Genomic DNA, 72,089 nt, shown 5'->3' on the forward strand with positions numbered 1-72,089 from the left:
ATAAGATTATAAAAGAGAAATATTTTTACAGTGATATTTATTATACCTTATAAATAAGGATAATTTTATATTTTTAACTGATTTGATATTTATTTATTGATGATATCAAATTCAATCATAATTTTAAATATTAGTATGATTGTATGATTCATTTGACTATATTTTTACTTAGAACGAATGGCCGATTTAGTGTATATATATATATACATATTCAATTGTACATCTTAATGGGAAGGTAATAAGATCGCAGACGGCATGACGGGGAAATTTTACCGTGCGATAGTCTTAATATACGGTTAAGGAAATGCGTTATCGGTTTTGTTATTATTTTTTTAACAAAACCAGTAAAAAATTACCAGAAACATTATTATTTCTATATAAAACATTAATGTTTTTTTAACATTTTTAGTAAAGTGCCCAATAATAACAAAACCAGTAGAAAAATAACAAAACTGATAGTGCTTTACCGGATATGTTAACAAAACCGGTAAAAATAATAATGTTTTCGGTAATTTTTTACCGATTTTATTAAAAAAATAATAAAAAAACCGATAACGCATTTTCTTAGCCGTATATTAAGGTTGTCGCACGTGAGACTTTCTCGACATGACGAAGTTAGCATGGAACCTAGCTTTTGGCCTTCGACTCTTTCGTTCTCCTCCAGAGAGATTTTATCGCTTTACCACGCTGAAGCAGTTACTGCTGTAGGCATAGATGAAATAATAGTTTAGGCGTTCTTACGCTTTGTTTCTTTTCTTTTCGTTAAAAAAAATGAGTGTATAATTCTTTTTAAAAGATCTAGATCTAAACTAATTCCATAATCAAGGTATGTGATTCTCAACATTTCATACAATATATACATTAACTCTATTTTAACATTTTGTTGGTTTCAAACATAGACATGGAGATGGGTAATGTGTCCAAGTTTCTTCGAGGCAAGACCATATTAATCACCGGAGCAACTGGATTTTTGGCCAAGAGTACTGTTCTTACTCTCCCTTTGATAAGTAAGCCAATGGCTATTTTACCGAGAGCACAGTTAATACTTGATGATTTAATGTTTCAACCATTGCTTTTAGTCTTTTTGGAGAAGATATTAAGGCTACAACCAAATGTGAACAAGCTCTACCTTCTTTTGAGGGCTTCAGATGACAAGTCTGCACCACAACGCTTACATGATGAGGTATATACAAAATTATATCTTCTTTATATGTTGAAATTGATTTAAAAAAAAAACACTAACGTGTGTATATAATTTGCGCATAGATCATAAGCACAAAATTGTTTAGGGTTCTCGGAGACAAATGGAGTTGGGAATTTGATAACTTGATGTCAAGTAAGGTGATAGCAGTGGCCGGCGATATCTCTTGGCAGAACTTGGGAATCGTAAATTCAAAACTAAGAGAAAAGATGTGTGGAGAAATAGAAATTGTAGTAAATGTGGCAGGCACAACTGATTTCAACGAAAGGTAATTAGGATTTTCTTTGTCATAAACATGGCTTGAGTATTAATTCGACCAAGTTTGATTGAATAGAAAATTTTTGAATAAATTTGGACAAGAAGCTAGATTTATGGACAATTTTACAATGATTTAAAATATGAAATTTGTCTCTGATCTATTAAAACTTTAAATTTTTATTTAAAGTTTTTTTTGAAGGTACGACGGTGCATTGGATATCAATACATTTGGAACTTTCAATGTGTTGAACTATGGAAAGAAATGTGATAAAATAAAATTGTTTCTTCATATTTCAACAGGTAATCGTTAAATTTAATTTGATGCTTATTAATTAGATTAAAGTACATAAATGATCTCAGATTACAGGACGCTATTTTGTTGGGCCTCTTAACTATTAAAAGTTAAAAAATAGTCTCTCGAATATATGTTGCTATTTTGTTGAGTCCTTCGACTATTAAAAGTTACAACATGTTTACCAGACTATTTATATGTTTTAAACTCGTCATTTTCGTTAAAAAATTGGCGGTCGTCTGAGGGACGTTAACCTACTAATTGAGACATGATAAAATCTGATAGCAAACCATTTGAGTTGTATATTGTGGATTGACTCTCTATTTACATTTGTGGTCGAGCTAATGTTTAAAATATTATATCATCTAGCCAATGCTTGAAAGCAACAACGGTGCTAGTAGACATCATTAAAATAAGATTTTATCATATCCTAGTCAACATATTAACGTCTAACTCAGATAGTCACCAATTTTTAACGGAAAAAGACGAGTTTAGAACATATGAATAGTCAAACGACCATTTTGTAACTTTTAATAGTAGGGGAGCTCAACAAAACAACACACTATAGTCGAAAGACTATTTTATAACTTTTAATAGTCGAGGAACTCCACAAAATAAAATCTTATAGTCGATAAATCATTTGTGTACTTTAACATGTTAGTTAGTAGTATTTTTAATACTCTTTACACAACTAAACTTAGTTATAAGAGGGAAAAAACAATGTTGCATAATTAACAGAAGGATACTATTTAGTATTAATTAGATAAATTTGAAGATGGTTTAGGAATTGATGAGTTTATTGTGTATTTTCCTTTTAGCTTACGTATGCGGTGAGCAGAAGGAGTGATATTGAAGAAACGATTTCATATGGGTGAGACATTGAATAAAATAGGTAACATAAACATCTTTGAAGAGAAAAGAATGGTGGAGGAAAAATTACAACTACGATATCATTGTGCCCCCAACAATGCAATAAAATTAGCAATGAAAGAATTCGGCCTCCAAAGGTATTTTCCCACTAACATTTCTATTCTATCTTGTTCTGAACTATGATTAAAGTTATCAATTGGGGTTTGTGTTGGTACAGGGCAAAATTGAATGGGTGGCCAAATACATACGTATTTACAAAGGCAATGGGAGAGATGCTTTTAGGGAACTTCAAAGGGGATGTGCCTCTTGTTATTTTACGTCCCACCATGGTTACAAGTACTTATAAACAACCTTTCCCTGGTTGGGTCTAAGGTGTCAGGTATGTAACTCTAATTCAAATTCAAATTCAAAATATTTTTTTTATGAAATTTTGTGGCTTCTTGCATGCAGAACCGTTGATAGAATCGTTGTGAGTTATGGAAAGGGGAAATTACCCTTTTTCTTTAGCGATCTTAACTCTCCTCTTGATGTGGTTAGTAAAACATCAATATGAATTTCTTCCTTTAACTAGGCATGATTAATCAGAACTGAAAGAGAAAAACATGATTGCAGATACCAGTAGATATGGTGGTAAACGCCATGGCTGTGGCCATGGAAGTTCATTATGCAGATCGTCAATGTTCTCGTGAGACCATTTACCACATCAGCTCCTCATCAGGAAATCCTATGAAATTGTCAGATTTTCATAGATTCTTGCATTGTTATTTCACTAAGAACCCATGGATTGATACAAATGGGAAGATCGTGAAAGTTAGTAAAGGAACAGTTTTTAGCACTCCCCATAGATTCTTCCTATTCATGAAACTCAAATATGTGCTTCCACTAAAGGTTTGTTGTTCTTAATTTTGAGTTTTATAAAGTATTTTACACCAAATTGTTCCTTTTTTCACTGTAGTTTCATCTCTTTTCGGGTGTTTTGTTTGATCAATATACTTTGTTGTCAACGTTTCAAGAAAACGTATACGAATCTTGATCGTAAAATCAAGTATATACTTCGATTAGCATGCTGAATTTTACAAACCTTGTGTTCTTCACAGGGATGTAAGTTTTGTATTCTGCATTCTATTTATTAAATATTTTTATATCACATTTAACCAGCTTTCATTTTTTGTCATAAGAACTAACCATTTAAAATGTTTTCTTCTCTCCCAAACAGCTTTGATGACCGAAATTTGGAGACATTGCAAAGGGTGGCTGAAGAGAGAGGCATTGATGTGGCTGAATTTAACTTTGATTCCAAAAGTATTGACCGGGAAGATTATATCATGAATATTCACATTCCTGGTCTTATTCGACATGAGATTAAATCCGAAACGAATTTGTAGAACAATATATATTGCCATCATTGAATCGCGATCACGTTCGAGATTCGGTTGTTTTTTTGCTTGCTGCAGACGCTTAATGTCTGTTGCAGAAACTATGCCTGTTGATCTGTTTATTTTCTTTTGGTGACTTTGAGGAGCTCCTTCGTATCTATTATGCATCTTTATGTTTTATGAATAAGTTCATTTTGGTGGATTTGGTCAGATTCAAACATATATATGTGCAAAATATGTGGGGTGAATTCCTAAATCTGAACAAAATATTTATACAGGAAGAAACATACACGTATCCCCTTTGACCCATTAGATTTGCTGTGTTAAAAAGATTTTAAAATTCAACTCAAATGGAGATCAGCTTATATCTATCTCCAAAGCAAAGTGTAGGCAAGTGTCAGAATTAAGCTTCCCTTTCTTGGAATAGAACCGGTAAGCCACCTCTCAAGGTGGCGGTGAGACCAGGGACAAACCTCGGTGCTTGATTGAGACCGGGAACCTGGATTTTGAACCTCTTAATTACGGCAAGAACCACACATTTCATCTCCACCACTGCTATTTCCTTCCCTAAACAAACCCTTTTCCCCGCTTGGAAAACTGGGAACTTGTATAAGTCTTGAGGGATATATTTCTCATTTTTCAACCATCTTTCTGGCTTGAACTCAAGGCAATCGGAGCCCCAAACCTGTTCCATCCGTCCCATTGCATATGGATGGTAGGTAACCCTGGTGCCTTTCCTCAAAAAGGTTCCATCAGGCAATATGTCATCTTCTTGAGCAAACTTGGAGTCAAATTGGACAGGTGGAAACAGTCTCAGGCTTTCATACAATGCCGCGTGCAAATAGTGCATCTCTCGCATTTGATTAAAGCTTGCGAATTGTTCATCACTCGACCCCACGACCCGTTCCAGCTCGTCTCGGATGGCTGACTCGACTTCTGGATGCTGAGTTAACAACCAAAAGAAGCTAGTCAATCCTGAGGCCACCGTGTCACGACCAGCCAGTAGGAAACTTATGACAATGTCTCTAAGATACTTGTCATCATGGATTGTGCTCATGAATCTTGACAGAAGATCATTTCTTCCGGAAAATCCCTCTTTGCGCCGCTGATCGATCATCTCTTGAGCAAATTCATCCAGTACTTTAATGGCTTCTTTAAGTTGCTTTTCCGTGCCCAAATTCAGTAGCCTTTTGACCTTCCATAGCAAAGGTGAATACGCCTGCCCTCTTTGTGCCGAAAACTTAGATGCTAAATCAAAAGCTTCAGCGAATTCCGAAGCCGGCAAAGATAATTTGAGGCAACCAGGGTCCAACCCGAAGGAGAATTTGCAGATATTATCGAATGAAAATCTTCTAAACACATCTTGTAAATCAAGAACCTGTTCTTTACCCGCAACCGATGATAGAAGAGGGAGAAGCCTGGATTGAATCTCTGACTTGACAATATCAAATGCGTGCGCTCTTACGGAGACGCCACCAAGCTCGAGGCTGGCCATTTTCCTCTGAAACTTCCATGAATCGCCGTCAACATTGAAAATACCTCTACCAAGAAGATCACCGAGGAGATTGGAGAAAGGTTTCCCTTTTGGGTAGTTCTCAAATCTGTTTTTAAGAACATGCTCGACGTTTACTGGGTTTGCGGTGATGATATTGCCAATAACATGGATATGGATGGTTCCAGTGGTGGATTTTTTAAGAAGGTGAGTATACCAGTCACAAAGATTGTCGAATTCTCTGATCCAACTGGAAGTAAGATAAGCCTGGCAGGTTTCACAATTACACCAGAGCTTCGACCTCAAAACAAAGACCAGCAAAGAAAACAAAGAAAACAAGAGGGTAAAAGAGAAGAACACGAAACAGAAAGCAGTGCTCGTAGAGCAAAAGGAAACCTGTGAATCCATTTACGAATTTGAAACAGGAAAAGAAAAGAAGACCCAACAATAAACAAAAGCTGAAGAGATCAAAGAAGGGAAGGTAGGAGATGAAGGAATTGAAGAGAAATGATCCCCTTTATATAGTATACTGCTTCTTTTATTTTTGGTGAAAAGAAAGTCAAATAATTAAGATCGCGATAGCAGTAGAAGTGGCGACGCTGAAATTCTAGCTGTTTGACACACGAGAAAAGAATATTGAATTTTGCATGACTAACACGTGCGCAAAAATAAAACTATGGTTTTGCAAAAATTGGAGTGTCCCTCTCAAGCTTTCACTGTATATTTGCTTGTATTTTTTATTTTCTTTTTGTGCGGCTATGTTATTAACGTAAGCTATTTTTAATATATTGGTAATATTCTTTTATTTCGTAAAAACTATAAGTGAAAAGAAAATGCATTATCGTAATTTAAAAAATATGAAAAATTTAAATTAATACAATGAAAGAAAACTATAATTTCAGTTCAACCCCTAAATATTCCTGAATTCACCCATACTCCAAGACTTCATTGATAATATCATGTATGCTTTTTTAAGCTTATAGTAAAATTTTAGATTTTTTTTAAAATAAAAGCAACTGATTTTATTAAGAAAGAAAAAAATATCTAAAACGCTAATGAGGGTTTACAACTACAATTGTAAACTAAACACACGAGTAGGATATTTTTCAAAACTATTAATTCAAAAAAAATTAGTCACTTAAGATCTTATAAGGATTACACAATGAAAATGTGAAAAATAATAGGTAAATATGAATAGATCTGACCGCTACGGTGAACAGACCACAACAGGATAATTAACTACTAAAGAGACCACCAATTAACGCAAATCAAAATCAAGCATCGTGAGAAAACTAAATACGAATGCATGCTACATATCTAAGTCCAATCGAGAGTCCAAAACACGTAAGGTCATTAGAATAATAAATTAGCGTCATTCTGATTAGTCACGACAATGTCAAATTCAACTATAAGAAAAATAAATGATATAAATAGTTAAAAGACCGAAGAAAAAACCCAAAAAACATATCATAAAAACATATATTGTCGCATACCAACTAAAGATGAGAAAACAAACAAACAATAATTTAGAAGAAAAAGAAGAAGAGAAATCGACTATAACTAATCTAATTTTAAAACTTTAGAAACTTTTTGGATAAAGAATCAAATAAAATTTAATAAAATTTTGGTCCCGTACTTTAAAAGTAGATGGAGTGAAAATGGAGAACCGAGGAAGCCAAATTGAGTTTGGTGACAAGGGAGACCGAGTGGTGGGTTTGGGTTGAGTTATTTTCAATTATGCCGACGTGACCATTGGATTGACGTTTTTTAGCGTTTTGCTGGATTGATGCACACCGACGTCCAATAATTAATCCTCTTTTTCTTGCCATACATAAGCTGTGATCCCAAAGTAGCAGCATGGCAAATAATTGATGAATATGGAAAGACGGCCATGTCGGCCTTAAGTGGGCGTATACGGCTCTTCATTCCGCGCATTAGACAGGGCAAGACCCGGACCTCACGTAACGCCAACTTCCCAAGTTCCGCGGCCACCGTTTAGATTTAAATTTATTATTTCATAACTTTGTATATTAAATTACGTTACATTTATTATAAAAAAACGTGACGGAAAATATTTTATATTCAATATATTTATAAATTTGTGTTATTAAGCATTTAATATATAATATATTTTCTCATACTTATAATGTGTATTAATAAAATATTTTATATACAATTATGTTTATATAAATTATCTCAATGAATGGTTATTGTATAATGATAAGAGAATTTTATATAGATTTATTATTTTCATGTTTGATAATTTTTTTATTATTTTATTTAAATATTATATAATATAAAAAAATAAAAGCATCGTTATAATAATATCATTCAAAAAAACAAAATTAAATATATTAGTAATCTAATATTACAATTTATTAAGGAATATTTTAGCCAATATTTAAATATTTAAAACTATCCCCCAAAGTTCATCCCGCATTCACTATAGCCCTTGATTTTCCGGAACTTCCTAACTTTAAAATTATCTAGTTTAATCTTCAATTAATATCATTCAAATGTAACTGAATCCTTGAACTTTTATATCATTTCAATTAAGTCTTTATGACTTAAATCTCACTTAATCAATGATAATTTATTCTTGACACTTGTATACTCGAAATCGAAGTGTGACATGTATTTTACATATCTTGATACTATATTGAAAAAGAAAAGACATATATGTCAATTTGTGAAGTTTTTCAACTTGAAAAGTGTATATATTTCATGACAATTCAACCAATAATAAGAGGAATTATATGATCTGCAGTAAAACCAATTAAATATAGAAATGATGGCACAATTATTCTCTGAGTTTATACAAATGATCGTTTTATACTTTTTACTCTTATTCTTTTATTTTAAAATATTATGTTCTCAATGTTTCAATTTTTAATTAAAACGTATCATATTTGATAAAAATTATTAGTTAATTAACAACTAACACATATTACAAAAGTGATATTTTCACATGTGATGTATGTCACATTATTTAAAGTGATGACATGATATGTACCACGCCACCAAAATAATTATGTGGCATGTATCACGTCATTAATATGATGATGTGCACACACCATCAGGGATGGATTGAGGGGGTGCTAGGATACGACCACACTCTTTAAAAATTTTAAATTATCTTATATATTTTTTATTGATTATTTAATTTTAAAATCTCTAAATTTCTAATATAATTTTTAAGTTTGCATCTCTTGACATAAATTTCTACATCCGTTTTTGCATACTACGTCAGTAATTAAACACATAGAAATATCACATTAACAATATATGTTAATTATTAGTCAACTAATGTTTTCAATCCAATAATAAATATTTTGACAAAAATTAATACGTTGAAAAATAAAATATTTTAAAAAAATAACTAACAAAGTAACCAGTTATAGAAATATTTAAAATAAATGTGAAATTTACCTTAAATATGTAAGTACGTACCTTATCCAATTAAACTACTTCGAGAAAGCTTCGAGAGTTGTGATAGTAACTCTAAGGTTGTTCCCGTGCTGCCGACTTATAAAACTAGAGGCTGTCCCGTCCCTACTAAAACTGGTTCTGAGAGAAGGATGGTTTTTGTTAAACATGTTATCCACGTTTTCAAAAGCAAGTCCGCCGTTCTCCAGTCTTGTCACGCTTTCTAGGCTCTTCAATTTGGAAGAGATAGAATCCAATCCAATTGAACCGTAAGGGAACAGCTACTAGACTGCTCCACACGTACATTACATGTTTTAAACTGTTCAAAAGCATCACACATTTCGTCCATTACGACAGGCTTAAGTCTGTCGTTTCCCTCGCTGCAATCACACTCCACAACTGCTGTCCACTTCATCCACATGTGAATTTAAACCTAACCTTTTTTCCTCTACTTCTAATTTTCTTTGATCTTTGCTGTGTTTTCATTTTCCGTCTTCTTTTTTCTTTCGACAATGATTTGCTATTCAGGCTTCATACACCACGTAATTATTGTTTTTATGTTGATGCCCTTCACAACATGTGTTTTTTAATATAATATGATTATAAGATAATATATGTTTAATATTTATTTTAACAACTTACAACGCACATATATTCTATAAACGTAATTATTTAAACTCAAAACCTCTAAAAAAAATATAACATTCTCTTTAACTACTGAAATTATCTAATAATCACAAAAGAATTATAATTAGTATCTTTAGTTATATCATTGTTGAAAATTTATGTGTAAAGTCAAAAGATGGGGGCAGGGGGACACCGCCTAATTCAACAAAAGGCTGAAATTTTCAACAAAAAATGGGTCACTGTTGTTGGGAAATAAATAAGATATTTTTCTATAACTAAATGAGTAAGAATACGAAATAAAAACGGAAAAATAATATTTGAAATTGATAACAGAGTTCAGTTAATTTTGCCTACATTTTCGGACTGCTGTAGATCTTTTACTAAAGATAGAAAATTTACAGGTGTTTACAAAACACTCACAACTCACAATAAAACTCTTTAAACTCTTTAGTATTAGGAGAAAGAAATGATTTGGGATGATTTTGAAGCTAAATGGGTAATGATATTTATAGTTAAAGCTTAGGGATTAATTTTGTAAATATCATAAAGTGTGCATGGACTAAAATATAATTATGCCAAATTATATTTTCAATAAAAATTTCGGTGCCCCCTTCGTTGAAAACTTGAGCCTTTTGTTAAATTAGGCGGTACCCCCTGCCCCATACCTTTTGACTTTACAATCTCCCACTTGAAGACTGATTTTAATATGTCTTCACACCTCGATCAATGCAACAACATTTCTAGTCTTGTTACTCTAGCATGCCAACTGAAGCTGAACACAACTTCAGTTTGTCCGTAGTCACCGTCTTTATCAACATGTCTGCCGGATTTTGAGCTCCACTAATCTTTTCAAGTTTCAAAATCTCATATTCCATAAGAGACTGAATAAAATGATATCGCAATTGTATGTGCTTCGTCCTGGAATGAAAAGACGAATTCTTTGCTATATAGATGACACTTTGACTATTGTAATACAAGACATTGTTTTCTTGTTTCTTGCCTAACTCTTCCAAGAAACTTTAGAGCCAAACCATCTCTTTGTTGGCTTCCGTAACAGCGACATATTCTGCTTCAGTTGTGGATAGAACAACTATCTTCTGTAGTTGAGAAACTCAACTCACTGCAGTTCCTCATAGAATATAGACATACCCTGTAGTGCTTCTTCTGATGTCAACATTTCCAGCTAAGTCAGCATCTACATAGCCTGTCAGTATCGTATCTCCACCTTTGAAACAAAGTGTTTTGTTTGTAGTACCCTGCATATATCTCAGGATCCATTTGACTGCTTCCCAGTGTACCTTGCATGAATTATTCATGTACCTGCTAACAGCTCCCACTGCATGAACAATATCTGGTCTAGTTTAAACCATGACATACATTAGACTTCCAAAAGCCAAAGTTCGCACCATCGAACTTTTCAATTTTCACATTCCCTTCGTCTGCAGCCATTGCTACCACTCAAATCTGGCTTCTTTTGGATCGTTTCTGACAATTCTTGCGAACCACCGTGTATTAGAACACCTCCGTTGACAAATTCGTATCGCCGACAAATTTTTACTATTCACGAAATTCACTATTCATATGAATAGTAATAAATAGTAACCTCGCAAAAAATTAACAAAATTCACAACCAAAAACTCTGATTACCAATTGTTAAAAAATTACTCGTTTATTTCACAACAATATATATAATTAATATATTTTTGTAGTTACCGATGCGTTGCAAATCTTGAATTTGTACCGGTATGGAAATTTATTTCTAGTAACAATCTTAGTTACATATATAAATTTTTATCCCAATATTTTATTTTTCTTTAATATTTTTGTTCTTTATTTTACAAATTAATAAAATATGATGAATCGATTTATTTTAATTTTTAAAAGGATCCTTCTGCCCCTTAACTTCATCATGCTAGTCACTTTTAGCTCTTTAAATTTTTATTGTGTTCTTTTTAAAACTTAAACTTTTTATTTTTTATATTTAGCAAATTGACTTAAACGTGACGTGACAATAACACTATTCCTTATTGAAATGATGCCATAAAATATTTTGTCCTTTTTCTCATGCCAACTTAAAATTTTAAAATATCATAAAAGAAAAGTTGATATCAACGTTTCATTAAGGATAAATTACTACTTATTTTTTTTATATATAATTGGGATAGTGAAAATACATTATGCTTTCAGTGTTTAAGATATACAAAATATTAATTCATGTGTTTCAATTAATGAAGTAATGAAATTTGATAATTATTATGTTTTTAGTATTTAAGGTACATAAAAAGAAAATTTGTTAAGCGACTTTAATGATAAAAGGAATGTTGTTTTCTTTAAAGATATTAAGTATAAGCACCGATGTCTAAGATGTATGTTAATAATTAATAAATATTATGAATATATAATATTATATAATCGCTCTAAACTATTAAAAATACAATTAAAAAAACGACGCAGAAGACCAACTCAAACGTAAGCCATGGTCCATCCTATTTTGAGTTTGAATGGGAAAAGTCCACCATGTAGCACTTTGAAAATTTCCAATTTTCACATGCTCCTTTATCAACAATATAGGAAAACCAGAGGTCAAATGTGTGGTGAGGCATTTGCTTTTATTTTAGTAAGACTAGATACATCAAGTTCAATTAACCTAAATAGTTCATGCATCTATGATATTTTAAATTTTTATTTTTTTTTATTTTAAAAGGATTATTTCTAAGTTAAATATTAGAAATTTGAGTGAATTAAATAAATATTTTTTTTAATTGATGTTCCTTTTATAATCATTTATATTTGATTAATTGATTAACTAATACAAAAATTGGATATACGTAGATTTATTATGTGAATGGCCTTCAATTTTATCTTATTTTACTCGCAATACTAAAATTAATCTTAAAAGAGTTGAACAGGTGAAGTGGAAGAATCAACAAAGTAATGATATATTGAAAGTTAAGTGGATTGAGTACAAACCCAAAATCTTTGAGCAGTAAGCCCGTGTGGTTTTCAGATGCTACATTAGTTTTAGAAAATCATTACAGAATTTGTTACTCGTCCTTTTTCAATTTAATATAATTAATTAGATGCGACTTTTTCATTTAATTAACAAACTGTTTGGGTGTGTATTTATTTGACATATTTGTGGCACAAGTTGTGTGGTTATAAAGAATTGCAGTAAATGCCAAAGAAAAATAAAAAGCAAAATTAAACCCATCATGATACAAGTACGCACTGTGAGCCTATTTAGCCGGGGAAATAGAAAAATTAAAATTCTGGTTACACCCTGGTGGTTAGCCCATCCATCCATGATCAGAGGACCAGCTGAATTGTACCCAAGCCAGCAACATGTTGCGTGTTAGTAGAAGTCGTCTATTTTTTCTGGGCTAGCTAGGCCCCAAATGGCAGCATGAGCTTGTTGGCAACGGGGATGACTCCCAAATCATAATATCATCATCAATGCTGCAGGGATGCTTGGAATTTTCTTATTTATTTATTTATTTATTTATTTATCATTTCTTAGTCTAATAATACTCCACTGGGGTCGCTGGACAGCTTTTATCTGATACAACTTCTCTACGAAATGGTGGTGGTACATATGGTGGGGTTGTGCATCTCAGCAGTGCCCATTTGATCCCTTGGAAGAATGGATGGTGCTTGATAGCCGATGCACCCATTGTGGACCCTAGTCGCCTTGCAGGATCCTTCACCAGTAGCTGTGACATAAGATCCTTAGCCGCTGCCAGAACCTCGGGTTCTTTGGGGAACTCAATGGCTCGAGCCACAATGTTAGCCAAGGTTAGCTCATGGTCCACGCCCTTGAATGGTGTTACGCCGTATAACAGTTCGTACATGATTATCCCCAGTGTCCACCAGTCCACAGGGCTACCATGGCCCTCACCCGACACAATTTCCGGTGCCAAATACTCATGAGTCCCCACAAAAGACATGGACCGGATATCAATAGGCTCAGCCACAAATTCAGGCCCACCACGGCGGTCAGTCTTCTTGCGTTTGTGTTTTGGGTGGAAACATGAAACTGCAGGTACTATGCAATTTGGAATAATGCATGAAGAGGATGCAAAAGGAGGCCTATCAATACAATTCTTGTTTTCCAGAGCTGGAAACGGCGGCTTTCGCTCCAAAAAAATTTGGGGTGTTGATGTAGAATCGTTGCATTTTAATGAGAGGTCGAAATCGGTGAGCATAATGTGACCATCTGCTCGAACAAGAACATTTTCAGGCTTTAGATCACGGTAAACGACCCCCATCATGTGAAGGTACTCTAGAGCAACCACCATCTCAGATGCATAGAACCTGCAGACACCAAGAATAAAAACCTGTATTAAAAACCACAACCAACCAACAAACAAATCAACAACCTACAATTGTAATCAATTTCATCATCATCCCATAATGCCATAATCTCATCCAGATGCAAGGGTCCACAAATACCTGCAGGAAACATGAAAGATAACCTTTTCTTTCCTTTACGGACAAAATTTGTATGGAGAAGAAAACAACTAAGATGCTCATAATGTCAAGCACTTCTTGATCAGACATAAGGACCTACCACCATTATTCCTCAATCACAGCAAATTTATGCTTGATCTACAGACGAAACTAAGACGAGAAGTCATCTTGCTTCTACATGTCCTATATTATGCATACTATAAGGAATCTAGGTGCCTCATTTTCCATCCGAATCTAAATGACTTGAACACCTAACTTGTATTCTTATATTGAAGCATATTCCCGATTTCACACTTCCTAGATGTTCCCTGGTATTGTCTCTTACATGGAGCTGCCGCTAATGTTTATTGATCATAGTATGCATGTACAAAATTATTCTATATCAATCATATAATGCATACAGAAGTTATTTGGCATCAATCATGCAACTACTCATTATCAAAGAGGCAAGATTTGTTGTCTTCTCCTTTTAACTTTATTTGCTCAAACACAAAATTCTTACCGAGTCGAGTTAAAACATGTTATCATCTCAGTCATTTCGCTACTAGTTTATAGCATTGAACGGTTAGTTGGCAGGGACACGAGACTATAAAAGGAGAGGCCCGAGAGGGACCCAAAAAAAACGGGGTCTTCCGTCATCAAAGTTTAAACTTGAACTAACAAACCAAATCCCAGAAATCAAGCTGCATAAAAAGGAATTCAGATTCAGATTTTCAGGGTTAAAAAAAACAAAATTTGCTGGCTTAACTTCTCACTCATCACTGCCGAGAGGGAGACTTTTGACATGAAACATGTTAAAAGGCATACAGTAATAACAATGTAGCCAGAAACAATATACTGGACCACACGCTCACCTGACACTGTTACCAGATTTTGAGACCCTTTCTCCTGTTCAATCACATCAACAATAAAAAAAACAGACGTAGCTTTTTAAAAGAAGAAAATGTTAAGTGGGAGGATGTACCTGACGGCAGATACTGAGAAACGTTTGAGGGGTTGCCGTTGACGGAGGACGTGAAGGTCACCACCTGGACAAAACTCCGTTAACAAACAGAGCCATCTAGGGGAATCGATAGCCGCGTAAAGCGAAGGTAGAAAAGGATGGTCCAATAATTTGAGTATTTCCATCTCAGTCCTTACTCGCCCTTCTTTACTCCTGGACGCTAGCTCTTTCTTGTCCATCACTTTCGCTGCAAAAACGACTTCGTTTCTTATTCTCCTTCTCGCATTGTCGTCGTTGTCAACGGCATTGGGGTCGGGAGGTAGTGGTTCAGGAGACCTGAGTTCCGCCAAATAGACTGAGCCGATATCACCGGAGCCGAGACGGAGAGAGAAGCGAAGGTCAGCGAGAGAGAGGGTGGATGAGCGGAGATGTTTAGAAGAGAAGGAACCGTGAGCGGAAGGAGCTAGGGAGGAAGAACCAGAGTTGGAGGCAGAGGCAGACCCAGAGCCAGAGCTGGTGCTGCCGTTTATGATGATGCTGGAACTTGAGGTGAAGCTTACGCTTTGGAGATCGTCGGCTAAGTCGTCAAGCCACGGCTCCATCGTTAACACTTAACAGAGAAAATAAAGGAGATGGAGGGAGGGCAGGAATATAAATAGAGTTGGGGAGAGAAGTTTTATAAAAAGGTAGATAGGTCGACCGGTCGGGTCGGATTGGTACCTGGATTTGATAAGGGTCATATGATTGGTTGGATTTGATTCAGTAAATGTGGTGTTAAACTGACAGTTAATTCTCGGATTGAATACTTTGTAATTATCTATCACTATAGTAAATTGAAATTAAGCGAAGAATTGGGAATTCCTCTTTTTTTTTTTCTTGTTAATTTTCTTTAAAGAGAAAATAACTTCAGTGACCGAAAATGTCTTATAATATACGATTTTAACTAATTTTTTTTTAGATTTACGAAAATGACCAATAAATTCGCAACGCGAACTCCAATTTCGCAACTCAGTTTTCAAATTCGCAACGCGAATATGTAAATCGCATTGCAATTTTTCGAATTCGCGTTGCGATTTTGAAAACTGAGTTGCGAAATTGGAAATCGCAACGCGAATATGTAAATCGCAACGCGTATCTGTAATTCGCAACACAGAAGTCAAATTCGCAAAGCGCGTTTATTTTCGCAACGCGAATTTTATTTTCGAATTCGAAACATAATATTAATTTCGCAACACAAATGTAAACAATATAATCGTAAATTATAACCTAAAACCCTAAATCACAACTCAGTCTCATCTCCATCTCTCACTCTCTACGGCGACATCTGTCCCCATCTCCGACGAAATCCGTCCCCATCTTCGGCAAAATCCGTCTATCTCCATCTCTCAGAGCCACCCTCACAACCATTCACGGTCAGAAATGGAAAATCAACCACCGAGGGTTAGTTTTTTTTAATTATTTTTATTTTGAAATTTTTGTGTTATTATTAGATTTTTCATATTTAAATTGATGATAAATTTAATGGTAATTTCAATAATAGATTAACCATTTCACTTAGATTGCTTAGTAAATTCATTCGGTTGCTGCCAATACTGCTAAACTGTTTAGTCTTTAACCCTGTGAAGTTAGTATTTGTCTTTGTTTTTTCTTTTGGTTGAAGTAATGCAATTCATTCAAGTTTCAATTTGCAGAAGACTATTTGAAACTTAAATTCGCAATACGAAAATTTGCGTTACGATTTTCATTTTGCGTTGCGATTTTAAGTTTCAGAAACTATTCTTCTTCTGTAAATTGAAACTTGAATGAATTGCATTACTTCAACCAAAAAACAAAGACAAATACTAACTTCATAGTGTTGCGAATTTAAGTTTCAAGAATAAACTACTACTCTTTATGTTGTCCTTGAACCTATACTAAACCTATATGTTGTCCTTTTAAATGTTTATATAAGTGCTTACTTCTGGAATGTTATCTGATGCATTTTGTGAACTATGATAGAATAATGACTTTGGTGAATACCATGCAAGTTTGAAACATATTTGACTTTGTTTTCACCGTTTAATATCATGTCTGTTTATAGTGTATAATTTGCAGTTTTTGGTATATCTAACTTGGTATGTTTATTGTTTTTGTAGAAATTTTTTTCGGCTTCATTGACCTTAAGGAATAAATTAAGCCTAGCCACTACAATTGCGTCGACGCATACACTTGTACAAAGAAAATTGTTTGAGTATACTTGCTAAGGGCCATGGCTGAAAGTACAACATCCGGGTGGAGATGCTATGTTGACTTATTTGTTTCTTCAGACCATGACTAACGATCTACCCGAGAGGATACAACGTGGTGATGAAGAGATATGATTTCATTTTCCTCCGGCGTATACTTGTTTTGGGCGGGAGGAGTTTTGCTTAATCACTGGTCTACGCTTCGAACACGATGATGTAGGTCGGTACACTAGTCATATCGCCCGCCCATCATGGTTATCTCGGGTTTTTCCTGAGCTGGCAAAGGCAAAGCCGAGTTTACACGTCGACGACTTGAAAAGATTATTTGTTAAAGATGATTTTACTCGGATGCATGACCTCGATGTTGTCAGAGTATGCCATTTATTACTTTTGCATGCCAGTTTTTTAGGCAAAGAGGCCAGACAACCTATTTCTGAGGACCTAATATTATTGGTAGAGGACCTAAATGCATGTAACCTATTTCCGTGGGGTTCATATCTATGTAACCTGTTTCCGTGGGGTTCATATCTATGAAAAAGTTTGCGTGACCATGGTTCCAAATACACTTTGGCATGCTTTATTTGGGTCTTTAAGTTAAGAATTTATATATAATGTTTTCAAAATTATAATTAATTATTTAACAATTACTAATGTTTGTGTATTATATTGTTTGTAGATTTGGATATTTGAGGCTTTTCCCAGCATGCAGACATATGCAATCAAAAATTCAAATGATATTCCTAGGGTTTTTTCCTGGAGGAGGATCCGGCTGTTGGATTGGGAAGAGTTACTACCATATACGACGATGAATGATGTAAGTTAACACAAATACTACCATATGTTAACAAGTTATTACTAGTAGACGTTTAACTTTGTTTGAGCTTTTATATTGTTAGGAGGCCAACTATCCATTACAGAGGCTGAGCTTGCCACTGATTGGTGGCAAGCTAGTAAGCATTTTTTTATTGCACAAATGATGAGCAACCCCCACTTCGAGAGCCATCACCTCACCCAGAGCCATCACCTAATCGAGCTGATTATACACCTCCACAACGAGAGCTATCACCTATTCCATCACATCATCGAGCCTCTTCTCCACCATCACATCATGATAGGCAACCGACAAAGATGCCACGACATTTATCTCCCTGTTCTCCACCTCCACGGGATGAATTAGGGGAGTTACGTGATGAGGTCAATGCTTTGCGTGAGGAGGTCGATACTTTACGTGAAGACAATGATGCATGGCGTGATGAGGTACGGTCTTTACGTGGTGAGGTAGAGGTTTTACGCGATGACAATGGTGCTTTACGTGGTGAGATATCTACTTTACGTGATGAGATAGCCGCTCTACGTGAGATTGTTGTATAGTTGTAGAATGAGGTTCATACTCTACGCAATGAGGTAAGTTTGTTTAATACTATACTAAAAATGAAAATAACCTTTTTTGGCATTATTTATTGTTTATTTATTGATTTGTATTAATTTATTTTTAGCGGCCTGATAAGATAGATACTTTACGTCGAGTTTTTCTTGCACGACGAGGTTCACGCATCAGACGTCGTGCACGTGCCATTATGTCTCTGTTCACCCCAATAGTGCCAAGACTCCGTAAGAAGAAGCCCGATTCACCTGTCATCTTTCAAGAGGCCCCTATCATCCTTCAAGAGGCCCCTCCCACCGTTCAAGAGGCCCCTGTCAACGTTCAAGAGGTCCCTCCCACGGTTCAAGAGCCCGATTCACATGGCATAATATGTCGACATATTGATAAACCCCCTCAAGTGCCCGACATGATGGATGAGAGTTGGTTTTCGTATGAGTTACCGGTCAGTACCATTCCGATATCTGAAGTGGAGAGGAGAACACTACTGGACACAATTCTGGATAATACCCTTTGGGCTAAGACCGCAGTTGATTTTTATCTACATGAGCGGAGCCAGGGGTGTTACGCTGACATATACAAACTCGACGATGATATGCATTTGTTTCTTGATCTGTCTTGGTGGGGTATGTTATTAGGGGTTGAAGACATTGACTATTTCGACGGGGGTAAGTCTTATATTCTTCTTATATTGCATTTTGATTATTTTTTGAGAAAATAACTTCAGTGACCAAAAATGCCTTATAATATACGATTTTAACCAATTTTTTTTAGATTTGTGAAAATGACCAACAAATTCGCAACGCCAACTCCAAATTCGCAACTCGGTTTCCAAATTCGTAACGCGAATATGTAAATCGAGTTACAATTTACATATTCGCGTTGCGATTTACATATTCACGTTGCGAATTTAGAAATTGGGTTACGAAATTGGAAATCGCAACGCGAATATGTAAATCGCATTGAGATTTTCCGAATTTGCAACGCGATTTTCAAATTCACAACGCGAATATGTAAATCGCAACGCGAATTTATAATTCGCAACACAGAAGTCTAACTTGATATGTTTATTGTTTTTGTAGAAATTTTTTTCGGCTTCATTGACATTAAGGAATAAATTAAGCATAGCCACTACAATTGCGTCGACGCTTACACCTATACAAATAAAATTGTTTGAGGATACTTGATTCAGACCATGGCTGAAAGTACAACATCTGGGTGGAGATGTTATGTTGACCCATTTGTTTCTTCAGACCATGACTAAAGATATACCCGAGAGGATATAATGTGGTGATGAAGAGATATGGTTTCATTTTCCTCCGACGTGTACTTGTTTTGGGCGGGAGGAGTTTTACTTAATCACTGGTCTACGCTTCAGACACGATGATGTAGGTCGATAAACTAGTCATATCACCCGCCCATCATGGTTATCTCAGGTTTTTCCTGAGCTGGCAAAGGCGAAGCCGAGTTTACACGTCGACGACTTGAAAAGATTATTTGTTAAAGATGATATTACTCTGATTGATGACCTCGATGTTGTCCGAGTATACCATTTATTACTTTTGCATGCCAACTTTTTAGGCAAAGAGGCCAGACAACCTATTTCTGAGGACCTAATATTATTGGTAGAGGACCTAAATGCATGGAACATGTTTCTATGGGGTTCATATCTATGGAAAACTACCTAGAAAAAGTTATCGTCTGCCTTTGAGGACCGAAAAAGTTTGCGTGGCCATGGTTCCAAATATACTTTGGCAGACTTTATTTGGACCTTTAAGGTAAGAATTTCTATATAATGTTTCCAAAATTATAATTAATTATTTAATAATTACTAATGTTTGTGTATTATATTGTTTGTAGATTTGGATATTTGAGGCTTTTCCCAGCATGTGGACATATGCAATCAAAAATTCAAATGATATTCCTAGGGCTATTTCCTAGAGGAGGATCCGACTGTTGGATTGGGAAGAGTTACTACCATATACGAGGATGAATGATGTAAGTTAACACAAATACGACCATATATAAATAAATTATTACTAGTAGACGTTTAACTTTGTTTGAGCTTTTATATTGTTAGGAGGCCAACTATCCATTACAGAGGCTGACACCCACAGAGACTGAGCTTGTCACTGATTGGTGGCAAGCTAGTAAGCATTTTTTTGATGGCACGAATGATGAGCAGCCCCCACTTCAAGAGTCATCACCTCACCCAGAGCCATCACCTGATCGAGCCGATTATACACCTCCACAACGAGAGCATCACTTATTCTGTCACATCATCGAGCCTCTTCTCCAGCATCACCTCATGATAGGCGACCGACAAAGATGTCACGACATTTATCTCCCTGTTCTCCACCTCAACGGGATGAGTTAGGGGAGTTACGTGATGAGGTCAATGCTTTGCGTGAGGAGGTCGGTACTTTACGTGAAGACAATGGTGCATGGCGTGATGAGGTACGGTCTTTACGTGGTGAGGTATCTACTTTACGTGATGAGGTAACCACTCTATGTGATATTGTAACATCCCAAACTATGGGTTAGCGACCAAATTGTAAAGTTTCAGAATTTGGTGACTAAAGTAGAAGAATGGATTAGTTCAATGATTTATTTGGAAGTATTTCCTAAAAGTTGTTAGTAATTATTAAAGGAACTAAAGGCTAAAATGGTCATTTGATCATTTAAGGAATTAAAATGTGATAGTGGGGATATATATTTTTACACGTGGGAGTGTAGGAAACCAAAAACAATGTTTCCAGAATTCTCTTCTCCTCCTTTCTTCTTTGTGCGTGAAGCTCCAGCTCAAAGGTGAGTTTCTTAATTAGTTGGTTATTTGTTGAATTAAAAGTTGGGTTATGATTCTTAGGTGATACTTAAGCTTAAGGAAAGCTTAAGTTATCTTAAGATCAAAAGATAAATGAGTTAGGGAAGATTAAAGATTTGGAGTTCTTGAGTGAATTTCCAGAATGGAGTTGATAAGTTGAACCTGAAGCTAAATTTGACTTGTCATCAGCTTAATTAAGAAGTATTAAGTGTTAGAATTGGATTTGAAACATGTGGAAAATAGGGTATGATTCTTGAAATTCCTAAAGATGAGAGGATATTAAGGTTAAAGATGAGATAAATGAATATTAATGAGTTTAAGTATGTATATGTAAGTTAGGAATATGAAAGGGGTTGAAATATGAAGGATTTAATCCAAAAAGAATGCATTTTAGGGTTCAAAAAGAGTATTCTGGGCAGAGTGCATCAATGCATATTCATAGTGCACCGATGCATCAAGGTTAAAATCTAGAAATTGTTTGAAGGTGTATCAATGCACAGGTAGTGCATCGATGCACTCTTTTAATCTAAAAACATCGAATGTAATTGGTGCATCGATGCATAAGGCATGCATCGATGCATCCCAGTAATAAACAAACATCGAATGTATTTTATGCACCGATGCACAGGTAGTGCATCGATGCACCGATAGGGAATGCATCGATACACTGTGCAGTGCATCGATGCATACCTTCATTAAAAGATGAAATGGGCTTTTCTTTTAGCCTAAGAAGTGACAATTTATAAGATATCAATTAGTATACTGATATGTATCAATGTATTATTATGATGTAGATATAGAATAAAGCTTTTTCCGGAACAATCTAAGGATTAAGATTGATTCAAAGCAAGCAAGGCTAAGGTGAGTGCACATTATTTAGTATATGAGGTTCAATGGAAAATAAGACTTGCGATAAGTCTATTTCCAATAGTGAAAAACATGAATTCATAGAAGTATGTATTTGTTATGATTTATATGTGTGCATGAGTATATGTTTATGTGATAACATGATAAGATGACAATGATTTACATGTCATATGAACACATGAGAAATGTTATGAGCCATATGAAAGAGAAAGTATATGTGATACATGAGGGTGAATCCTATGTTTATATGAATATGAACTCATATGAGAATTGACATGAACTACGTGATTATATGTATATGTGAATGAAACCATGAGCTTATATGAATATATGATATGGTTACATGAATATGTAAAAGGATATAAAATATAATGCCCATGTTATGTGTCATGAGAGCTAGGGGTATAGTTGGCATGCCAAGAGTCGAGGGTCTATGTGGTCCTTCGGGACATATATGTATTCTTTGGATGAGACACATACTTTATCCTTGGCATATGTATATGATTCTTAAGGAATGATATGTGGTCCTTCGGGACATATATGTATTCTTTGGAACATGTGTGAAGTCTGGTGAGGCACATACTTGATCCCTAGTATATGTATATGATTCTTAAGGAATGATATGTGGTCCTTATGGACATTATTATATGGCACTACAGTACAATTCTACGCAACACTCCGGTGCAATTATATGTGGCACTTCGGTGCAATTATATGAGCTGTGGTGACAGCATTAGTGCACAACCTCTATGTACTCGCATATCTTTAGTTCTCACATGTGTATCATGGGCTATTAAATAGATAATATTAATAAAGTGATATGATAATATGTTTGTTTCCTTGTGGAATTTCATGTGTGATATTGATTGTAGAAATGATAACTTATAAGACCATATGATGAAAGGAATCAATGATAGTATATATATATAGTTTACATGACATGATATGTATATGCGCAATTGGTTATGGTATATGTTATATGATATGGACATAAGAGATCATAGGAACATGAGATAAGATATATGAATGATAATGACATATATGTATGTATATATTTGTTACATGTAAAAGTATGAGTGGTATGAAATGATAGTAGTAATTGTTTAGGTATGATTATTAGTTACCGTTTACCTTATATGTTTATATGTCTCACTAAGTCTTTGACTTAGCGTGTAAGTGATTTACACGTAGGTTTCGAGAAGAGTAAAGAGCAAGGTGGAGCAAGACAGATCAATTCTCCTTACTAAAGGTCAGATCAGAAAAGAGGTGAATAATATGTATTTTAGTATATAAAGTTCTAGTTGGCATGTTTTCAAAAGAATATATTGTTTAAGCTATGAACAGTTTTATAAATGTTTCGAATAGTTATATGTAAATAAATAAGTGAAATATACATGCTCTGATTGGTTTTGTAATAATGAAAATGTCTTTTATGTAAATTAGTCATTTATATGTTATAAAAATTTTAAATTACTCACTATTTTATACAAGTACATGTTTTAAAAGGTCAATGTGACACCTCAGATTCGTATCTGGGTCGGATACGGGTTGGGGTGTTACAGATATTGTTGCATCGTTGCAGAATAAGGTTCATACTCTACGCAATGAGGTAAGTTTGTTTAATACTATACTAAAAATGCAAATAACCTTTTTTCGGCATTATTTATTTGTTTATTTATTGATTTATGTATTAATTTATTTTTAGTGGCCCGATAAGGTAGATGCTTTACATCAAGTTTTTCTTGCACGACGAAGTTCATGCATCAGACGTCGTGTACGTGCCATTACGTCTCCGTTCACCCCAATAGTGCCAAGACTCCATAAGAAGAAGCCTGATTCACTTGTCATCGTTCAAGAGGCCTCTCCTATCATTCAAGAGGCCTCTATCATCCTTCAAGAGGCCCCTATCACCGTTCAAGAGGCCCATGTCATCATTCAAGAGGTCCCTCCCACCATTCAAGAGCCCGATTCACATGGCATAATATGTCGACATATTGATAAACCCCTTCAAGTGCCCGACATGATGGATGAGAGTTGGCTTTCGTATGAGTTACCGGTCAGTACCATTCCGATATCTGAAGTGGAGAGGAGAACACTACCGGACACAATTCTAGATAATAACCTTTAGGCTAAGATCGCAATTGATTTTTATCTACATGAGCGGAGCCAGGGGTGTTACGCTGACATATGCAAACTCGACGATGATATGCATTTGTTTCTTGATCGGTCTTGGCGGGGTATGTTATTAGGGGTTGAAGACAATGGCTATTTCGACGGGGGGGTAAGTCTTATATGCTTCTTATATTGCATTTTGATTAATTTTTTTAATTTATGAAATTTACTAATATATGTATTTTTTTATAAAACAGCATATTGATGCATGTGTGTCACGTCTTTTGATAATAAGGAAATTAAAGAAAATAAAAAATACGCGATGAACTATTATGCCGATGTATTTTCATGTAGTTCACTTGAATGATCAGATAGACACTTCATATGTGTTGGGTAATAGAAAAGCTAAACTTTATCCTGCATGGTGGGAGGTCGATAAGGTTAGTATTTATTTTTGAATATTTTAAAGGTGTTCATAAATAAAAATTTGATGTGCGCAATTGAATTATTATTTATGATTGCATGTGTTTATCATTGTTTTGGAACGTCGTCATTGGCTTCTCGTCGAGCTTCAACTCCCATCCCTGAAGACAATGGTATATGACAACATGTTGAATTACATACCATTGTCTGATTTGCGAGATATTATTTGTAAGGGATGGAGCGCTCATTTGGCTAAATACTTGGATGCGATTGATTATTGGACTAATTCTGGAAACAAGAAGCCAAAAAAGTTCAAAGTTACAATAATCAGAGACGAGACCGCGCCACAACAAACGCAGGGAGCCAGAGGGGATTGTGGTCCTCTCGTATGCATGTTCTTGGAACGTTTGACGACAGGAAGTAAACTGTTTCTACCTCCCACAGATAGAGATAGAGGTGCAGTAGGCTTGTGGTTTCGGCATTTTATGGCTAGAGCGATATTTGCAAGACGCTGCCTACCTGTATCCGCGTGCTGAAAGTGTGCATAAACAATTGGTAAGTTTGAGCAAGTGTTGTTAACATATATACTCTTTGTTGGTTTGAAAATGTTTGGTTAAGTACCTAGAATTTAATAATTTGTTGTTTGTTGGTTTTAGATATGTAGAAAGTGTTGTTTGAGCAAATGTTTGGTTTCTGCATGCTAATCCTGAAGTGAGCTGCGTGAAATTGATGTATTTGTGCATAAACAATTGTCTGCGTGAAATTGATGTATTTGTAAAAGTTGATTTGTAAAAGTTGATTTGCTTAATTGATGAGGAAATAAGAATGATTTTTTGCTTGTTTAATTGATTTGTAAAAGTTGATTTGTAAAAGTTGATTTGTTTAATTGATGTGTAAATAATTCTTATTTTTTGCTTGTTTAATTGATTTGTTGTTTTAAATTTCAATCTGCATTATGTTGAAGGCAAAAAAGACCTGTTGAAGGTACACTTTCGCAACGCGAATTGCGAAAGTCAAATTCGCGTTGCGATAGTCAAATTCACGTTGCGATTTCGCGTTTTGAATTTGACTTTCGCAACAATCGCAACAAAAAATCTGATAAGTGATAACAATTGAACATATCATAGCAATGTTCAAACTCAAGTTACTAATGAATGTCTAACTGAAATGTATGCATTCACACATAAAATACACATAATACAACGTTTGCATTTAAAAATCACCTAAGTTAATAAGTCCCAAAAGGTGAAGCCGGTTGTGATTGAGATTTTGATTGCGATTTTGATTTCCTTTTCCTTGGCATCATATGAGCTTTGGATTTTGATGAGGATTTATATTTTGGTAGAGGAAAAGATTATTGTCATGGCATTGATGATCCACAGGTCAACCTTGTATGACCATTTTCCTTGCACCGACTACATGTCGATATCCTCTTCACTTCACCCTTAGACGGTATACGATCATGATTTTTTGGTCGGCCAGGTAGCCTGCTGTCCATGACTGGTAGCAAAATTGTTTGTAAGTCATCTGGTATGTCCCACTCAGAAGGATGTGGAATAGGGTAGACAATCTCGGCATAAGTCTATCGATATACTTCTGTAGTGTAGCAATCCATAGCGTATGCGCTTGAATCATCTTGGTGTAGATGAAGTGCAACTTTTATAACATGGCCACACGGATAACCAGATGTTTGTCATTTCATACAACTACACGTCTTTGCATTTAGATTGACAAGCACATTTAAGTTATTATCCAATACTTCAAACAAAGTGTTTGAACATGGTTCAAGTCTCCATGACGTTGACTTCACAACACGTTTCATTATCTTTTTTTCAGTGCATGGTGTAACACGACGTTCCAATGTTCCTGTAAATTTAAATAAATAATACTTAGTAAAATATATGATAAGTTACGGATTTAAAGAAATAATACCTGCATGGTTTCTTTTCTTGTAGCACCACTATTGAATAAAGGCTCGAAAAAACTCCATTAACATAGTAATGGGTAATTTCTGGGAATGATGACTTAGAGCGTTGATTGATCTGCACTATTAGACGTCATGAAACCATATTTTGTTCCAAGTTAATGTACTCTTGACCATCTTTCAAACCCGACATCTTCTAGTGTTTGAGCACATTGAGGCAAAACATGTCTTAAACAATTTATATGCTTATTAAAATCCACTTCCCGATAAGATTTTGCAGCCTTCCAGTATGTTTATTTGTGATTTTTTATACCAGCAGACCTTGATTTTAGATTTCTATACAAATGAACACCACAAAGTCCATGAAAAGCATTTGAGAAACACCTTCTAACAGCGTTGTCAATTGAGTTTGCCCTATCGAATATGATTGTCATATTGCTAATAGGACCTATGCAATCACAAAGATGTCCCATAAACCATGTCCATGAATCAGAGCTTTCAGATTTGCCAACCCCGTAAGCTATTGGCAGTATCCCATTGTTAGCATACATGGCTACTGCTAATAAGTTTACTTAAAGGTATCGACCTTTCAAATGTGCTCCGTCAACTATAATAACTGGGCGCATACAAGTAATAAACGAACGAATCTACAAAATAATATACACAAGACATAATCATTTAAATGTGAAATGCATGTAACTAACAAAAATGAGTCAACAAAATTATATTGATTTACTAACCGCATCACCAATGACGATAAAAAGCAACTCAAAGCATCCATCTCTATATGTTTTGATATGAGTTACCAACCTAGGATTTTTCAGCTTTAAATTATGACAATAAGCCGACAGTTGGGCAAACGATGCTTCTGGAGACCCCCTCAATAATTCCAAGGCATAACATTTGGCTCTCCAAGCTTGAGAATATGAGATACTAATCTTAAACCGGGCATTCATGTCAGTCATAATTTCATGTCCACGATATACCTTGCCATTCAAAAACATTAACTCAGCCAGAAAACCACCCAACACCTTTTTGTTTGCTTGTATATGGTGAGGAAAAACTTGGGTTATTGAACATGTATGTTTATCAATAAAAGTCCTAACTTGAAACATTTCACAATCTTTTATCCTCTTTGCAATCATATGCCACGTACAGTTTTTGTCAATCATACACTTTGTTTCGAAACGATCTTTGCTTGATTTGTTAACTTTTAATTGATAGCCATCTTCCACACATTTCGTATACAAAGCTATCTTCAAGTCGTCCTTTGTATCAAAACAATCATATTTCTTGATACGAATAACTTTTTTGTAAAAATCAACTGCTATCTTTACCAACTCTTCTTTCGGTATCTGAAGTAATTATGGCATATTCCAGTTATACTCCCGTGGTATTTTCTTCTTTTTCTTTTCTTCGGGGACTTCTTCTTCTTCTTTTTCTTCTTCAGGGTTATATGAATTACATAATGAATGTTCAACATGCTCATTCACAGTCGTAACTTCCTCCTCATTATTATCAACAACATCTTCCTCGACAGCGGCTGTTTCATCATTAAAATTCGGGTATTGACCAATATCAAAATCATTACACGCAGGGTCTGTTTCTTCTTCTGAAACATCATCAAAATCCGAGTATTGACCAAGATTAAAGTCTGGGTATTGACCAAGATCAAATTTTGAATACTGACTACTACTTACAATTTTTTTCTGTTGGCTCATAATCGTCTAACTGGTCAATACAAAAACTGGAATTTGGTGCTGAAAGTTTATTGGGATTTGGATTACGAAAAGGTTGCGGGTTTTGAGATTGTGTTTGATATTGTGTTTGGTATTGGAAATGTGGTGAAACAAAATTTTCTTGGTGATGAAATTGTGGTGGAACCATTAAATTTTGAGGTTGATAACAGCGATGTACATTGTGAGTATCATAAACTGGGGTTGAAGAACTTAGTTGATTACTACCCGCTACTGACCCAACTTCACTACTTCTAGGTTCAACAACATACAATGTAACATCATCTTCTTGCGAAACACTAATGTAAACAATGAATCGTTCAACATCTTCATTGTCGGTTAACAAATAAACTTTATCTTTTCTCTGATAAGATAGCCTAAATCCACTTAGAGGCTCTAAATTCAATTTCTTTGCAATACGTAACATTAGAGTTTCATAAGTTAAATTTTTTAATGACAGTTTTAGTTGAAGATTCATGAGTAAAAACATATATTGTAAAACACCATGAACATTCTCCCATGACCCTCCAAAATACAAATTTATCCAAACATGATCAACATTATATGATTTCATTCTACAAATTGTAAATTAATTTACTAAACAAACGAGCTATAAACTACATATCATCACTAACTTAGAGAAAAACATACCTTTATTAAGTTGATAGTTGATAATTTGGGAGAGAAATCATTGAAAAATTATATAGAAATAAAATTATGTAAAAACAATTAGAGATGGGGAAGGATGTCGTTGGATATAGGAACGGATGTCGCCGGAAAGAGTGATAGAAGGAGATGGAATGAGTTGCGATTTAGGGATTTAGATTATGAGTTGTTGCTGCTGCTGCGTAGTTATATAACCAAAACATTTGTGTTGCGAAACTAAAACCTGTTGCGAAATTAAAATTCGTTTTGCCAATTCGAAAATCGAGTTGCGAATTTGAAATTCAGTGTTGCGAATTTGGAAATCGCGTTGCAAATTTGGAAAATCGTAATGCGATTTACATATTCGCCTTGCGAATTTGGAAACTGGATTGCGAAATTGGAAATCGCAACGCGAATTTGGAAACTGAATTGCGAAATTGTAGTTCGCGTTGCGAATTTGTTGATCATTTTCGCAAATCCAAAAAAAATTTGTTAAAATCGTATATTATAAGACATTTTCGGTTACTGAAGTTATTTTCTCTTCTTTAAATATGATTACTTTGATAGTTATAAAGTATTCGTACTATCAATAATATAGTTGTGTACATCCAACACAAATGTTGTACTAGAATGAACCAAAAATAGCATTCAACAAGCAACTAAAATGGGATTCACAGTGCTGACAGTATGCATCATAAAGCAAGACAAAAGCTCCTCAGTGTGTGGGTTGGAATGGTCCATTTGAACTAATGAATGTTTCATTTTATTTCCAGGAATGAATGAATAATTTTCAACATTTGTATAAACTAAATGAAAACGGCACATTATTGTGGCCAAATACATTAATATCTCTGTAATATTAATTATTATAAAAAAATAGCTAGATGACATTAACTATTACTAACATCCAACAATCTCTCTATCAGTGAACAATTAATGCAGGAAAAGTTAGCTTTTCTCAACCTCACTAATTAATTTCACCATACGCGCCTTGTCATTATTTCAATTGCTCGTCAGGCAAGTGTTTCTTACATTGTAATTTGTAATAGCCCTAGGCCACAGCTTGTAGTGGAGCCAACTCTAATTCAATTGTTCCAAAACATAAATACCTTTCTCCTCAAATCATCAAGGGCGAGGAGGGCCATAGGAATCTTTTTCTTTGAGCTTTTGTTGGTTAATCGCCCTTCAAGAAATGATGAAACGCTATCCAATGTGGTTGGTGTCAAAGGTTTCCTAATGGCCCTATACTTGGCTGAAATAAGAGTTCGTATGTATTTAACAAAGTGAGAACTTGCACTGTTGCACATGCATAATCGTATAACTATGGATTCCAAAAAACCAGAAAGAGGATGCAACATGCTGATAGTAACTGTAACTTCCAAAACACAACCATGTTACAACGACTACTACATTGTATATAACCCAACTTAGCTAGGTAGGGGGCTGATATGATACTCGTTTCGCTTTCGAAACATGTAAAGAATAGAATTCTTCACAGGAACCTTTAACGCAAGCTCATATGATGAATGGCTGTTTAAATCCTTTTCGGCCTCGTTTCCTCCTTGGGTTGGCACTGAGCATGCAAGAAAATGCATTTACAAGTTCAGGGTCCTCCTCAGTTATAAGAACCTTTGCTGCACTAGGGTTAGCAAGGAGGAGCTTTGCCACAAGGTATCCAGCGATAGACCATGTTTGAAACAACCGTGACTGCTTTCCAATAAATCTTGCTCTTCTAGTGTCATAGTATTCTGGCCACTTGTCTCTAGATATGCGTCTCTCAGCAAGTATGACAGCTTTTTCAGCTATCTCTGGTCTGTTCATCTTCAAGCACGCCACAGTAAGCTGGAAAAGCACCATGATTATGTTTATCAACAGAAACATAACTCTAATCACCAATTCAGTGAAAGAAAATTCAGATAGCAAGGCATATTATCCAGTTCACATGCTACAACTTTGCTATAGAATTCACAAGCTACAACCATAACTGTACGTGTGTAAAAATGTTCACAAATCAAGATAAAAGGTACAGTAAAATATACAGCAGTATCAACATTGAACTGCCAGAAGATTAGTACAACAATGGCACAAGATCATTCAGTACTGCAGCGAGTGAAGCTTGGAAAGAATAAACTAACCTGCCAAAGCAAAGTAGGCCAAGAACCTCCATTGTGGTATGACCAGGCACTGCAATAAGAAAATAATCTTAAAGTACGGATGGAAGAACTAGGTATGTATTGCCAATTTCCATAGTTAATTACTACTGAGAATTAAGAAAATCATAATCAAATAGGTGAAGGCAATACGTGTTCTTGGGATCACTTCCTGTGATAATTCGCCATTCTTGGCCCTCAAGAGCAGGATAACATATTTTCAAGGGCATATCAGCCACCAATTCCAACCATTTTTCTTCAATAAGATCCAATATGGCATGTGACTGACCAACTGTTGCAAGACCGCCTACAATAGACCATAAGTTTCCAAGTGAAAAGAAACGGAAATCCATGTGAGCTGGCTGCAGATTTCCAATTAAATAACCTCCTCTGGCAGGCATAAAATCCACCAACCAGGAGGGGATTTGATCTGGGTAGATGTTGAACTTATTAACTGCATCATATGAGTATTCTTCTGTCTTGTAACGGTAGATTTCATTAAGCTTTTTCATGTCAATCCAGTAATATTCTCTGATGTGAAACGATAATGCAACTAAACGATTGTTAAGAGCTCTTAGAAGGTCAGCTGAAGCATCTTCAGGAGCAAGCATCTCACGTGCACAGAGTAACGCCGAATAAAAGAGGGCCTGCAAGAACACAAAACTTTAATGCAAAAGGGTTCCTTCATATCTCTAGCTTAAAATGATCAGGCCCTTAATCATGGAGCTTCAGTTTCTATAAGATACAAGCAAAATAAACCCAAAAATACTTATCAAGCATTGAAGAATAAAGATGTGTCTTCTCCCCCAAAAGGAGGAGAGTTCGAGGTCCAAAGTTGAGAACTGAACATAAACATCAATATATCATGCTGCCTAGCTTATGCGTACAAGAAGCAATGTTTCCCTATAGAGCAGGTGTAGAGTTGATCCTAACAGTTTTGAAGCTTCCAATAACATAATTCATTCCTCAAAAGTGCAACTTAATCAAAGGACTGCATCAAACATTTTAGAAAGTACTAAACCTGAATTTCCAAAGGATGACCATGAATTCCCATGCGACGATCTATCATGCAAGAACCATCTGTCACTAACAAAGTTGGGAACATGTCAAAGCCATCAGCAAGACAGAGCTTTAAGATCATTTTAATTCCAGTTTGCACATCAACTCTCTCCTGCACTGAAAGATCCCCGGTGCATTTTCCATATGCTCGTAAAAGTATAATCCACCATTATCCTGGAAGTGTAATAAAAAAAAAGTTGAATTATTAATCTCTTAGGTTAAATATAAATTGATGTATATCAAGATGTAACACGGAGAGAACTTATTGCAACATTCTCTTACCAGAATCAACTGGAGCAACACGGCCAATTGCTGCTTCACCAAAGTCAGGGTCCAATACATCTTCAGTCACAGAACCATCACCATCAAGTGGAACAGTACGCACTTTGAAACTGGCAGGCATCAGCCCCTGACCAGGACTATGACAATCCATGGTTTTCTCCCAGCTCTGTCAATTAAGAAGAAAAAAAGGTAAATCAATGGAGACGATACATTCATGCTTCAAACTAGTAATCCAATTGCAATGCTTAATCATATAACACAATGTGCTTCATATTACCTGCAATTGAAGTGTGTGCAGAATGAAACTCCGGACAATATCATATTCTCCCCTCAACAGAAAAGCTATCCCCGAAGGTATGAAATCACGGATAAAGACTTGATCATAGTTTAGAATGCTTGAGCTGCTTGTATCACTTGCAGCAATCGTTCTAATCGGATTACTACAATAATAAACAACAGACTCCTTCAGCAAATCCCATGCTTCTTCCTCAATTTTCCTACCATCTACTGTCCCGACCCCATTTGTATTGCCATTAGTAAACGCTTCCCCATCAGATCGCAACAGTTGATTCAACTCTTGAACATTATTCACATCAGTCTTACCATTTATAGAAAGTGATGCAGGTCTCGCATCATCCGCGGTTAATCCACTATCACTATCAGCCTTTTGGCATTTGCATCTCAAAAAACATGATCTTTTCGTCAGGTTCTTTCTGTCATCGGTACTACAAAAACCGACACTCTTAGATCCACATCTCTTTAATCCATTTCCCAATGTTCTTAAACTATAACGGAGTTCTACTAACCCTAAATTTCTTTGTTTTCCATGATTTGCACCGACGCTGGATAAAAACAAATGATCTAAACACAGAGATGCTTCTGGCAACGCCATCAATCTTAAATTGTAAACTGAATTCAGTTAATTTCGTCAACCAACTACCTATTTAACACAAAATGAAAAAAAAAACCCAAAAACATCGGTTAATGAATAAACCAATACTAAAACTAAACAGAAAAACTAAAACTTTTCAAAAGAAAAAAGAGAGGAAGAACTCACCTCTGTACCATTAAAAGATATTTGTCAGCTTATTTGAAGCAAAAGAAAGAACCATCCTCAGCCTCTCTTTATTTCCCGGGAAAAGGCAGGTTTTTGGATGAGGTTTGCGAGATTTTTCTAGGCTTCCAAACAGAATGGATTTTATACACTTGCCTACTTGCCCGTCTGTTTTTGTTAATTCCAATGCCCCAATTGGTCGCGCGGGGGATGGTGGGACGTTTGGCGGTTTGGTGAATTTCAATTGGGTAACAAATGGAAAAACTAATAAATAATCATGAGAAACGACTATGAGGCTTGCACGTGTGGCATTATATGGGGAGTGAAAAGGACAACTTCAGCTGATTCATCATCCCCACGCATATCAGTGAATTAGCTCGGATTTAAACAAATATCTAATTGGCAAAATGTCTTTAAATTCTATTCAAGATTTATTTTTTTTATTATAAATAGTATTATTTACATTATTCAAAATGTTCAAATTTATCAATTTATTATAAAGTTTAATCATCTAAAATAATTAAAATAAATTAGAATTAAACTTTCTCCAAACTCCGTATCACTTTTTCTTTACTTTAAATAATCAATTGTTAATGTTTCCTATTATACTTTCTTCGAATTTTCTCCTTAAAAAATATCTTTTGTAGGTTATATTAGGTTATACCTCTTATTCTTTTACAACATTTCATAGTCTTTGAAAATTCATACTATATAATTAGATATACTTTTGACATGACTACTGATAAATTTATGTATTCTGTTGATAGTCTGATTCATTCATCATGTCAACCTATAAATAAATATCATCTTAATCTTAACAACAACACTAAAATTTTGTATAAACCACTTGCAACAACGCCATTCCCTCTTCAACACTCCTCAAACCCCATCTTAAATTGAACCAACAATATAACTTCTTTACATTTAAATTTTCAATGGATTCAACTTGAGATAATTAAATAAACATGAATACATAGTTGTCTCTATAAAAATCGTAATTACATGCATACGTTATATAAATCGATTGTGTGCAAGATAAGAAGAATGACATAAATAGAAGTGATGACAAGAATAATGTAGAATGAATTAACAATCAATGGCTAAAAACCAAAGAAACGCCTACAAGCTTCAAGGATGTTGTTCCCCTTTTTATCGGATTCCTTTTGTGTGTGGACCTCATCGTTTGTGTTTTCTTCATCTGCAACCGGAACCGACTCATATTGATGATCTAGTCTGCGATAAACTTCGTTCGCAGAAGCCGATGAAGCTCTCATCGAAAACACTTTCCTCAATGCCTTCTCTATCCCTGCCGATGATGATGAACTTTGTTTCTCATCCTCTATATCACCTCTCATTGAAAACGTTTTGCCAATCACTCCGTCATTCGAGCAAGCTGCTGCTGCTGATAAACCCAAAGGCTTTCGCCCCAAAACAACCCTGATAAGTTCTTCATCATCATCGTCATCTTCATGCACCTGATGAAGAAATGAATCATGGAGGTGATCTAGATCATCAGTGTTTATGGTATTAACATTGATCTGAATCCCTTGTTTTGAGTTTGGGATGGACATAGGTGTTTAAGAAAGGAAAAAAGAAATCGACCAGCCTTCATGTTTCTTTGATCCAAGGCTTTATTTATATATATATATATATATATATTGTAATTAAAGGCTTGCAACTGATCCATATTGTTTGATGAAGAATAAAACGAATCATGGAAAACACTATCATTAACTGATACTGAAATGCATTGATGATATCATAAATTATATCGTATAATATTTATGTACAATGAAATGGATTCTGCGAAGATATGTAAAACATGTTTCTATCATTTACTCAACGTCTAATTCAACATCTAAATGCCTCGAAAATAAAGAGTTCAGAAAACAAAAGCATTATGGAGTCCCCAAAACCCCATGAAAAATGAGCAAAAATAATTCCTATCAGTGTTAGTACTCTCAACAATCAAGGATCTTCAAAGCTTTTTTGCTACTTTTAAGGTTGGTTATCCTATGATGATTGTTAGAATGGTGCATGACAATTGGTTTGGTGCACAGGGGAGCTAGAATTAAATATTGGCAAGGTCGAAATATTAGACTATTTAAAAAAATATATAAATACTTATTAGGTATTTAAACTCAAAATTTAGCATGAACCAAGCGACCTTAGTGATTAAGAGATTGTTGTTATCCTTGAGGTCCCGAGTTCAAAAACGTATGTAGGAGTATGAGCGTTCATTGTATTCACCCTAAATTTTAAAAAAACTCAAAACTCAAAAGACAACTTCTAATTTGTCTAATTTTTAAACTTACAATAACTTAAATTGTAATTAGACCAAAAATTTGATAACACAAACTTATATTTTTTAGTTCGACCTCTACTTGATTAAATATTTAATAATTTTTTATATTTTTTAAATTTAAATATTTATTTTTACATGAATCAAAATACTATTAAATCAAAATTATATCAAATATATAAATTTTAACAGGGGTGGATCCCCTTTTGGCGCTAAGGGATCCCCGTCCCTGTTGGTGCATTTAGTCTCAGTATGCATTGTATCACCTCATCTGTTTTTTGCAAGTCCAATGAAACAATGGCTATTCAACAGAGTTTCAACCTGAAAGGAGTGTCAGACAGGGTGATCTCCTATTACCTTACTTTGTGTTGGTTATGGAATGTTTGGGCTACAATATCAGTAAAATTGATGAAGGGACATTTGAAAACCTTCTTCTTTTTTCCCTCGCTCGCAAAGGAACAGATGCACCCCCATCAAATTTAGGTTTTCGTTTGAACACCCTTACATAGCCAACACATGACAAACCATGAACGCTGTCGGTATAATCTCTCTAATGATCAATCTTACTTGATTTGTGGTGCAACTGAAGAATCTGTCCTCCATGTCTTGAGAGATTGTGCTGCAACCTGAGGTCTCTGGAGTCGATTATTACCATATCAACATGTCTCGGATTCCTTCGCACTTCACCTGAATGGCCGTGTAAGGATCTAGCGTCATCTGCTTTGGTAGATGGCAGCAAGGTTTCTTGGTAGCTTTTGTTTTCATTGATATGTGCAAATATGGTAGCATCCGAACGATTTTATTTTCAATGGCTCTTGTATACACGTTGAGGATGTGTTGCATCTTAGCCTAAACTGGCTAGTCATAGCTGCAGAATTCCTAAAGCTGGGGACCTGAGTAATGGCGTCGAGGATATCCAATGGCGTCTGCCTCCGCAAGGATGAGTTTGCCCTAATACAGATCGAGCAGTAGCAGCTGATACAAGTCTGATATCTGTGAGTGGTACATTTAGGCTCTTTTGGAGATTGGTTACTCCGACTCGATTAGTGTACAGGCTTCACCACAGCACTGCAAGCATAGCTTTGGGGCATTTACGAAGGCTTACAACACAGTGGGGAAATGGTTTTTAGCGACTACAGATCCAAATTGATAGAGCTGAATGATCCTGGCGCTGGACATATCTCCCTTTCGCTAGTTCGAGCTATTTCCAAGGTGGCTTCAAGAAGCTGGGTAATAAAGGTTCGGTGGACACGATGTAGCAAACATGATAGCGGATGTCATAACCAAACTAGTTGGTTTTTGGGATTTTCTTTGGTTTCTATGATGTCGCACCTGATGTCATTCATGGGTTTGTCAACTCTCTCTCTCTCTCTCTCTCTCTCTCTATATATATATATATATATACACACACATTTTTTTGTTTAAAAAAAATCTCATTCCGTGGTTTATTCTTTTTTTCGGGGGTTATTTTAATTCACTCGAACAAGATAAAGAAAGTGCCTCAATTTTGTAAGCTTATCAATTTTCCGTCACATTTTCTTCGAAACCTTACAGAGCTCGCACTTATTCTTGCATATTATAGAGGTTTGTGATAAAATGCTTTTGCAGAAGTGGTTAACTGGCTTCTGCTTGAAACAGGAACAATTACACAGTCTGCAACATGGAAACAAGAATTTAAACTTACTGAAATAGTAAATCTGGATTATTAACTTTCATGGTCTGTAGTGGGGTTCAGACAATGACTGGCAGCACACTAGACCAGGCAAAGCTAACATTTTTTTCATAGTCATGTCCAAAAGGGGGGGAAATGAAATAGTTTTTTTTTAGTAGAGAGAGATTACAATTTTAAGGTAAATATAACGATTCAAACCCACGCAAGATGAGGCAATATGAAATATTGATTTGTTAATTTTGTCAAACAGGGGTATAAGAATTGCATGGCATAACCTTGAATACGAGGCGAGAATTTAAAATTGTATGCCATAAAGTAAAGCTAAACATTGTATTTGATCAAATCCTTCTGAGGTTTGAGGTGAAAGACTACACACAGTCGGAAGACATTTTGAAAACAAAATATGAACAATTATGGTGGTGTTCCTTCCACTATTTTATCTTTGATGAGGTGTTAGCTAAATTTTTTATTGCGGACTAATACTACCTAACAAAAAAATATGCAGTCTACCTTCACATGTCCGTGTGATGATCATTATCGTTGTCACCATTGTAGTATTCATCATCACGTTGAATTTGCTTGTCTTGAGTGTGCTCTGCGGAGAAAAACGTAGAGAGATGAAAAAAAAAACCCAGAAATCAAATGGCAGAAAGTGTGTACGAGTGCTAGTTAATGCACAGCACAAGGGTACATGCTATTCTACTTACGGTCCATGCGCTCATCCGGATTTTGCTCATCTTCATCAAAATCAGGAATATAGAAATCAGGTGGAACCTGCATCACATAACATAGTTATTAGACCACCAATATTTTCAGGAATGTTTACAACCCAAAAGATCTCTCCCCCCCCCTTAAGATGGGGCATGGTTCTAACCACATACACCACGACAAATAATCTAGCCCGTCAAGATTCAGATTTAGGAGGAAAACAGTTGTCTGCTACTCACATCTTGCATCTGTACACCTGGAGCATGTTGGATGCAGCGAAGATTTTCCAACACTTGCATCTTGATCGTATCGTACTAAGATATGATTTGCTATTTAAGTTCTCCTGCAGAATCAACCGAAACACAGGGTTACAATGTTTTGTTTTCTTTGATTACCAAATATTAGAGAATATATATGAAACTGATAGCTTCCAATCAATTGACCGAAATAAGTAATGCAGTCCTTGAATTTTAGTTGTGCAATAACGTACTATGTGCCCATTTGGAATATTCAACAAGCACTCTGGTGCAAAATATTTGATATACTCATTTTCTGGGATTTCTGCACAAGATATAAAACTTTTAAGTAAGTTTCTCAATATAACAACCAGTGAAACATATTAAAGCAGCTGTCTACCAAAACCATACCTACATACACAATATGTTCAAAGAACCTGACCAGACATTTGAAAATATATTATCCAGCTCATTTCAATATCAAGCAGATTTAGATATGTAGTAATCAACAATCAACATAGCATTCACATGATAAGGAACACCAGGTTATCCGCATTGGCAATAAATGAGTTTGATATATGAATTTAGATGCTTTACGAAACTAATTTACAAATCCCAGTTCTCAAAGCCAAGTTGAATGAGAAAAATACAAATGTCATCATAGCGTTCCAAGAAAACAAGAGGGGATTATCTGCCATACCAATAGGAAGTTCTGTATCTAAAAGAACTCCAGTTTCAAAAGTCCAACAACGTGCAACATTTTCTTTTGTGTATCCTCCTCCTCCAGTAACCTGTAGCATAAAAGATTCCTCGCCTCAGTACTTCAAATATAACTTATTTGAAGCAGTTAAAAAGGTTAATCAAACAAACAGCATACCAGTAAAGGTAGGTTGAATTTCTTCACAATTATAACACACTCCGCATGTCCTGCAAATAAGATCAACAACTTCAACATTCATCAATCATTTAAGGGAGGGAGTGGGGGGATAGTCCTTGATTTACAGGTCAATTTAAATACCATCAATTGAGAGATTGAAACAGCCCAAGCGATCCCCAGCAAGAGAATCTGCCCCACATTGAAGAACTATTGCACCTGGTTGATACATTTCAACAACCTTGGAAATAATCTACAAAAGGTAGATATTTGCACATAATATTTTAAAAGCTACGGCAGTCAAGAAACAGAAAAGCAATTACTTTTCTATTATATGTATTGGTTTTGACTCGGTACTTACTGACTTAAACAATCTAGTGTAACTGGTGTCATCAATTCCATCCTTGAGTGGGACATTTATGGCATAAAACTTCCCTTCTCTTTCTCCTATATCCTTCAATACAACTCATATAAGTATTTCAAACAGACATCAACTTGGCATAACATTACCATTTATCAATATAAACTATCCAGAAGAAAGGACATCACAAGTGAAGCAGATAATAAATTCCTCAATTATACGAATCTAAAAGCAAAAGGTGAAAGTAACAGGAAGGATGCAACTAAACTAGTTTTATTTCTCTAATAAAGAAGTGTAACTTGAAAAGTTTATATTCTAGGAAATTTTCTCACCTAAGTTTGCAAAGAGAAAGCAAAAAAGAAGACTAGCATCATTGGTAAGTAAAAAAATGCCTACTGTAATTATTAGGGGAGAAAATAGGAGCAGAGAATTGACAATAACCTTCACATCACCAGTTCCAGGAAAGAACATATCTCCATACTTATGAAAACTAACAGTCATCACCCTGTCATAATAGAGTTTCAACAATTTGATTAAAAGATAGCATTTAGCAACCTGATGATTAAAAGTTCAACAATTGAAATAGAATTTCAGAGATGCATGCAAGCCTCTCACGGTATCATAAAATAAACAAACTAATTTTAATCTTGCAAATGCTTATACGAACATAACACCCTCCACCCCCCCCCCAAAAAAAAATACAAGTGGATAATTCTATTAAAAGTAAATCACAAAAGATAACAGTATTTTGGCTACTTCGACAAGCTTCAAACCACCTGTCAGTGAAATAAAAAGCTTCTTCAACGCCATCGCCATGATGTACATCTATGTCAATAAACAGAACACGAGCATGATACTTCAGAAGCTCCAAGATGCCCAAAACCAGGTCATTGACATAACAAAAGCCAGATGCCTCGCACTTCTTGGCATGATGTAAACCACCAGCCCAATTTATAGCAATATCACATGGTTGATTGTTTAATCTTCGTGCAGCATCTGCCAGAAATTACAATCAATTAGACTGAAAACCACAAATAGAGTTAGGAGTGACAGCCCATCAAATTAAGGTTTACCTATTGTTCCACCAGCATAAATTTGACAAAATTCAAACAAGTTTTCAAAGACAGAGCAGTCTTCTCCAAGATTGTCTGGGAAGAAAAGAGAAAAGGATGAATATCAAAGTATAAAACCAATGTACATCAGAGAAAATATAACTTAATCCATTCTCAAAAGGATATTTGCATGTTCATTAAACCAGATTATATAACCAAGTTAAACTACAGAATATACGTAAGAAAAAACCATGCAGCTCTGCAGAATGGAGAGAAATGAAATTAGAAAAGAAGCAATACCACTGCTAGAACACTACATGATCTCCATCATATATACCAAAACAATATACTATGCTTTAATCTTAATACACCATAACCATCAATCTTGGACAAGGCAATTCGTAGAACATCTTTTCAGCACTTAGAAAGATAAGGCACTAAACTAACTGTACAATCAGTGAAGTGCTAATCCATTAATTTAACAAATAGAAACAAGTCACAAACGAACAGCGCATTAATAAGACCATACAGGTTTCCAAACTAATTTGAATGTCTTAATGTTCGATAGCAAAATATAAGCAAAAGCTATACCCCAGCTAATGGTGATACTAAACTCAAAAACTTTGCCAACATCAAACATTCATACAAAATACTCAAGGCAGATAGCTTTTCCCAGTCCAAATGTGTCCTAACAAACTATTTTCTGTCGATAAAGGAAAGAAAAAAATGTGATACATACATTTGGCCAATTCATTCGAGAACAAATGCAGCGTATCTGGAGTAATTCGATGTAAAAACTCAACATAATCAGCAGAATGGAACTGAGCGAATTCAACGGGGTAAGCCTTGTGGGTACGCTGCATTAAACAAAGAAAAGAAAGAAAGAACAGAGCCAGTAAAAAAGAGAAAGAGATTTATGCCAGTGAAATTAGAGAAAGGTTTGAGTATTTGAGGAACTGACATAAATTTCCATTTTTTTATGGAGGTCATAGGCAAGGACCGAATGATGAGTCATACAAAGCCTGTGCGGTTTCATTGGATGATTAGGACCAAAGTAAATGCTCCCAACATCTCCTGTCAAACAACCAAAAGATAATTAAATTTTCTTTCTTTTTTATGGGGGGTAAGCCAAAAGCTAGAGTTTTGAAAGATTTAGGGGAATTAAGAAAATAATAATTAGAGAAAGAATGTTTTTAAGTTTATTATGAAAAGGGAGAGGAAAGGAAAGGCTGAGGGAGACGAATTGTGAAAATGAGAGGAGAGAGAGAGTGAAAAGTGAAGATGATGATACCGTCGTAAAAGTTTGATATTTTTTCCTTTGAACGCATTCAGCGAGTGGTGAGATAAAAAAAGGCTGCGAAGAAGAGAGGGTAAGATGAAGTCTTTGTTGGCTACGAAGAATCCGCCATTGTTAGAGCTCCTCAGGGGAGTTGCAGAGACGTAAAAAAAGAAGAGGGCGAGAAATAATTGCGTGCCTCTCAGGTGTGTTACTATACAATACGTGGGATGCGACTCTCGCATAAGAATTTTATCGGACATGTAATAGGACCAATGTTTTTAAGGGTAAATTACACATATAACCAGTTAACTATGGAGGGTTTTCATTTTCACCACTTAGCTTTTGATTTTTCAAAGAGATCAGTTAACTATTTAAGTGTTATCAATCAAGTCACCAAATATTAACATTTAACATATGATCTGAAAGGCTATTAAAAATTAGTAGAATTATACATTTAATATTTACATATTTTATCAATTTATTCATAATTTTAATTCAATTTAATATTCAATTTGGTGGCTGTTAAAATTATAATCAAATTGATAAAATGTGTAAATATTAAGAACTAAATATGTAATTATACTAATTTTTTTATCAATCACATTCCTCTATTAAACACTAACTATCGATGACTTGATTGACAACACTTAAATAATTAATGATTGACAAAATTAAAAGATCGATAGCCAAAATAGAATTCTCCCATAGTTGAGTGATCATGGATAGAATTTACCCTTTTTAAAAATATATATAATAATTATATCATATTAAAATTTTATCATTAAATTTTTAAAAGTTATAAAATATTATTATTTTATTATTTTTATAGAATGAATGCTGCATCATTAACCTCGTAACTAATTAATGAGAAATTTTTATAGTCAATTAATTAATAGTATCTTTTTTTAATTGAGAGAGCGCATTAAAGCGTTACAAACCGAGCGTCAAATGAGGTGGACTATGAATGTCTCGAGCAATAAGTGATTGCACAGTTAATGGTGAAACTTCATATATTGTCGTGAAAAATTCTTGCTTATCAGTCAATTTTATCATTACATCTGTAGCAGTGTTTGCTACTCGTGGTACCCATTGAAGAGTAGTTTCTCAATTATTCAATCTTAACCTATGAATTTCTCGTATAAACGATAATGGATTTGTTGTGGTGTGGCGCCAGTCTTACAGTTTTTTGGATGTTTAACTTGTGAATGCCTCTCTAGCCCATGCTATCTGAAGACCGATGAGTATCCTCCATAACTGTGCCTGAAGAACATTTGTGTGGCTGAGAAATTTGTTGAAACCCAACGACCAAGATCCTGTGCAATCTCGAATCACTCCCCCACCCCCGCGGTGCTAGCAGTTGATTTTGCATCAACTGCCCCATCAACGTTTCAGGCAGAATCAGTCGTTCGTTGGCTTCTCCCACTGCACAAACAAAGGCGAGCGATCTGGTATACTTTCATGTGGTGCGATACATTCATCGAAATGTTGTGCACAAGATAGACTTATTCGAAGAACCTCTTCTGTTGGTCGTGTTGAAGTAGCAATTCAGGTCGTTAGAAAACCCGAAGAATGTTAGAGTATTATAATACATGTCTTTGTAGCTGATTAGTTGTAACTGTTTTCGGTTAGTTTGTTGTTTCTGAAGCTTGAGCAGTTGGGCTAGTTGTTATATATAGTGGGCCTATCCACTATGCATAACTATGAGAATACTTTGCATTTTACAGATTACTTCGTTTCTTCAGCTTACTTTAGAAAATATTATCTCCTTTCTTCTGTTGTGTCTCACTTTCCCTTCCAGTTTGCTTTGTTAGTTCTCTGTTGTTCTTCTATCGTGGTATCATTCGCCTAATTTCCTACGGCTTTTTGTCTTCCGTCCTGCGTATTTTTTTGCTTCCTCGTCGCTTTCTCTTCCCTGCTGCGGTTGTTCTCTTTCCTTGGTTCTGGTGAGATTGTTCTATTACTATTCTCAATTGAGCTTGCGTTCTACATCTTGATTTGCCTAAGTTCTTTCGGCATCTTTCAATTCTGACATGCATAAATATTTTGTTGTTGCGCCTTCGCTTGCCCTATTCGTCCAAATTGAGGCAGATCTGCATTTTTTTCCCTCTCTTTCAGCTGCTTGATGAAATTCGGTTTCTGTCTGTGTTGTATTCTCAGGTTGATTAGCGTGTTGTCTGTGCTTGATTAGCGTGTTGATGAAATTCGGTTTCTGCTGCACTGCATTGGTTCCTTGGCTCTGGTGAGATCGTTTCTTTTTAATTCTTGTTGGCTTAGCTTTCTGTGTTCTGTTCTCTCTGGTCTATGGTTCGTTGTTTGTGATTAGTTCTCTTTCTGTGTTGCATCTGTATGACAAATATTGTGGATGAAAGCTTCTTAAATGTTACTGGTAGTTCTGTTACTGTTGCTTCTAATCGGTTATTTTATACTAAGAAGATTAATGTCACTCTAGATGATCACAATTACCTGATTTGGCATCAACAGGTTTTCCTTACTATTAAAACACATAGACTCCAAAAATATATAGATTCAAACGTTTCTTGGCCTACACAATATATTACTTCAGAAGGTGTAGTTAGTTTAAATCTTGAATATGAGCTTTATGAGGAGCAAGATGGTGCTCTTGCCTCATGGTTGCTTTCTACTGTTAGTGAGGAAGTTTTGCCTCATCTCATAGGTCTTAATACTGCAGTTGAAATCTAGAATACGCTTCATAGGTTATACAGTGGTAAGACCACTTCTAGGTTAATGTCTTATAGGAGAATGCTTCATTCTCAGAGGAAGGGAGAGCTAAGTATGAGAGATTATTTGATGAAAATCAAGTCTATTTGTGACAATCTAGCTAGCTGTGGAGAGATAATATCATAACATGAACACATTAATGCTATTTTAAATGGGTTACCACCTGAGTTTGAATCAGTTATCACTGTTATAACTGCTACTCCCACTCCTCCAGATTTAAGGTCTGTGAGTACTATACTTCTGGATGCTGACACTAGACAATCACATTCTCTCAATCATGTCACAGCTTGTGCACATGTTGCTACTCAAGCTACAAATGATCAAGTGGTCCCTAGTAGCATGTCACAATAAGAATATCAAAATAAGAGTGATTTTCTTGATAATGCTGCTCATAATTTCAGTAATAATAACAACAGTACTAGGGGTAGAGGCCGAGGGCATTTTTCATCCTCTAGACCACAATGTCAACTGCGTGGTAGAATGGGACACCTTGTTGAAAAATGCTACTATAGGTTTGACATGAGTTACTAGAATGAGTCATCTCGACCTATACAGAATAGCAATAATAGAGGTTATTCTAATGTTCAAGCCAATGTCAGCTCGTTTAATTCGAACAATGACAGCTTCACTCCTTATAATTTCCCCTATAACTCGATGTATTATGGTTCTTCACCCTTGATAACAACCCCTCAAGGTCCTGTTTTTCGTCCACGGGGTTTTCCTTTTAATTTTCACCATCAGGTCTGCCCACCTCCTTACAATATGTCCTCATTTTCTTCTGGGCATCCATCACAGTCCACAGCTTCTACTCAATCTCATTTTCCATCTCAAGCTTACACAGCTACACCTGAAACTATAGATGATAATGTTTGGTATCCAGATTCTAGAGCAACACATCATATAACTAAAGACCTTAACAATTTACAGATCAAAGACACTCACCCTGGAACATGTAGTGTGATTGTTGGTAATGGTAATTCTCTACCAATACAGAGCAGTAGTCACTCTTTCTTTTGTGCTAATTCCAATAGGTTTCATTTAAATAAATTACTATATATTCTTAATATCACTAAAAATTTGTTATTTGTTTCTAAATTCACTCAGGACAATCAGGTTCTGCTTGAATTTTATCCTAATTTCTGCCAAGTTTGAGACATGCACACTCAAAAAATTCTGTTAAAAGGGAGTGAAGATAGAGGATTGTACAAATTTAATGTTGCTATGAATAAGTCTGTTGAAAATGACGCATGTCTGCATATTAATAATTCTGCTCGTATTAATTATGCTTGTGATAATTATGCTTGTAAAAATTATGCTTGTAATAATTCTGCATGTAAAAATTCTGCTCATATTAATTCTGCTCGTAATAATTCTGCTCGTATTAATTCTACTTGTGATAATTCTGCTTGTAAAAATTCTGCTCATATTAATTCTGCTCATATTAATTCTGCTTGTAATAATTATGCTTGTGTTGATAATGTTGCTCATAATTTTTTGCCTTCAATAAATTATCATATTGTTAATACTAGAGTGTCTATGGATAAATGGCACAAAAAGCTTGGCCACCCCGCTAAAGAGGCTTTACTTTCTGCTCTAAAACTCTACAAGATAGTTCCCTTTGATGCTAATAAAGAACAAATGTTGTGTAAAGCTTGTCAACTTGCTAAGTCACATAAATTGTCATTTGTTGATTCACACACTTGTTATACACAACCCTTAGAGCTTGTTGTATCTGATGTATGGGCCCCTGCTCCTGTGTAATCTAATGGATTTAGGTACTATGTTGCTTTTACTGATGCTCATAGTAGGTATACTTGGATTTATTTTTTAAAACAAAATTCTGAGGTCAAGTATGTTTTTCCTCAATTTCATAGACAAGTAGAAAGGCAGTTTGGTGTCAAGCTCAAAGTGTTTCAGTCAGATGGAGGAGGTGAGTTTGGTGTTCTTCAAGCCTATATGAAGGAGCAATGGATTATGCACAGGATTTCATGCCCTTACACTTCAGAACAGAATGGCTTGGTAGAAAGAAAGCATCGACAAATAGTTGAGGTAGGTCTTTTTATGTTAGCTCAAGCTTCAATGCCTTTAAGTTTCTGGAATGATGCTTTCTCTAGTGCAGTATTTCTTGTTAATCGGTTACCTACACGAGCATTGTCTGGCATTTCACCATATGAAAAACTTTTTCACAAAACACCAGATTATAGTTTTTAAAGGTTCTTGGTTGTGTGTATTACCATTTCTAAGACCTTATAATCAACATAAATTCCAATTTTGGTCCTCTGCTTGTGTCTTCTTGGGTTACTCTCATACTCATAAGGGATACAAATGCTTAGATTCTAGTGGCCGAGTCTATGTGTCAAGACATGTTCGCTTTGAAGAGAATGAGTTCCCTTATCAACAACTTCAAAACCTTTCTAGTATCTCTACTCCATCAATGATATACAGTTATACTAAAACTGAACAAAGGTGTTCAAGTGTAAAAAATATTAGCTCCCAAGATAGGTTGTTTTAACCTTCCTTTCTTTCTTCCACTAACACACACAATCACAAGTTAGTCTTACCATCTTCCTTATTACCACAACAAATGTCAGAGTTGTCATCACCAATATCGACACCTCATCCTTCAAATCTACCATATATTACACCTTCAACATCATCACATTCATTCACTTCATCACCACCCAATGTACCTTCATCACAACCATCCACATCATCTTCATCTCGTCCGTTCATAACTACTACATCACTACAACCATCTCCATCATCTACATCACTACCACCATCTCCATCTCCATCATCTACACCACTACTACCATCTCCATCTCCATCTCCATCACCACCACCACCACTGTCACGGCAAATTCAGAATACACATTCCATGGTTACTCGTGGGAAGGCTGGCATTTTCAAGCCCAAAATATTGCTTGCTGAGACATGTCCTCAAGAGCCAGCAAATGTCTATGAAGCATTGCAGCATCCTGCTTGGTGTGAGGCTATTCAAAGTGAATATACTGCTCTGATGAAGAATGGTACATGGGAGTTGAAGCCATTGCCATCAACACGCAAAGAAGTAGGTTGCAAGTGGCTTTTTAAAGTGAAGAAGAAGCCCGATGGATCAGTTGACAGGTTGAAGGCTCGTCTGGTTGTCAATGGCTATTCACAAATGGCTAAGAGAGATTTCTTTGAGATGTTCAGTCCAGTTGTTCGAGCAAGTACAATTAGGACTGTTTTGGATGTTGTTGTTATGAAAAATTGGCCACTTAGGCAGATTGACATCAACAATGCATTCCTCAATGGAAGATTAACTGAGGAAATTTATATGACAGCCTCCGGGATTTGAGCAGAAAAGTGAAGATGGAAAGGAGTTAGTGTGTTGTTTAAAAAAGACACTTTATGGGCTCAAGCAAGCTCCTAGGGCTTGGTTTGAGACCTTGAGGAAATTCCTGGTTGAAAGCTTTGGTTTCACTGTTTCAAAAGCTGACTCTTCTTTATCTATTAGAAATTCAGCATGTTCTCAAGTATTATTAATGGTGTATGTTGATGATATAGTTATCACAGGAAGTCAGGTGATAGAAGTGGATGTTGTAGTGCAAAAAATTAATAAGGAGTTCTCACTCAAAGATTTGGGTCATCTAGAGCTTTTTCTTGGAATGCAAGTTGAGCATACTTCAGAAGGGTTGATTTTAAATCAGAAGAAGTATATTTTTGATTTGTTAAAAAGGTCGAACCTAGATAAGTCAACAACTACACCTACTCCTATGGTCCTTACTTCCAAGCTTAAGGCAAACGACGGACAGTTGTTTGGAGATGTTCATCTCTATCGTAACATTGTGGGAGGCTTGCAATATCTGTGTTTAACAACTCAAGCTGAAAACTTTAGTCTAGTCTGCTACACTGATGCAGATTGGGCAGCCTCGGTGGAAGATAGACGATCCACAACAGGTTACTGTGTATATCTTGGGGGAAATCCAATTGCATGGTGCTTCAAGAAGCAAAGTGTTGTCTCCAGGTCTACATCAGAAGCAGAATATAGAAGTCTTGCTAATTCTGTCTCTGAATTAATTTGGATTGAACAACTACTTGATGAAATTGGGGTTAGAGTAGCTGGAAAGCCAGTTGTGTGGTGTGATAACACCTCTACAATTTCTATGGCAGCAAATCCAACACACCATGCTCGTATAAAGCATGTAGAAATTGATATTCATTTTGTGAGGGAGAAAGTTCTGGCTGAACAACTGAGTGTCAATTTTGTCCCTTCTGTAGAACAGGTGGATGATATACTCACCAATCCGTTGCCACCCGCAATATTTAGTGATATGCGCTCTCATCTTGGTTTAAAATCCTGGACAGAAATCAATGGTTGCAGTCATAAGGAGCAGATTTGAGTTGTCAGGAAAATGTTGAAGTAGCAATTCAAGACGTTAGAAAACCCGGAGAATGTTAGAGTATTATAATACAGCTGTTTGTAGCTGATTAGTTGTAACTGTTTTCGGTTAGTTTGCTGTAACTGAAGCTTGAGTAGTTGGGCTAGTTGTTATATATAGTGGGCATGTCCACTATGCATAACTATGAGAATACTTTGCATTTTACAGATTACTTCGTTTCTTCAGCTTACTTTAGAAAATATTATCTCCTTTCTTCTGTTGTGTCTCACTTTCCCTTCCAGTTTGCTTTGTTAGCTCTCTGTTGTTCTTCTATCAGTACGAGTGTCGTATTATTGACCATCAGCCTTGATGTTGTCGAAGATCCAGTTTTCCAAATCTAGATCAAAGAGTTGCGTCGGCATGCCTTGCTGGTGGACCTGAGACCATAGTTGTTTTACGGCAGGACAGTCTCGTAAAACATGCAAACTTCTTGACTTGTACCACAAAGGGGTAAGACGGGTCATTGGAGATGTACTGCCTACATCTTTCAGAATTTTTCATGAGCCGTCGATGAATTAACATTAAGAAAACAATCGGATTCGTTATGAAACTTGCATTTTCCAGACGATACTCCATTTAGAATCACGACTTGGCCAACCAAAGTTTTGTTACTTTGTAAACCGATTGGACACTAAATTTATGTTGTGAACCTCATCTCCAAATAAGAGAATCCGAATCATCATGGGTTGATGGTGATTTAATCCCCATGATATGAGACAACGGTTGCTGGGAGAATGGCTTCCCAAGCTTCCATTCGCCGTTTTCATCGATAAAATGGGTCAGATTTTGATTCACAAGATGCTCACGCAGACAACACAGTTGATGCGATATTCTGTCTGAAAGTATGCCAAATATTTGTCAAAGAACACCAAAGAGAAGAGCACCCTTGGCGATGAATAGAAATGGGGAAGCGATTCATTACTTTATATTTCTGTCGAAGAAGCGTATCCATAGCGAATGGGGCGAACAAACGAGCGCAAAACATAATTTCATCAAAAGGGCAATGTTGTAGTTACGTAAACGATGCAAACCCATGCCCCCTCTGTCAAGAGGCATGCAACCCCATGCCCCTCCGTCAGAGAGTATTCCAGTTCACCAGAATTAGAAAAGTTGACCAATGATTTTACTTATTAAGGAATTGCTTGCAACCAAACTACATACGGGTGTAAATCAACGTAACTTAGAATGGAAAAAAACATATTGTCGTTTGTTTATTTATTTTTAAAGGTATTTGTGTTCAGTTCGTGTTTGTTTATCTATTTTTGGTGTTCATGTTCGTTCGTTTAGCATTGACGAATATATTAATTTATATGTTCACGAACATGTTCATTTAACATTCGCGAACATGTTCATTTGCAAACTAAAAAAGTTAAAATTGCATCACTAGTGAATAAGCTCCTAGTATAAACTCCAAATTTCACCATGTGTTTAATTTAGTAATTGAAAAATGTAAAAAAAAAAAAGTAAATGAGCTTCTAAACGAGCTTATAAACAAGCGATCAAATGAGCTTGATCATGAACATAAACGAACTAGTTGATAAATGAACTTATAAGTGAGCTTGTTTGTGAACATAAACGAACCTAACACACATATATTCATGTTCATTCGTTTATTAATGAACACAAAAATTTTGTTCACGTTCATTTGTTTAGTTTAACAAACAAACATAAATAAACATTACATGAACAGTTCACCGAATGATGTGTTCATTTACATCCCTAACTATACATTAACCATGAATTATTCATTAAACTTAATTACAAATAACTGCACTAAATGTGATCTTGAAGACGTTGAAAATGAGCTACACTTCTATATGCTAAGTTTAACTAATCAAATTGATTAAACAGAAAACAAAAATATCATTAATAGTTTAGCAAACCAAACAAACACTGAAAATTAAGAGAATGGTGCAGGGAACAAATGCTTCGCGAACTCAGGGGGTGAACCAACCAAGCCAATTTACTTCTGCTGCAGTGCGTAACCCTTCCTTTGCAAAACAGTGAGCAACAATCTTGCCAGTGCGCCGAATGTGCTGAAAAGAACAACCAATAAACTGACCAACAATCTGCCGGATTTTAGTGATTAGTACTCCTCTAATTCAGAAATCAGGAGCATTCCACGAAGCACGAGAATTCACAGAGCGAAACTCACCCTCGATCAGAATTAGTCGAGTATTCATGAATAGGGACGAATATAAAATATTATGTTAAAGGGGATGAACTTCTAAAACTTTAAAAAGAAACGAACATATAAAATTTTAGAGAATGAAAATAAGTTATCAATTAAAATATAAAGAAAATACGAACACGAGCTAATTGGAGCGCAATTAAACACGCCAGATTAGTAGAAGTGTGAGTAATGCAAATGCAATGTATCCCATAGGAGAAGCAAGGACACATTTCTGGAAAATATTGTCATAGCATGGCAGTAGGTTCCAACTTGCCTGCCACATTTATTTTCAACATTCATACACCACAACGAATCTAAAGTTCAATGGGATGGAAATTTATGTAAGAAAAAAAAGATAAAAATAAATTTTTGAGAGTTAAATCGAACGTGATAATATATTATATATTTAAATAATTATTCAATTTTCGTTTAATATTTTTTCCCAATACATAAACTATTAAATGAACCAAAGATTGAAAAAGCCCAAGACTTAAAAACACAAAGCCAACCATATGATTATGACAGCCGACTGATATATTATTATGTTCACTTTTAAACTCACCGAGTTTACCCCCAGTCTACACCAACTCGGTGAGTCTACCCCAGGGATGATAAAGGCAGGTACCTATGATGCTTCAACTCTGTCTTGTCTCTTAAGGCTTTCCCCCTCCATGTCTTCTTGTGTAGGTGACCACTTCCTGTCCACTCCATAAAGAAAAGACTTCTTCTCCAAGCACCCTTTTTTTAGGAAAAAGAAGATTTACCAATACTCTTTAGACTCTTCAACCACAACATTATTATTAATAATTCACACTTATAAAATTGGAAAAATTATTTTTACACCAATAATCATATATTTATTTACATTCATATTCGAAGAATATATGAGAAGATCACATTCTCGTACCATATTTAAATAGGCTGAATTTACGATATAATATTGTGAGAAAAAAAAATTCACGAGATAACGTTTTCCAACAATTAATTGTTGAGATAGGGTGTTTGCTACAGGTCGAATATAGATTGCCAGGTGATCTGGGCGACCAATGAAGGTCGCCAGGTGGTCTGGGCGACCAATGAAGGTCGCCAGGTGGTCTGGGCGCCATGCCGTTTGAGTTTGGGAGAAACAAAATGTAGTGTTATCTCTTCCTAGTCAAACAATAATTGTTTGGGTTAAATGCAAATTTGGTCCTCATAACTTTGCACTCTCATACATGTATTTATTTTAGTCACAAACAATTATAATTTAGTCATACATGTTTCTTGTTTATCCTATTTTAGTATGTATTTATTTTAAAATTGATTATTGGGATATCTTGTTTTGTATTTAGTATGTATTTATTTTAAAATTGATTATTGGGATATCTTGTTTTGTATTCAATAATTTTTATTTGTTCTACGTTTATTTATTTCGAGTATTTTTCACTATTTTTTAGTTTTATTTAGTTTCATTTTATATTGGAAAAATTTGCGAAATAATATCGTTGGTAGGGAGAAATAAATACATACTAAAATAGGATAAACAAGAAACATGTATGACTAAATTATAATTATTAAAATATACATGCCTGAAACAAAACATTAAAAATGTCACTAAATGATTAAACAAATAGATTACAAAGCATAGGGGACCGAAAATGCTATTATCTCCTAAATATTAAAACACGCGTATGAGAGTGTAAAGTTGTGAGGACCAAATTTGCATTTAACCCAAACAACTAGTGTTTGACTAAGATGAGAACACTACATTTTGTTTGTGAAACAACCCAAACCCAAACGAATGACGCCCAGCATACATGGTGACCTTCATTGGTCGCCCAGATCACCTGGCGATCTATATTCGAACTGTAGCAAACACCCTATCTCAACAATTAATTGTTGGAACGTATTATCTCGTGAATTTTTTTTTCTCACAACATTATCTCGTAAATTCAACCTATTTAAATAAGTGTCGAATAAAAACGTAATATATAAATAATTTTATTTGAAATAGAAGAAAAAGGATGAACTTGAGAATAGAGCAAATAGTATAGCTTTTCAAAAGAGCCCATATAGATCCTCTTGCAATCCAAGCTTAAAACGAATACAGTTGGAAAGTTGTACAAGGAAGAATTGTTTCAATGGATTCATCCTACTTCTAAGCTAAAATTTGAATAAAAAATACTGTACAGATGGCAAGTAAATAACATTTGATAGGTGTCTTTCTGTCAGGAAAGAGCAGACAATTTGGCCATTTCATAATCTTTTTATTTATAATTATAGTATTTGTTTTGTGTTAAAGTAAGCTATTTGGTATCATATCTTTAAAGCCAGCCTTGCATATAACCCACCTATGGCAGGGGAAAGAGAGCCATCAATATTGTAAAGAGAAAAGAGCAAACGAAAAAGAGAATTTCAAGAAGAAAAAGAAGAGGGAGTTGAAGATGGCATCAATGGCAACATCAAAGCAGATATGGGAACAACAACAATCGCAGATGCAGCGCGTAAAGAACTCGGGAGTTATCGTTACCAATGAAACTCCAACGAGGGATGACAAGGAAGAGGAAATAGCCAAATCTGCATTGTCATTGTTTCGAGCCAAAGAGGAAGAGATTGAGAGGAAGAAGATGGAGGTTAGGGACAAGGTTGAGACTCATATGGGACGTGTCGAAGAAGCAACCCGGCACTTGGCTGACATTCGAGAAGTAAGTTGCTCATGAGAAATTCACCATAATGAAGCATCATGTTACAGATCTTAACTCTGGCCTAAACGAAAATAATCTTAATGACACATCATATGTAGCATCATAGAATTGTAATCTATAAACCAGATTCTTCCTGTTAAAGGGTACTTTGAACTGAGGGTAGTTTAACTGCAATAACATCGATGTTTGCTTCTATTGGATTATTAATGTCATTGACAACTGATGAAATCTTCCAGGAGCTTGATGCCCTCATAGATCCAATGAGAAAGGATATTGCGTTTCTGCGCAAGAAGATTGACACCGTCAACCGGGAGCTGAAACCACTGGGACAGAGCTGCCAGAAAAAGGTGCGCATATTATTTTCATCGCTAATCATTAAATTGATAATCAAGTGGCAATAGAGTGCATAATTGGTAATAATTTTGAATGATTGTGTATAGTGAAAAACTCACATGCTGTGTGAATCACAGGAAAGAGAATACAAAGAAGCTCTTGAAGCCTTCAATGACAAGAATAAGGAGAAAACACAACTAGATGGAAAATTAATGGAGGTGAATGTTTTGTGCTTTGTAACTTTGGTTAAACCTTGTTTTATTACAAAATCTTGCAAGTACTAATTGTTTATGTGGAATTGCTGGATAGCTGGTGAGTGAAAGCGAGAGGTTGAGGATGAAGAAGCTGGAGGAGCTAAGCAAAAGTATTGAAACCCTTGGTTAAAATCGGCGATGACTAAAACAACGTGATTTGCGTTGCTTGCTGTAGTTTGACACCCAGTTTTCTGATTGTTTGATATATTTTTATGATTTAATTTCCACGTTTTTCTCCTTGTTCTTCAATGGGAAGTGTTCTGATATATAGGAAAGTAGCCACTCAACCACTTACCAAACATGTCAACCTTCTTGTCTTCTATCTTCATATATATATATATTCATAGCAGAGGGAATTGCTCCTTATCTTCGTATATATAATTTTTTATATAAAATATTTATTCAGGATGCATACAAACATAAATACACTTAATCACTAAATATAATGAGGCCACATTCACGTCAATACCCACTTTTCTAAATTTGGATAGGTAGGGATAGATTGAAAATTTCAAATTATCATATACTTAAATTTTTTTTTATTGATAATATGTTTTTATCTCCTAAATATTTATAAGTTCATTTTCTAATCTAAAATCTTGATCCTTCTTTTCTAATAGGCAACCAAATGGCAATGACACATACCACATACAAGACGCCGATAACATATTAAAATATGTTGATCTTTTAACCTCAAAACCTGCGTCCCCCTTTTAGAATAGACAACCAAATGCAATGACACATATGTTAAAAGGTAATTTTACAGAAAAAGTGCTTCAATTCTTTTACTCATTGTACAAATGATTTACAAAACTAAGGCCTATATATACACATCCATCAGCAGTTATCTAACAAACTAACAAATTAATAACTGCCTAACTAACTAAATAACTGAAATCTAACACTCCCCCTCAAGTTGGTGGTTAAAGATGTTAATTAACCCCAACATGGAAATCAAGTATTCATGTTGTTGAACTCCCAAGGCCTTTGTTAGAATGTCTGCTTGTTGATCTGTTGTCTTCACATACTCTGTTTCAATTATTCCTTATTGAATCTTTTCTCGTACAAAATGACAATCAATTTCAATGTACTTTGTTCTCTCATGGAAAACTGGATTTGCTGCTATTTGAAGAGTTGCCTTGTTATCACACAACAATTTAGCTGGTCCCATGTTCTTGAACCCAAGCTCACTTAACAGACCTGTTAACCAAACTACTTCTGCAGCAGTCATTGCCATGCTATGGTATTCTGCCTCGGCAGATGACCTTGCTATTGTATTTTGTTTCTTGGACTTCCAAGACAACGAGTCTCCTAGTTTCACACAGAAACCTGTTACTTACCTCCTAGTAGTTGGGCAAGTCGCCCAATCTGAGTCACAAAAAGCCTGAAGTTGGCACTGACTTTCTGCACTTAGTAACACTCCTTGACCTGGTCTGCCTTTGATATACCTGACCACCCTCAAAGCTGCTTCCAAGTGTAATTTCCTTGGTTGCTGCATGAACTGGCTCAGTAGTTGTACTGAATAAGCAATATCAGGTCTTGTGTTAGTGAGGTAGATTAACTTCCCAATCAACCTTTGATAACTTGTCTTCTAACAACTCATATTCATAAGCCAGTTTTTTATTATATTCCAAGGGAGTTGCAGCAGGCCTTGCACCCCTAATCCAGATTCTTCAATTAACTCTAATGCATATTTTCTTTGGCTTATAACTATTCCCTTTTATGATCTCAATATTTCTAAACCAAGAAAATACCTTAGTTCACCCATGTCTTTCATCTTAAAATTCCTATTCATAATATCTTTGAGTTCTTGAATCAGTCTACTGTCATTTCCAATTATCAAAAGATCATCCACATATATGAGCATTATGACAATTGTGCTTCCTTGTGACTTAGTAAACAATGAGTAATCAAACTTACTTTGAGAATAACCTGCCATTAGAAGAGCCTCTGTCAGCTTCATGTTCCATTGTCTCGAAGCCTGCTTTAGCCCATATAAGGATTTTTGTAGTCTATACACCCTGGTCTCCCCCTGACTGCAAAAACCATCAGGCAAGGACATGTATACCTCCTCAACCAAATCACCTTGGAGGAAAGCATTGTAAACATCTATCTGAAAAAGAGGCCATTGATGAATATATGCAAGAGCCAGGACTGTTCTTACAGTGACCAGCTTTGCCACAGGAGAGAATGTCTCAACATAATCAACCCCTTCTCTTTGAGTGTATCCTTTAGCAACAAGGCGAGCTTTAAACTGCTCCACTTCTTTCAATAGGAGTCTTATTAGAGGGCAGGGGAACCAATTACCAAGTATTATTCGATTCCAAAGCTAAAATCTCCTCATTCATAGCCTTAACCCATACAGGATTTTTAATGGCTTCATTATAGGTATTAGGTTCAACCAAATGAGAGATAGAATAAAGGTAAAGTTGAGTTTTAACAAGAATATGAGAATAAGAAAGAAAATTAGAAATTGGATAAGTACCTGGAAGAGAGGAAGATTGGTATGACTGAACATAATAATGTAACCAAGCAAGCTATTTTTTGACCCTAGTAGATTGTCTAGGAGGAACGAAAATACTACTTGAGGAAGAGTCATCAGAAACCGAAGGTTGAGGTAAAAAAGAGTCATTTGTTGAAGCTTGAGGTGATGCAAACTGGTTTGAAGACCCATAAGATATAGTAGAATTGGGTTGGGTAGTGTGAAAGGGCATGACCAAAAAATCTGAATCAGAAACATCTTGAATAGGAAAAAAATAAGGAAGAAGAGGAAATTGGAAATTTAAAAGGGAAAACGTCCTCATGAAACTTTACATCTTTGTTAACAAAGAATGTTTGTTTCTCAAGATTAAACAGAATGTAACCTTTTTTAGTAGCAGAGTAACCCATGAATATGGAAGGTATAGCTTTTGGAGAAAATTTGTCCTTATAATTTGGTTGGGTGGCATAATATAAACAACCAAAAACTCTCATATGAGACAGATTTGGAGGTTTTCCATGAAGGATTTCAAAAGGGCTTTTCTCAGCTAAAGTAGAAGAAGGCAATCTGTGGTGACATACTCTCCCCAAAATTTAACAGGAACTTGGGAATGAAATTTAAGGGCTCTAGCTACCTCTAACAAATGTTTGTGTTTTCTTTCAGCAATACCATTTTGCTGAGGAGTATGAACACATGAGCTTTGATGAACAATACCCAAGGGAGAAAAAAAAAGAAGAACATTCATTAGCAAAGAACTCAGAACCATTATCACTTCTAATGAACTTAATGGTAACTGAAAAATGATTTTTGACATAGGCAAAGAACTGTTTTAAAGAGAGGATTGCATCACTCTTAAGCCTCAACAAGAAAAGACAATACATTCTTGTGTGGTCATCAACAATGGTGAGAAATGACCTATAACCACTATGAGTAGAAACCCTATAAGGTTCCCATAGGTCAATATGTATTAGATCAAAAGGTTTAGATGCTCTATAAATACTCTGAGGAAAGGGTAACCTAGATTGTTTAGCAAGAGGACAAATAGAACATTTATGGATACTATCAACATGAAATCTATGAGACTGCAAATATGGTATTTTATGTAAACTAGAGAAAGAGGAATGCCCTAAACGAGCATGCCAAAGCTTAGTATTATTGATAGTTGAAAGACTCATACTGTAACACCCCCAACCCATACCCGACCCGGATATGAGTCAGAGATACTACATTGACTTTAAAACATAACTGAAATAAATAATAGTAAAATATTGGGACTTGTATTAAGAAAATACAATAATATACATACTATAATATAAGTTTACAAAAATATTCAGAGCATACACAACTTAACCCTTTAATTACATGCCAACTGCTATTTACATAACAAAATGACCTACTGATTAAGTTGCTTCTGATCTGGTGGTTGCAGGAGTAATACTGTCAAGCTGCTTCACCTGTCTTGTCTAATTCCCCGGATCCTACGTGTGAAACACTCACACGCTAAGTCATCGACTTAGTGAGGCAATAATAATACAAGGCAATGTATTGAAATGAAAATGTCAGGATCATATGAGATGAGATGCAAACATGTAACTAATCAATGTAGTATACTTTATCAATATCCATACCTGTAAGCGTATGACTGTAACATTCATTATTCTGTATTAATAAGTTTATTGGCCCATGATAGCATATTGAGAACCTAAGGTATTTGAGTAATGTGAGGTTGTGCACTATGCTGTCACCACAACTCGTATAAATGCACCGAAGTGCCCGTAGAATTGCACCGAAGTGCCCGTAGAATTGCACCGAAGTGCCCGTAGAATTATGTCCATAAGGACCACGTAGAATTCCTTAAGAATCATATACATATACTATGGATCAAGTATGTGTCTTTCAAGACTTCACACAGGTTCCAAAGGATATACATATGTCCTAAAGAACCGAGTATACCCTCTACCCTTGGCATGCCAACTATACCTATAGTTCTCATCTACATAACATGGGCTTATACATTTCCCGTAGTTCATATCGCGTAGACATAGTATTTCCATACCTTTAACACATAGGCATATCATTTACATACCTTTATCACATAGTGCATATAACTTTTTCTGCATATTCATGTCATGTAATACATTTAATACAAATTCATGTCATGTATCATAATATGAAATGTAATCATATGTCAAAATATGGAATCTAGACTTATCACAAGTCTAGAACTGAATATACTACTATATTCATGCTATGCATATGCACTCACCTATACTTCTTTGCCTTTTCCTCGATCGATTCTACTTGTAGATTGTTCCCGAACTCGAGTAGGCTCGGTATCTACATAAACATAATTTTTAAGATGATCATCAGATGTCTGTCTTGCAATTAAGCTTTAATAGCTTACTAATTTAAAGAATTTATAGCTTAGTCTTGCTTTCTTTTCTTTCTTCTTCTTTTTCTCATGGGGGAATCGGTTCCCCCCCCCCTTAGGGGTATCGATTCCCCTCAAGCAATCTGGAATTTCATATACGATGAGGGGGTATCGGTTCCCCCCCTGGGGGTACCGATTCCCCTCTAGCATTCTGGAAATTCATTTCATTGAGGGGGTATCGGTTCCCCTTGAATGGGTATCGATTCCCCTAACCCAGAAATCCTATTTTTAGCCCGAAAATCATCTAATTTCAACTCAAACATACATATTTCAATCCCTTTACTACTCTTAGCTCTCATACACTTACTTAAACTAATTATTATCCATTAAATACCTCTAAAACTTAGAAATCTAATTCTCCATATAGCATTTAAGAATCCAACTCAAATTCCAATATGTTCTAATTTGAATTCTAACACCTCATACTTCTTAGTTAGCTTCTTGACAAGTCAAAAATCTGATTCAAACATCAAAAACTCATCCATATCAAAATTTCATCTAAAAATTCATTTTCCAAATCCTTCTCTAAATCACTTATCTTGTTGTTTTAATGTCCTATAAGCTTTCCTTTAGCTTATATAACATCTAAGCTTCCATTTCCAATCTTAAAACATCAAAGAAACTACCAAGTTCAGTTTCTTACCTTTAATTGCAAGCCCAACGTTGAGAGAAGAAAGAGAAGAAAATAAGGAAGAAGGAAGAAGAAATGGGAGGGTTCTAGAACCTAATATTACACGTGGGTCTCATATACCCCATAACATTTTTATTTTAATTAGAAATTCCTTGCAAATGACCATTTGGTCCTCACCTTAATTTCATATTTACTAACCTTACTTTTTAAACTATATAATTATTCTACTTTAATCACCAAATGTTGAAACTTTGCAAATTAATCACTTACCCGACATGGAGGATGTTACAAATCTCTCCCCCTTAAGAAAATTCGTCCTCGAATTTTCATTGCACGAACAAATGAGGGTATTGATGTCGCATATCCTCTTCACGCTCCCACGTTGCTTCTTCTACTCTGTGATTTCTCCACAACACTTTGACCAAAGGAATGGTCTTGTTCCTCAATTGCTTAACTTCATGTGCTAAAATTTGAATCGGTTCTTCCTCATAAGTCAAGTCAGGACGAACCTCAATCTCTTCTGGTGTCACGATATGAGAAGGGTCAGATCTATATCTTCGAAGCATTGAAACGTGAAAAACATCATGTATCTTTTCCATCTCAGGTGGTAAAGTTAGCTGATATGCTACAGGTCCTACTCTCTTTACAATCTCATATGGTCCAATAAACCGAGGACTCAATTTTCCTTTCCGACCAAATCTCAACACCTTCTTCCATGGAGACACTTTTAAAAACACCTTATCTCCAACTTGAAATTCAATTTCTTTCCTTTTAAGATCCGAATAGGACTTTTGCCGATCAGAGGCCACTTTGAGGTTATGCTGAATTTCTCGAACTTTCTGTTCTACATCTTGAATTAAATCCGGACCAAGAACACTTCGGTCTTTGAGTTCATACCAATTTAATGGAGTACGACATTTCCTTCCATATAATGCTTCATATGGGGCCATCTTTATACTAGACTGATAACTATTGTTGTAAGCGAACTCTGCCAGCGGTAAATACTTTTCCCATGATCCTTTAAATTCCATTACGCATGCTCTCAACATATCTTCCAATATCTGAATAGTTCTCTCTGATTGCCCATCAGTCTGAGGATGAAAAGACGTACTAAAGTTTAAACGAGTCCCCAACGCTCCATGCAAAGATTTCCAGAATCTAGAAGTGAATCGGGGGTCCCGATCAGAGACTATGGAAACAGGTACTCCATGCAATCTAATAACTTCTCTAATATACAGCTCTGCATACTTTTCCATAGAGAAATCCGTTCTAACAGGGAGGAAATGCGATGACTTAGTTAATCGATCAACAATTACCCAGATTGATTCCCTTTTGTTCGGAGTCAAGGGTAACCCCGAAACAAAATCCATCGTAACATTTTCCCATTTCCATTGAGGAATGAACAGCGGTTGCAATAATCCTGATGGAACTTGATGCTCGGCTTTGACTTGTTGACATATCAAACACTTAGACACAAATTCTGTGATGCTTCGTTTCATCCCTAACCACCAAAATCGATCCTTCAAATCCATATACATCTTGGTTCCACCCGGGTGCATCGTTAACGGACTGCAATGAGCCTCTGTTAATATTTCTTTCTTCAAGTCTTCATTGTCGGGTATTACAATTCTTCCTTTACAATATAGATTTCCATCTGACTTAATCTCAAAGTCTTTAATCTCTTTGTTCTTTACTTGCTCAATTCTTTTCAAACACATTTCATCTTTACCTTGCAATTCTCCTATTCGTTCCAACCATGCTGGTTTAAGGGTTAATTCTGCACAAAGACCACCATCTCCCGTTAAAGATAATCTTGCATCCATAGCTCGTAAAGCTGCAAACGTCTTTCTACTCAGAGCATCTGCTACTACATTAGCCTTTCCGGGATGATAGTCAATTATCACATCGTAATCCTTTAAGAACTCTACCCATCTACGTTGCCTCAAATTCAATTCTTTTTGAGTCATCAGGTACTTCAGGCTCTTATGATCCGTATATAAGTAGCAACGTTCCCCATAAAGATAATGACGCCAAATCCTAAGAGCGAATACTACAGCAGCCATTTCTAGATCATGTGTGGGGTAATTCCTTTCATGTGGTTTCAACTGTCTCGATGCGTACGCTACCACTTTTCCTTCTTGCATTAGTACACACCCCAACCCGTTATGGGATGCGTCACTGTATACTACAAAATTCTTGCCAGATTCCGGTTGAACCAATATCGGAGTTTCCGTCAGAATTCTCTTTAAAGCTTCGAAACTTTCTTGACATTCAGAAGTCCAAACAAATGGTACGTTCTTTCTCATTAGCTTTGTTAGAGGCAGCACAATCATCGAAAAATTCTTAACGAATCTTCGATAGTAACCGGTAAGTCCAAGAAAACTCCGAACTTCAGACACATTCTTAGGAACTTCCCAATCCATTATAGCTTTAACTTTCTGAGGGTCTACTCTAATCCCAACTGCCGAGATCACATGCCCCAGGAAAATTACTTCCTTTAACCAGAACTCACATTTGGACAATTTGGCATATAACTTTTTATCTCTTAAAATTTGCAAGACGATCCTCAGATGTGTGCTATGCTCTTCAGGGGATTTCGAGTACACCAGTATGTCATCAATAAAGACAACAACAAACTGGTCCAAGTAGGGCTGAAAAATCCTGTTCATAAGATCCATGAAAGCAGCAGGTGCATTCGTTACTCCGAATGGCATTACTATGAATTCATAATGACCATATCTCGTTCTGAAAGCTGTCTTCGGAGTATCTTTCTCCTGGATCTTCAATTGATGATAACCCGAACGTAGATCGATCTTTGAAAATACCGAAGCTCCTTTTAGTTGATCAAACAAATCATCAATGCGCGGAAGGGGATACTTGTTCTTGATGGTCACCTTATTGAGCTGTCGATAGTCAATGCAAAGACGCATTGATCCATCCTTCTTCTTAACAAATAACACCGGAGCTCCCCAAGGCGATACACTTGGTCGGATAAATCCCTTCTCTAGCAACTCTTGTAATTGATTCTTTAACTCTTTCAATTCTTTCGGAGCCATTCGATAAGGTGCCATTGCAATCGGAGCTGTTCCCGGCATTATTTCAATTTGAAATTCTACCTCTCTATCCGGAGGTAATCCTGGCAATTCAGCAGGAAAAACATCAGGGAACTCTCGAACTATTGGAATTTCCTCTAACCTTTTCTCTTGAGCTCTTGAATCAATCACATTTGCAAGAAAACCCTGACATCCTTGTAGCAATAATTTCTTGGCAGACATCACTGATATTACATTTGCTAAAGGATTAAACTTTTCACTGCTCACACTTATCTCTATTCCTTCTGGACTTTTCAGAGTTACCTTTTTCAATCTGCAACTAACATCTCCATAATACCGGAACAACCAATCCATTCCCAGAATCACTTCAAACTCGTCAAAGGGTAATTCCATCAGATCAGCAGGGAATTCAATTCCCTGAATCTTTATGGGACACCCCTTACAAACTTTATTCACCCGGGCACTCTGGCCTAACGGAGTTGTTACTATAATCTCATTACTCGTAGCTTCTAAGGGAATCCCCAACTCCTTTATTAACTTACTTGTAATATAAGAATAATTAGAACCCGGATCAATCAGTACCAATACTAATTTATCATACAACTGAAAAGTACCTGCTATAATATCAGGGTCATCACGGTCTTCACTTGTCTTTAGGTTGTATACTCGAGCAGTGGATCGAACTTCAGGTTGAGCAGAGAATTCAGACGGGTTCCTTCCTCTGCCTCTTACTCGTCCTCTTTGTGAGAAAGAACCAGCTCTTCCAGATGGTGTCGGCTCACCAATAATCAATGGACAATCACGGACAAAATGTCCGGCCTCTCCACATCGAAAACAAGTCCCAGCTGCCATACGACAAGTTCCATAATGGTTTTTCCCACACTGCTGACACTGTCTCCCTTGACCCGGAGTAGATCTCCCAACACCAGATTCCACTGACTGCGTCTGTCTAGGTCTTGCCTGACTTGCTCCCCTAGCAGACGATGCAACTGATTCTGATCTAGCTTGTGATCGAAATCCCGAGTCTCTTCCCCTTTTTGTTGGTGTTGAACCAGAATAAGTAGTCGTCCTCTTTGATGTCTGAACTCTCGAGTCCCCAAATCTTTCATTCTGAGCCCTTTCAAGAGCTTTTGCACGATTGATCACCTCCTGGAACGAGGATAAGTTTAATACTATCAACATTTCTTTAAGTCTAGGGCGCAAGCCCTCCACGAACCACTCACAAGCATCTTTTTCAGTAGGCACAAGCTCAGCTGCAAACCTGCTCAGCTTATTAAACTCACATTCGTACTCATACACAGAGCGGCTCATCTGCTTCAAACTCATAAATTCCTGCTTCATTTGGCGGATAAACTGATCTCCAATATACTTGCTTTTAAATTCATCTAAAAACAAAGACCAAGTCAACTGGTCGGTTGACATCCTCATGGTGACATTCGTCCACCATATCCTCGCCTGACCCCTTAATAAAGACACAGCTCCATCTAATTTCTCCACTTCGGAACAGTGGAGACCATCTAACATGATTTTCAAATCATTCAACCAAAGATCCGCTGACACCGGACCTTCCTCAGCTTCTCCCTTAAATTCGGGAGCTCCTAAACTTCTCAATTCTTTTGCTACATTAATTCTTGGAGTTAGTGGAGCAGGAGGTTGAAGACGCGTCAGAATAGCGTCTAACGTTCTGAAGAACGTATCTTGATCTTGCACAGGCACTCCTTGAGATGCCTGTTCTTCACCGTGCCTGGCCAGGGCAGGTGAATTACTGCTTTCAGCATGCCTATCTTCTCCCGCTTCACTTCGGGAGCTATTATGTCCGGACATCTAATAAGAATAAACATTGTTCTATTAGCAAAACAGCATACTCATACTATACCAGATCAGAAGTTCTCGCTATTTGTTGGCATGTATTCCATTTACAGACTCCATAGACTCTGGTTTATGCCTAGAATCGGCTAAACCATAGCTCTGATACCATTAAATGTAACACCCCCAACCCATACCCGACCCGGATATGAGTCAGAGATACTACATTGACTTTAAAACACAACTGAAATAAATAATAGTAAAATATTGGGACTTGTATTAAGAAAATACAATAATATACATACTATAATATAAGTTTACAAAAATATTCAGAGCATACACAACTTAACCCTTTAATTACATGCCAACTGCTATTTACATAACAAAATGACCTACTGATTAAGTTGCTTCTGATCTGGTGGTTGCAGGAGTAATACTGTCAAGCTACTTCACCTGTCTTGTCTAATTCCCCGGATCCTACGTGTGAAACACTCACACGCTAAGTCATCGACTTAGTGAGGCAATAATAATACAAGGCAATGTATTGAAATGAAAATGTCAGGATCATATGAGATGAGATGCAAACATGTAACTAATCAATGTAGTATACTTTATCAATATCCATACCTGTAAGCGTATGACTGTAACATTCATTATTCTGTATTAATAAGTTTATTGGCCCATGATAGCATATTGAGAACCTAAGGTATTTGAGTAATGTGAGGTTGTGCACTATGCTGTCACCACAGCTCGTATAAATGCACCGAAGTGCCCGTAGAATTGCACCGAAGTGCCCGTAGAATTGCACCGAAGTGCCCGTAGAATTATGTCCATAAGGACCACGTAGAATTCCTTAAGAATCATATACATATACTATGGATCAAGTATGTGTCTTTCAAGACTTCACACAGGTTCCAAAGGATATACATATGTCCTAAAGAACCGAGTATACCCTCTACCCTTGGCATGCCAACTATACCTATAGTTCTCATCTACATAACATGGGCTTATACATTTCCCGTAGTTCATATCGCGTAGACATAGTATTTCCATACCTTTAACACATAGGCATATCATTTACATACCTTTATCACATAGTGCATATAACTTTTTCTGCATATTCATGTCATGTAATACATTTAATACAAATTCATGTCATGTATCATAATATGAAATGTAATCATATGTCAAAATATGGAATCTAGACTTATCACAAGTCTAGAACTGAATATACTACTATATTCATGCTATGCATATGCACTCACCTATACTTCTTTGCCTTTTCCTCGATCGATTCTACTTGTAGATTGTTCCCGAACTCGAGTAGGCTCGGTATCTACATAAACATAATTTTTAAGATGATCATCAGATGTCTGTCTTGCAATTAAGCTTTAATAGCTTACTAATTTAAAGAATTTATAGCTTAGTCTTGCTTTCTTTTCTTTCTTCTTCTTTTTCTCATGGGGGAATCGGTTCCCCCCCTTAGGGGTATCGATTCCCCTCAAGCAATCTGGAATTTCATATACGATGAGGGGGTATCGGTTCCCCCCCTGGGGGTACCGATTCCCCTCTAGCATTCTGGAAATTCATTTCATTGAGGGGGTATCGGTTCCCCTTGAATGGGTACCGATTCCCCTAACCCAGAAATCCTATTTTTAGCCCGAAAATCATCTAATTTCAACTCAAACATACATATTTCAATCCCTTTACTACTCTTAGCTCTCATACACTTACTTAAACTAATTATTATCCATTAAATACCTCTAAAACTTAGAAATCTAATTCTCCATATAGCATTTAAGAATCCAACTCAAATTCCAATATGTTCTAATTTGAATTCTAACACCTCATACTTCTTAGTTAGCTTCTTGACAAGTCAAAAATCTGATTCAAACATCAAAAACTCATCCATATCAAAATTTCATCTAAAAATTCATTTTCCAAATCCTTCTCTAAATCACTTATCTTGTTGTTTTAATGTCCTATAAGCTTTCCTTTAGCTTATATAACATCTAAGCTTCCATTTCCAATCTTAAAACATCAAAGAAACTACCAAGTTCAGTTTCTTACCTTTAATTGCAAGCCCAACGTTGAGAGAAGAAAGAGAAGAAAATAAGGAAGAAGGAAGAAGAAATGGGAGGGTTCTAGAACCTAATATTACACGTGGGTCTCATATACCCCATAACATTTTTATTTTAATTAGAAATTCCTTGCAAATGACCATTTGGTCCTCACCTTAATTTCATATTTACTAACCTTACTTTTTAAACTATATAATTATTCTACTTTAATCACCAAATGTTGAAACTTTGCAAATTAATCACTTACCCGACATGGAGGATGTTACACATACAATTTGAAGAATTACAACGTGGAACAGGAAAAATCTCAGAACCAAAAGTGGAGGAATAAAAAAAAATACAGCCCGTGAGACTCTCTACCAATCCCCTTCATCTTTCCAATGGAGAGATCTTGTAAAATGCAAAAGTTAGGATAAAAACAAACACTGCACTTGAGCTCTTTGGTTAGTTTGGAAACAGAAAAGAGGTTATGAGCAAATTGTGGAACAAACAAGACATTGGTAAGGGAATAATTCTGGTTAAGGTAAAAGGAACTTGTATGTGTAATGGGAGTTGTTTGGTCATTAGGTAAATGAACAAACCGAGAATCTGATGTGCATGGGATAGAAGATATTAATTTTGTAAAATCGGATAACATATGGTCAGTAGCGCCTGTATCTAATATCCAATTGAAAGAAAGACTATTATTTGCAGAGTCAATACCTGTAGTATTTGCTGTTATATCCACAGAAGGTTCCTTGTTCAAGAGGTGAAGTATCTGATCATACTGAGCTCGTGTGAACATAGGAACAGAAGAGGCAGCAACTTGTTATAACTCATGGCTCGATGAATTGTGAGAACCAAGCACAGATCGAGTGGAAGTCAAAGCTGCTGAACTGTCTTTCTTCTTGGAGAACTTGAAGTCAGCAGGGAATCCAATTAATCGGTAGCATTTCTCACGTTTGTGCCCTCGAACCTTACAGTAATCACACACACCAGAGAATCTCTTTTTGTCAGTGTTTCTAGCAGAGTTAGAATACATAACCGAGACTTCAGGGATTGGAGAAAGAGCAGAAGAATGAATCCTATGTGACTCCTCCTGGACTAACATCGAATACGCAAGGTTCACAGAAGGTAATGGCTGCAGAAGCAAGATTTGACTCCGTACAGCAGTATAAGTCTCATTGAGGCCCATGAGAAACTGAAACAATTTCTGTTGTGTGTAGTGCGCAATCGTGTGTTGAGAAAGAACACAACCGCAAGGAGGGATTGGGGCCAAGGCTTCATACTCATCCCAGAGCAACTTCAATCGAGTGAAATAAGATGAGATTGAAGAATCACCTTGAGTTAGAAGCGCAATTTCATGGTGAAGGAAGAAGGATTTGGAACCATCAATCTTAGCAAATCTTTCCTTCAGACTTGCCAAACCGAAGTTGCATTGGATGCGAAAACGATCCCAGCCGAGAGCTCCTTGCTCACTGTATTGAGGATCCAGGATAAGACGAGAGCATTACATCTCTCTCATTGTGGATGTAATGGCTCATCAAAATCGTCTCTTCGACAATCACCGGTGACAAAACCAAGCTTGTTCTTCGCGAGCAGAGCGATCTTCATGGACCGACTCCATATCCTATAGTTTTCGATACCGAGAAGCTGATGCGAAACAAGAAGGAAGCCCGATACATCGGAGGCATGTAAGAAAATAGGGTGATTGAAATCAATGGTCGAGGTTTGCATCGCTGCAACAGAGGAAAAAAGGAGGGAAAAAACCCCAAATCAATTTTGATCAAAAAAGAGAGTCACGTGAAGTAATCTGACTCATGATACCATGTTAAAAGGTAATTTTACAAAAAAAAAAGGAATAAAAAACTAAGGCCTATATATACACATCCATCAACAGTTATCTAACGAACTAACAAATTAATAACTGCCTTACTAACTAAATAACTGAAATCTAACAACATACCGCATGCAAAACGTTGATAATAATAATATATTACAACGTGTAAACAAACACTAGGAAAAAAAAGTAGGTTTATGTTATAATTATTGATGTAAAACCTAACTCCCAGTGTTGTTAGGTCAACTTATCCTGTCAGATAAAGTTGATGTAAACATGACTGTTATGGGGAGTTTCCAGCATCTTACAAAGTTTTTGAAGTATTTTCTGTTAGGTGGTCAGTTGCAAATCTGTTAACATGTAGTATTGTGATTCAAAATGTTTGTGTTTAGTATTAATCCTAAAACTTTAACTTCTCAACACCATGAAGAGATTGATGGAAGCAGAGTTAATTAAATAAAATCGGCTGATTAGTTGCGGTGAAATGTATATATGTTTTTTTTATATATTAAATGATGTTTTATATTACCCAAAAAATCAGAGATGTGCTACAAAAATACAAATCAACAATCAACATTACAAAAGAACTCCAGATTATCTCCCATTCACTGTACAGAGCATAATCCCCAATCTATACAGTATTACTCATTGAACCTATTCCCCAATCCATACATAGCCTAATATTAATACCTTCTTCCTTCAACTGACTCCCCACAAGCTTCAATCGAGCATCTTCTTCCATAGCATCCTTTACTACACCCCTCAAACACCTGCTATTTCGGTCCCTCCAGATCCTTTAAATGTACGCACTCCAGGCCAATCTAAGCAAAGTGGAAAGCAACGTTTTACCCTTAAACCTCGCCACTGCCCATGCCATCACCGGCCTTCCAAGCTGACAATGCATATATGTTTTACGATGAATGAAACATGTATTTTATTTTAACATGCATTAGATGCTATTTTCGGGCAAGGCCTTCCTTCCTATAGTTCTTAATGTCTGATTTACCTAGCTATATCGTTCTCTACGACTTCATTCATTCATTCATTGCGTCTTCCTATCATAACTTATTGTAACTCAGTTTGGACCCGTGTCAAAAAGATCCTGTGATTGATCTCTTACAAGTAAGAAATAAAACACAATTGTTAGATCTTCTGCAGAAATTAAATACACAAGTATGATGATAGTTACGGCTGAGATTGTTTGGTCGAGTGACTTGCTGCGAAAACTGTAAGTTGAAATCATGAAACCAACCAAGTTGTACAATGATAATAAGCCAGCTTTACAAATGACAATAAATCTAGTGTTCCATGAAAGAAGTAAATATATTTATATAAATTATCATTTCATTAGAGAAAAGATATAAGAAAACTCGATTCAAGCAGAATTTATTTCATTAACAGAACAACTTGTAAGTATTTGCTTTAGTTCAATAAAATGATTATTTTATATATAAGTTGAGGATGAAAAACACATTTTAGTCCCCAATTTGAAGGAGAGTGTCAAGAGTTAATTAAACACATTTAGATGATAAACTAATTACTAATTTGAGGTGAAATAAATATTTGTTCAAATACTATATTTAGACAACTTTTCATATCTGGTATGGTGTCTTATCTGAAGCCTGCATATATTGGGACTTGCGTCGAAACTCTTGGGTTGGAGGAAAGAAAAGTTGTTAGGGTTTTTATTATAGAGAGTGGCTATATTATTTTTCCAACTCCAAGGTGTGAGTGCGGAAACCTTATCTAAACGCGCACAATGATAATATAATATGCCGTCCTGCTCCAATCAAATTACTTAAACATTATCATTATAAGGTCAATAATAATATCATTAATACACGTACTCCTATTATTCTTATTAAAAAAATCCAACTCAAAGTCAATGCTCTCATCGTCGGAAAAAATATCTAAGCCAAAGCATTGTTCAGTGGACAAGTGTCCATCGCCCGCCACCGCATATTATCTCTCAGCCACAAATTTTAACCTTATTTTAACACATAGAATAAAATATGGTCAAATACAAATGACAAAACATTTTATATTCCTAAACCAGACGTTAAACATTTTGTATTAATTATTGGCTGGCTTTCAAGCAAAGATAAGTAGGTCATAATCCATATATAAACTTTTATTCCTGAAAAATGCGTCCATGGTACATCATCCAATCCCATTCACCCCTTTCCCTTTCATCATTTTCAATTATATATTTCCGTCCCATGAAGTGCTGCTGCTATTCTCCTTTATAAAATACTCTCTATCTGCCTAACGCTTCCACTCAAACCAATCTAGTTCCATAGTTTCTGTCTGCTTTTTCATCATCTTGAGTTGTTGAGATTTAGTGTTGGTTTTGGCATGCCATCTTGTTTCCGAACTAGTGTTAAAAGGCTGGAAACGTTTACCAGAATGACAAGGGTTTACCCCAATGCTAGTTTTACCGGCGTCTCCACAGGCAGCAGCCTAAGCTCTTATCAATACCGGAGTCCAATACCACTGAGGCGGCGTTTCTCACCGTCTGGAAAAAATCCTTGTTGTTCAACTGCAATGGATTCACGGTGTTGATAGTAAAGGTAATTTGGTGTTCAGGGTGGATAATTACATGGACGGTCACAAGGGCGAGATCCTTCTCATGGATGCCACTGGAAACGCTCTCCTCACCATCCGCCGCAAGGTACCTTATTTACATTTGTTTTGACATATTCAGCTAATGTTTTTCGAATTGAATGATGATGATGTTTCGACGTTTTGTTTTGTCAGAAAATGAGCCTGGGGGATATCTGGTTGGTTTACGAGGGAGAAACCTTTGTGAACCCCAGACTTCGTGTGAGCAAATCGATTAACATCCTAAACAAAACCTTCTTGGCCTACGTTATCCCCGGTAACACCACCACCGACAACCGAAGCAGCAACATCGTTTACGAGATCGAAGGATCGTATTCGCAAAGATCGTGTTCCGTATACGACGACAGTAGGATTAGTAGCGGAGATAAAGAAAAAGAAGCTGTAAAGGAGTTGCCTACGGAACCGACATCTTCCGTCTTGTTGTTCAGCCTGGTCATATCAG

General features: G+C 35.9%; 4 protein-coding genes and 3 pseudogenes across 4 annotated transcripts; 3 read left to right on the forward strand and 4 right to left on the reverse strand.

Annotated features, from left to right (window-relative positions):
• The first annotated feature begins 606 nt into the window (after positions 1-606).
• LOC120142108 lies at positions 607-4,013 on the forward strand (annotated as a pseudogene).
• A 239-nt stretch (positions 4,014-4,252) lies between these two features.
• Positions 4,253-5,912, reverse strand: LOC120142267 (cytochrome P450 94C1-like). The gene has a single exon (XM_039157012.1). It carries the CDS (start codon positions 5,895-5,897, stop codon positions 4,401-4,403), a length of 1,497 nt encoding a protein of 498 aa, XP_039012943.1. The 5' UTR covers positions 5,898-5,912; the 3' UTR covers positions 4,253-4,400.
• Positions 5,913-13,025: 7,113 nt separating this feature from the next.
• On the reverse strand, positions 13,026-15,607 carry LOC120142157 (serine/threonine-protein kinase D6PKL2-like). The gene is made up of 2 exons (XM_039156888.1): positions 14,974-15,607; positions 13,026-13,853 (listed from the first exon to the last, which is right to left on the reverse strand). Exons 1-2 carry the CDS (start codon positions 15,552-15,554, stop codon positions 13,061-13,063), a joined length of 1,374 nt encoding a protein of 457 aa, XP_039012819.1. The 5' UTR covers positions 15,555-15,607; the 3' UTR covers positions 13,026-13,060.
• Positions 15,608-30,421: 14,814 nt separating this feature from the next.
• On the reverse strand, positions 30,422-37,321 carry LOC120142180 (alkaline/neutral invertase E, chloroplastic-like). Its single transcript, XM_039156921.1, is given in 8 exon segments — positions 30,422-30,931; positions 31,225-31,273; positions 31,393-31,886; positions 32,261-32,472; positions 32,581-32,746; positions 32,858-33,476; positions 33,638-33,703; positions 37,295-37,321. Coding segments are annotated over 7 exon segments (1,878 nt in total). The 5' UTR covers positions 33,649-33,703; positions 37,295-37,321; the 3' UTR covers positions 30,422-30,604.
• Positions 37,322-38,047: 726 nt separating this feature from the next.
• LOC120142029 lies at positions 38,048-42,302 on the reverse strand (annotated as a pseudogene).
• An 11,521-nt stretch (positions 42,303-53,823) lies between these two features.
• On the forward strand, positions 53,824-55,019 carry LOC120142030. Its single transcript, XM_039156792.1, has 4 exons — positions 53,824-54,138; positions 54,375-54,485; positions 54,609-54,689; positions 54,781-55,019. The coding sequence occupies exons 1-4, from the start codon at positions 53,878-53,880 to the stop codon at positions 54,853-54,855; spliced, it is 528 nt and encodes a 175-aa protein (XP_039012723.1). The 5' UTR covers positions 53,824-53,877; the 3' UTR covers positions 54,856-55,019.
• Positions 55,020-71,268: 16,249 nt separating this feature from the next.
• The window catches only part of LOC120142032, a 1,039-nt pseudogene continuing 218 nt past the window's right edge, over positions 71,269-72,089 (forward strand).

This window comes from Hibiscus syriacus, unplaced genomic scaffold (assembly GCF_006381635.1).
Source record: "Hibiscus syriacus cultivar Baekdansim isolate YM2019G1 unplaced genomic scaffold, ASM638163v2 tig00110819_pilon, whole genome shotgun sequence".
In the NCBI taxonomy this organism is placed as follows: Eukaryota; Viridiplantae; Streptophyta; class Magnoliopsida; order Malvales; family Malvaceae; genus Hibiscus; species Hibiscus syriacus.

Bases quoted from the DNA above. Each gene is read 5' to 3' on its own strand.
- LOC120142267 (XM_039157012.1), bottom strand. From the start codon at position 5,897: ATGGATTCACAGGTTTCCTTTTGCTCTACGAGCACTGCTTTCTGTTTC.
- LOC120142157 (XM_039156888.1), bottom strand. From the start codon at position 15,554: ATGGAGCCGTGGCTTGACGACTTAGCCGACGATCTCCAAAGCGTAAGC. The intron at 13,854-14,973 runs GTACATCCTCCC...TGGTGTCTGCAG, and splicing joins TTCTCAGTATCTGCCGTCAG to GTTCTATGCATCTGAGATGG.
- LOC120142030 (XM_039156792.1), top strand. From the start codon at position 53,878: ATGGCATCAATGGCAACATCAAAGCAGATATGGGAACAACAACAATCG. The intron at 54,486-54,608 runs GTGCGCATATTA...TGTGAATCACAG, and splicing joins GACAGAGCTGCCAGAAAAAG to GAAAGAGAATACAAAGAAGC. The intron at 54,690-54,780 runs GTGAATGTTTTG...ATTGCTGGATAG, and splicing joins TAGATGGAAAATTAATGGAG to CTGGTGAGTGAAAGCGAGAG.